The sequence below is a fragment of the Apus apus genome, chromosome 26 (genome assembly GCF_020740795.1).
Source record: "Apus apus isolate bApuApu2 chromosome 26, bApuApu2.pri.cur, whole genome shotgun sequence".
NCBI lineage: Eukaryota > Metazoa > Chordata > Aves > Apodiformes > Apodidae > Apus > Apus apus.
The window spans coordinates 2584866-2651038 of record NC_067307.1 but is presented as its reverse complement, the minus strand read 5'-3'; the positions used below and the strand labels follow the sequence as shown (position 1 = coordinate 2651038).

The following is a 66173-nucleotide window of genomic DNA, read 5'->3' as shown; positions in this document are numbered from 1 at the left end:
CCACCTGTAGTTTCCTATTGTTTCCTGTTAAGTGCATCATCCAAAATTAGCCCCTTCCCACTTCTTTCTGAGCTGTCTCTGTGCCAACACAGCCCTGTGGTTCCTGGGGGAGTTACCTCATAGTTATGCTGTTGCAGTGAATAGCACAACTTGACCTGCCTTGTTGCTGGCACTGTCATTCCCACCACTCCTAAGGAATTACAATCACTCTTCATTATTGCAAGATGTGTATTATTTGCTTAATTCTCCTCCTTGTCTAGAATGCCAGGAGTATGTACACCTTCCAGATATATAATCCATATCCTAGCCCAAGCTTGGTGAGTGCACTATGTGCATCACACCAGTTACAGCTAGAGCATAATTTGGGGGAGGAGGGAGGTGAGGGAGCAGAGAAAAGAGCTGTTCCAAATCCTTCAGCTCTTCGCTTGGACACTGTGAATGGGAGATTGAAACATGTTGCTGTGGAAACAATCAAAGAGGGGGTCTGTGTGTGTGTTTTAGTAATCCCAGAGGGGGTATTTAATTGGAATCAACCACAGCTTTTTAACTGTGTTTTTAAATTGGAGAGAAATAAAAAGCTGCCAGAAAAGGAACATTAAAAGGGGGGGGGGGTGAGGTGGGGGGCAGGGAGGAAGCCCATGTGAAACAAGATGGGGAGAGAAAGGGAAATCAAAAGAATAAATTTACTCTAACTGGTAAAGGATTCATTAGGGTTACAACAAAGCTCAGTTCAATTTCCCTCCTATTGACATTAACGGGTTTGATGTAGGTCCAGCCTGAAAGGCAGCAAGAACATCTTGCTTTCTCTCCTTCTCTGCCTGGTCCCTGGGGACCAAGCAGCTGTCTGCAAATTGCTCCACACAGGGAGATAAGGCTTCTTTTCTTTCCTCCTTGAGTTTTGTTTTGTGCAACTGCTCTGAGCAGTGCCCTGGGAGGCTGCCTCACCACTTCCCACCCACTGCAGCACCTCTGCTCTCTCCTGGACTCTCTGGGACAAGCCATGTTCTTGTTAAGGAACCTGAGATGTTAGTTATTACTGCCCTGCAGCTTGGATGTGTTGGGCTTACCAGGGTTATTTTTGGTCCTAGCAACAGACCCTCTAGGCTCATAATTAACTATTATTGTTAATGTTAGTATTGAAATTGCTGTAAGTGAAAGGACACTGTTAGTGTAAGAGCCAGCTCACTGAGTCACCTCGTGCTGGAAATTGGATTTCTGCACATTGGAAAGGCTGACTGTGGACTAAGGGCTGTGGGAGAGGAAGCTTAACAGTTTGAAGAGAAAATTGCATCAGCTAGAAATGATATTTTATCTCAGAGCTGAACTCCAGAAGGTCTTTACCAATTCCTTGCTCCTATGTTTTACTCTTTTTGTATTAAAATGAGATGTCAAAGGGTCTGAATGACAATGCAGTATGTATTAGGTGAAGCACACATGGAGTAGAGGCCAGTTCCTACTCCTTGTGTGAAAAGACAAGATTACATTTGAGATCAATTTAGCACAGACAGATGTGCCAGTGCTTGCACATTAGGGGAGGGCATTGGTCCCAGATGCCAGGATCAGGCTCTGATCTGTTGCAGGGAGAGCCAGCACAAAATTAGCACAGAAAAGAGGAGCTGGGAGGAGTCTAGGGGCCCAGCAAGAGGAAGGGAATTTGAGGTCCAGTTGAGTATTATTTTTAGATACAGCATGTTTTGACCATCTGCTGGAAAGAACATGGGAGAATGTTGCTTGGTCCTCCTGCCTTTTTAAAGAACTTGGAGCTCAGATAACAGGTGTTTTTGTTATAATAATCACCTGTTGGACTTAGAAGTGCAGTTGACATACACTGGGAATGCTCAGGGAGGTGAAGGAATTGGAGCCTGAGCAGGACAGAGGTAATTCAGCTTCATCCCTGTGTAATCTTGCAGCCTGGCTCTGGGACAGACAGGTGTGAAAAGGCTGTGCCTGTGCTGGAAGTGCTCTTGCCCAACACACCAGAACAGCAGTCTGTCAGGGATGAACCTCAGACCCTGGCACACTGTCAGGAGCAGCTTTACCTCATGGATAAGAAATCAGGACATGCTAAACTGCCATGGGTTGAAGTAATTATTTCTTTTGGCAATATTCTCCCTTCCTGTTCCTTGACTGGGTCTTCCACTTCCTAACCCTCAGAGCTCCAAGCACCAGCTCTCAAGTGCAAAAACCTCTGCTTGCTTCTCCCCACTTTTCACCATATGCCAAGCTCCTTCTGCCAGTCTTTCTCACTCAGTCCCCCCAGTCTTGAAAACTGGCACCTTTCTTGAAGAATATGAAGGAAGAAAAAGTATAACTGGAATAGATTTTTTCCCTGCTGGAGTGTACATGAAATGTAAGGCTTTGCTCTGGACACTGAATGGTTGGCCATTAACACACCTTGAACCAGCAGCATGAAACAACACTTATAAGTGCTACCTTGAAAAATGGTGGCAGAGATCAGAAGTGATGGGAATGCAGACGAGAGCTGCAGCTCTCAGAGAGAAAATGATGAATGAAAAACCCCCAACATCCTTTCTTCTCCTTGCATGGGAGGAAGCGAGCGAGCTTGACAAGAACAAGGGCTCCTCATGTGAGAAGGATAATAGCAGGAATGATGTCTCCAGGAGATTCCCAAGGCCTTGTGTGCACATAATAAATTGCTCTTGTCACTTCTGGGAAACTTACAAAGAAAGATCACCAAAGGCAGCAGAAGCAGTGAGGGAAAAGAACAAAGGAGTCAACCCAAAAGAGCCCAGTCTTGCCAGGGAGATGCACCAGCTCTGCTGGCTCCTTTCCTTCCTTTGCTCAGCAAAGTGATTCTGAAGTGAACAGAAGGAGTTGGATCCCCAGGTTCATCAAGTATCTGTCTGTGTGACAGCAGTGAAGCCAAGAAAGGGACTGCAAGATGCAGAGCTACAGATCTTAAACCCTGTGTTAGGGAGAGCAGATGCTGCTGCTGCCATGCTGGCCTCTGCAGTCAGGTGCTCAGGTGTCTGACAGGGTAGGGAAGTGCTCTGGCTCAGGATAGCTTGTTTGCTTCCTGAATTTAGTTGAATTTCTTACATGGATGGTGCAAATCAGCTCATCTCTTCCTGCCTCAGTTCCCTACCTGTGGAACAGAACTGTTTCCTCTATGCTTTCTTGGCTACTTATATTGGAATTTTATGGAGCAGCCACTGTCTCCCACTGTATGTGTGCACCCCATAGCTCAAGAAGGTGATCATGCAAATACTAGAGCCAGTTGTCACCCAAGTGCAGCCAAGGCTTGATCCTGCCATGGCTCTCCCTCAGGCTGAAGTGCCACACAAACCAGGCCACACAGCCCAAGCTTTATCCCTGGCACTCTGCACAGGGTTGCTGGTGAGGTGAGGGAGGTTTCAAAGAGGGAGCTCACACTGGGAAATCTGCTTTAATTTCCTGCTCTGCCTTGAGCTTCTGTGTGTTGTTTGTAAGTCACTGAAAGCAAGAAACATGGAGATAGATAAAGCTTGCAATGCCTGACTGGTAGTGCCCAAAGCACCCGGGGACCAGCCAACAGTGCAACACAGCTCTGGGCAGCTATTTGTGCACGTGCAGGAAAGACAATTCAGCAGAGCCTTCAGGCAGTGACTCAGGAGTGAGACAGTTTCTCTTTGTGAGTCATCAGGTAAGACTTTGGATTTTGCAAATTATTTTTGTGGATTTTTCCTTTAGTGTCTCTTTGTCACACTCTGCATTTTAATGATGGGGCTGGCACTACTTGCTGCTTGCTTTCTTTCCCATGGGCACTGGTTTGAGCACCTGCTGCAGGTGCCTTATCCTCCCTTGCTAAAGCACCAGCAGCCTCTGCTGTGAGAACATTTCCATGAATGCCAGCCAGGTGTGTGGATAGGATAAGGGCAGGTCCTGTATTGCTGGCTGCTCCTGGATTTCTGCTGTAGCTCCAGGCCTGGCTGTGGAAGGAGGGCTGGACAGCAGTAGGTAAAAGCACCTCTTGGCACAGCAGGGATGACTAGTCAGATATCACTAGTTCTGCATTGATTCCACTGAGGAAAACAGGAGTGGGTTTTGCTCAAGCACTGACTCACCCAGGCCTGTGTGGGGAGATAACAGCCCAGTGAGGCCAGGTTAGCACTGCTGGTGGTGAGAAACACTTTGTGGAGGAGGAGTTTCATTCTACCTTCAACCTCTGGGCAGTATAAATCAGCCAAGAGCTGCTGCAGAGCAGTGACTGCCCTCAGCAGGCTGGCCTCACCTGGACACACTTGTTTACCTGCTGTCACATCCCATTAGTCCCAGTGCTTTCTGCAAGGCAAGTCTGGCCTCCCAGGCTCAGCCAAGTTTTTTAAAACTCTTTGCCTTTCTCTGTGCAGCTCTGGGATAATAGCAGCCAGTAGGAGGGTCATTTATTTGGCCTTTCATCCTTCAGTATGATGGATGAGGATACTGATAAATAGCTGCCTCTATGGGAGACTCTATTTTTGGTCCTTAGCTCTCATATGTGGCTGTATGAATTGTCCTCCTGCTCACCTGCCTCATGAACAACTGTTAGTCTGGGTCTTCAAATGCTGTGTGCAGAGTTAAAGCTGAGCCTTGTGATAAGGGCTGGGAATTTTCTCCTCTCACTGCAAATAAGAGCAGGTTTGTTCCCTGCTTATAGTCAGATCCTTCCCATGGGGCAGTCTCTCCAAGGAAGCCCCACAGATGCCTCTGGGACTGCATTGAATCTTCATGGATTTCACAGCTTATTAAGTGTCTGATCTCCTGGCATTTTGCATCTCGGAAGGTGCTCTGTTCCTGAGGGGCTGAGCTGCTGTAACGTCCAGGCCAGGGAATCACAGCTGCCAGTCTCTGAGGAAAAGGGCAGAGGGGGAAATAGGGAAACATCCTCATCAGTTACAGTAAAGTTAGGCAAAGGAGAGCTATGGTGTGGGAACAGTGTGCAGGAGCCTGAGGTTCAGGGCTGGTTTTGCTTCACTCCCTGCATGACTTGGCAGCAGTTACATGGCCAGAAGTGTGTGCTTTAATTTTCTCTCCTGTTTCTGAGCATATTGTCCATCGTTTTCTGTCTTGTCTGTGCAAGACAGAACTCAGGATGGATCAGATACCTGTGTTCTGTGACTGTACATTTCCTAGTGCTGTGGGACAATGATTTCATTTGGCCTTTTAATTTATTTCACAATAGTGTGGAATAATTAGGCAGCAAAGAACATTTTGGCTTTAATAATTCTGTTTCTATTAGGTAAAGCAGCTCAGGCTGTCAGGTCTTTGGGGAGGGAGGAGGAAGTTTGTGTTTTACACCCTCCTAATATTTTGCCCTTTGTGACCTTTAGTACTTTTGCTAGAAATTACCATTCATGCAAAACATCCAAAGTGGAAGACTGATCCCTCTTCCCATTGCACCAAAGCCTCCTGCAGAGGAAAGCCTCTTCTTTTCACAGCTCTGTTACAGGGCGTATTGGGTGATGTGATCTGCCCTTCCCTAGGCTAAATGATCAGCTCTAAATTGCTTTCCTCCTTTCGTTATTGCTCTCCTCGGAACATGAGTGCTTTCCACGTCGCCTGTAACATGACTGTCTCTGCTGGCAGCAGACGGAAAGCCAGGCTGGAGGTACAAGTCATGTTGCCATTAAGAGCCAGGAGTGACATGAAATGGCTTTAATGAAACCCTTCAGGTCACTGACAGAGTTGTTTTCTGAAAAAATAACCTGACCTTGAGGCACAATCAAGTGTACTGGTAAAATCCTGTCTTTAAGATATTGAGAATTTTACAACTGGCTTTGATGGAAGTGGGAAATTCTAGCTTTTTATTGGAAATACTATGGAATGAAGCAGCCACATTTTCCAAAGGAGGATGGTTCCTGGCAATCTAACTTGAAACATCAGTTTAGGGTGCAATCAGCTGAGGCAGATCAGGCCCACAATCTTGAGGGTGTGCAAGGAAAACCAGGATTTGCCTGCTGGGGAGAGCCAACCTGCCTGTGTTTGCTCTAAGAAAATGAACAATTTAGAAATGGCAAAACATTTTGTTGTGGTTTAACACAAATTGTTCGCTTTGGGTTGACCCGGTGTAATTATTCCCCCCTGATGATGTTTTTTCTTTCATAATGAGCTGAAGGTTCCTGTGCAGATATGAAGATGACATGTGGATTCTGGGCTGGTTTTGTGCTGGTGCTGAGACATGGACTTCAGGGCCATCCTGTTGGTTAACCTGCATCAGCAGTGCAGGTGGCTGGATGGTCCTCGTGTAGCCAAGGGAGGAGGGTGTGGGAAAGGAATCCTGCTGGAGTTCTAGGCTGTTTGGGTCCCTGCTTTACTCAAAATGGCACCAGGGGCACAACTCTCCTGGCACAGCTGTAAGAGGCAGCTGGCCATGGGGTTAGCAGTGCTGGGGAGGCTGGATCTGGACTCTAGCCCTGCCACTCTCCTGGGTTTTTAGATATGAAAGCTCATACCCCTGAGCTGCTGCCTTGCTGAGGCCTCTGCAGGCTTTCAGGAGCATCATTGCTGGAATCATTCTCACCCGATTCAGAGACCCTTTCCTCTCTCATTTCCCAGTCCAGCACAACCAGCTGCCCCTAGATAGCAAACCCTCAACTTGAAGGAAAGAGAGGATCTGATTTTGAATCGTTTCACTTGCAAATTTAGTGCCTTGCCATTGTTACATCTTTAAGAGCCCTGATCCAGGGTGGGATTTGAAAAGCCCTCTAAATTAGCTGTCTCTCCCTCGTCCTGTTCCCTGAGCCTCCTGGTTCCCTGTTCAAGGAGCCTTGGTGAGCCTTTGTGCTCTGAAGCCCAGCAGTCAGCCTTGCATCTCAGTTCATCAACAAAGAGAAACCTTATCTTCTGATGGACCCATACAGCACATTCTCTGTGACATTTAAATCTCCCTTTGTAGCCAACTCAGATATTTTTGCTGTTAAAAGAAGACCGTGCAGCCGGGTGATTTCATTACTGCAAATGTTATTACAGTGAAAGCCTGTTTAAGACATAATGTCACTGAAGGGAAAATAGGATCTAGCAGCAAGTGTGGCCTGATGGTGCTGGGATTCATCACAGGCTGAAAGAAACCTCTCAGACATCAGACCTGCTAATGGTGCTGCTTTTTTCTTCATCAAATCAAACCAGCAGCTTCCTCAAAGCCCTAAGGCTCAGAATTAGAAAGAAGATTGAAAGGTATTAGGCACCCAACTCTCACCGACTTTGTATCGGAGCTCCTAAGCTGTTCTTGCTGCTTTGGAAATTATAGCTGAGCTGTTGGGGTTCTTAGTACCATGACACAGTGAATGGGAAAGCATTGTGTTCCCAGCAGCCTCGGGCCTCACAAAGACACTGCTGCAGGTCCCTGCTCATAATGATTCCTGCTTGGTCCGAGAACACTCAAGAGGCGAAATAATCACAGACAAGTCCCAGCCTCCTTGAAGTCAGCATGAATTGGCCAGGGACCTGGCCCCAGCTTCCACCCCGATGCAAATATAATCCCTTTTTCTCTACAGAAGGTTTCCCTAAGGATTGGGGATTTGCAAGAGCACCGTTGGAGCCAGAGGTGTTGTGCAGCCCGCTCAGCACCCGGCTCAGGGGGCAGGTGGCTTTGCACACCTGGATTAGAGCTGCACTGTGCAGATGTGGTTGGTTATGGAGCAGAGCCCTCCAAAGGGACCTACAGCATGTTCCCAACCCTGTGCCTCGGGGGTACTGCTTTCCAGGGTTGATAGGCTCTGTTTGGAAGATCACTTTGCTATACAAGATGGATGAGACCTTTACCTTAGCCTTTAACTAGTGTGAGTAGCTCAGGCTTCTTGCTGATGGGGATCAGGACTGTCTCTGCTCTCTCCCGGGGAGGATGTGGGAAGTTCTCTTCCTTGTGACATCTTTGAGTGCTGAAACAGTTTCAGGTCAACAGCAAACCTCCCACCAGCTTCAGGAAACTTTGGACCATGTCTCAGCCTGCTCTGCTAACAAGATGTGACAGGCTGCAGTGCACAGTGAGACAGAAAGCATCAGGATTTCACAGCATATTTTGCCAGCATCTTATTGTTTTTTCAGCTGTTTTTTTCTCTTTTTCTTTTTTTTTTTTCTCCTCCTTGTGCTGTAGCAAGTCAAATCTATCCCAGGCTGCTTTTGACATGAGTAAGACAGTGGATGATGGGCAAAATGTGTCCAGGAGCAATTCAGAGTCTCCCCTTAAGTAACCATAAACACTCCAAGTTTGTAACAAAGCAAGCAGCTGTCTTCCTCCCCCTGGACAAGGATTCACAAATTGAGGCTCTGCAGGTTTTACAGCTGTGGGACAATGAGTCTGGTGCCTGTTATTTCCTCCTATTTTTATCTTTGTCTGTCTTTTAATGGAAAATATCTCAGCAGTGCCAGAACTCAAGTGGCCCCTTCCAGCAGTGAATCAATACAGCCAGTGATGAGGCTTTAACTTTCTGGCTGATGCTCCCAGGATGGACACAGGAGTTGTGTTTCTTGCACAGCTTCTATTCCAGGGGTTTATTACCTTTGATCACGCTTCTTACAGGGAAGCAGGTATTTATTTGGGGGCTGGCAGAGGATTCATCAGCACAGAGCTTCTGTCCTGGAGGTGCTGAGGGTGAGGAGGGTGGGCTGGACATGGGAGAGCCCTGGGAGCTTTGCAATTTCCTTCCAGACTGCTAAGGCATGTATGGAGCTCCAAAAGAAATCTTTATCCCTGACCTAAGTGTAGGTGAGTGACAATTGCTCTTTATTACTTCATTACTTTGATAGAGAGTTGGTCCTACCCTGGATGGACTGGCTACATGAGCTTAGCCCTTCCAGATACATTTTCTTTATTCTAAGGCAGCTTGCAGCAGTGCCCACCCTGACAGTGCTTCAGCCATGATGCAGTTAGAGGAGAGCCTGTGCCACAGGGCAAGTGGTGGATTTATTGCCCTCAGCACACGATTCCTCCTGGGCAGTTTCAGTGCCAAGTAAATCACATTTGCTCAAACCCCTTTCAGAATGTGGCTGTGATGCTGCTCTGTCATCCTGCACTATCCAATAATGCCACTTTCTTGCCCTGGCTGTTAACTTACAGTGGGCTTAGTTTTACCTTGTTCAGCTCCAGCTGTCTGTGCCCTCTGCAACCCTCCTCTGCAGTGGCTCTATCAAACAGCACAGGTTGGAGATACAAATACTTTCTGTTTATGATTGAGTATAATAAAGTCTGGCTCCTGTGCCTTCTAGGTGGCTTTTGGACACGGAGCATTTAGTGTGTGAAGTGATTGATCTCTGATCTTTAAAATAGAGCTGGGAAGACCACAGTGAATTTGCATGCACAGGGAGGAGGAGCCAGGAAATAGCAGCTCTGAAACTCTCCAGCCCCTGCCCTTGATTTCCTTGCGTTGAGTTTGTGTGTGACAATGAGCACAGTGGTGATTTATGTATAACCAGAGCAGCCTCCAGTGGCTGGATCTGTGAACTTTTCCAAGCTGTCCTTTGTCTTAGCTCACTTGTGGGGTTTGCAGACCCCAATCCTGACTCCTCCCTGCTCCAAGTTCAGCCTGGGAGAAGTGGGGAGAGCTGGGAGCATTGGGTTGCCCTGGTTATTCTGCTGAGAGCCGATTCCACCCCTATTTGAGCTGAAAACAGCTCCTTTATCTTTGCTGCTGCAGGCCTGCTGTGCACAGCAATTTTCCACAATAGCTGAGATCCAGGGATGTCACAGCTGCCTGTGCCAGCATCCCACCCTGTCTGAACAGCAGGAAAGTCTGCCAGAGTTGTCCTTAAGCTCTCCAGCCCTACAGGTAATCCCTGTGGTGGTGCCCACAGCTGGGGGAAGGCAGACCTGACCTTTCTGTGTCTCCACAGCTGTGCTCCCAAATAATCTTTATCTGCCAAGGACGAGAGGATCCTTCTCAGTGGACTCAGGCATCATGGAGTGATACAGCTCACAGGGAAGTGAGGCTGCAGCACAAATTTGTGTCCTGTCTTGCAGCTGGATGCTTTCCAGAAGGAACAACTTTGAATCACTGCCAGGAGGAGAGTTTTGGGATTTGGCTTTTGAATCCTCTCCCTCAGTCTTGGTGAGCATTATTTTGCTTTTCAGGACAAACCAGGTGAGAGACAGGATTCTGACCTGGGGGGGTGGATAAAAGGGGGTGAAGAAGCTGAGCAAGATGTATGTGAAAGTCACAAGAAACCCTAAAGGGTGTTTGTGACCTCACCAAGCCTGCAGACCCATCCCAGAGCTCTGAGTGGCCTCTTGTCTTCAAGAGCAGGAGCTTCAGAAGCTCAGCTACTGAGCTGAGAAGTCCTACTTGGGAGCAAGGAGCAGCCCAGTCTTTGTTACATCACTGGTGTTTATGGAAACCAAGGAGAGGAGGTGAGGCAAAGAGGTCTGGTTTGTGTCTAAGGAAATTCCCTTATAGAAAGATAGATGGGTGACACTTTTCCTTGCTGCAGCTGCCCAAACATTTGAAAGCATCTGAGATTTCATTATCCAAGAAGCAGTCACTGGCTTTGTTTGGGGACTTCTGGCTGCTTTACAAAGCAATTCCAGTATTATTATTGGAATAAAAACAACTACTAATCCTCTGTTTAAATGACCAGTAAGTTCCCTGCAGGCAATGCTCTGCCAAAACACTTAGCCACCTAATTTCATTTCATGCAGTTTTTTTTTCAAATTCAGATTTAACCTTTTGTGATGGGGGTTCTAGGCAGTGGTGTTTAGAAGCACATTTTACAGACTCCTGGGAAGGTAATTCCTTGGTGCAGGGGGGGGAGAGGGCCTCTGCTTGGCCATGAAAAGTGTGTTGCAGAGCTGTGAAAGTGCAAATTTCCTTTTAGGTCACTTGACCCCTGTTTTTTGGAGGAGTGCTGCCAGACAGAAGTGAACAGCTAAATCCTTCAGCAGGTAAGTGGACTCCAAGCCCCTATCCAGGGTACAGGACAGGCTTTTCCCAGGCTGGCACAATCACACAGCAATGGAAAGCTGATGGCTCAGTGAGGACAGCAAAGCCAACCTTCACCCAGGACCTCGTGGTGTCTGTGTCCCTTGTTGTCTGTGCACCCCCGGGAATCTGGGCATGGAGCGGCTGGAGTAAACTGTGGGAGGAGGAGATAAATCTCTAGGTGCTGCTGCTTGTGTTGCACAGGAGCCAAAGGGTGGAATGAAAAGCTGCTCCTTGCCTGTGAGCAGAGGCATCTTGGCAGCAGGGCAACACTTCCTGAGGGCAGAAGCTTTTGGAGGTCATGCCGGAGAGGGGCAGGCTGCTCCTGGCCAGCCCCAGGGCTGTACTTGGTTGCTCTGCCTCTTTGTGCCTGCAGCTGGTGGCAGTGTGGCTACCTGGCATGTCACATGTGCCCCGGCGTGGCTGATGGACACAGAGCCTGTCAGGGCTGGGCACAGACACCCTGGACTGTGCACACAGCACAGCTCTTTGATAAGCAATAGGGATGGATGGAGCTGGAGCCTCTGTTCCTTCAGGATCAGGGGAGTGTAGCTGGCAGGAGGGCTTATGGTGACCCTCTGGGTCTGCAACTCGGAGCTTGTTAGTCTTGTGTGTGGGTCTCTCCTGCGACTTGTTAGCACTGGCTGAATATTCCTGCAGGTGCAAAGGAGCTGGACCAAAGTCCATCATCCCTGGTACCCAGCTCTTACAGCAGCCAGCAGGGGAGAGCAGTCAAGAGTGGAGCATCTCCCAGATGCCTTCCTGAGCATGTTCTCCAGCTTCTGGGGTGTTACTCCAGAAGGCTGAGAAATCTGAAATCCAGGTGTGTCCAAAGTCCTTTTTGAACTTGTTTGTGCTGTTAACCTCCAGTGCAGCTCCTGAAAACCCTGTCATTTAGATATGCACGATCAGGGAAAAAACCAGGCCTGTGACCTGCTGAAAGGTGTGTGCTGCTCTGGGGCTGCACTCCTGGGCCCTGTGCTGTCCCTGATGGATGTTGAACAAGCCCAACTAAACCTGTTCATGTGTAGATCCTGTGGTGCAGGTGGGACAAGGCAGGTATCTGGTGATGCTGAGTTCATCCTTGAAGCTTCTGAGATTGTATCCTGGGATAAGCACAAGTTCAGCTGAAAACAAAACAGGAAATTTTCCTGTTTGTCAATCAAACAGGAGGGAGGGAATGCCATAAATCTCAGGATATGTAGTTTGGCTTGGAACAGCGTGTTCCAGTTCCTCCTCAGGTTGTTTTTCCCACCACACTCCTACTTTCTGATTTGAGTCAAACTTTGAAATTGAGAGCCAGCACTTCAAAGGGAAATGGAGAATATTCTGTCTGGAAAATGTTTAACTGAAATATTGCAGCTCTTCTGAAATGAATGATGTAATTAAGGAAATGTCAAAACAAAAAGCTCCAATCTTTGGTTTCTTCTTTTTGGTTGTTGTTTTTGGTTTTCAGTTTTTTCCCCCCAGAAAGAAAGTATCCCCTGACTTTGACATGAATTTGTAAAGAGTTGGTCCTCTCACAATGTACATCCCCCCCAGGCTTATTTTCTGAGCAAATGAAGAAAATGTCACCAAGCCCTGGCTCTGCCAAAAAGACCCCAGCAAGGGGGGGAGGACAAGGTCAATGGTAATAAAACCATGAAGAGCATCCTCCAGAGATGACTCCAGATTTATGACACGGGTGATCATGTCACCAGCACCACTTCATCATCAGCTTTTTTGTCTTTGCACGCCCGTGGGTTTTGGTTTGTTGGAGGAGGAGGGAGAGAAAAGCTGGCAGGAGAATTTTGATGTGTTATTGTTGCTGTTGTTTTTGCCTGCGTAGTGATGGGCACTGATGTGTGTGCCTGGGCACGCTTGCCTGCCGTCTCTGCACTTGTGTCTGTCTCCCTCGTTCCTCCCTTATCCATCCATGCACAGCATGATATAAACAAACCTGCCTCTGGACATGTCATGGCTTAAAATAGATGTTCATACATCAGCCTTTCTACAGCAGCGGCGGCAGCAGCAGGAAGACATGGCCGACTGGATCTGACTGCAACACTCGCTGTGCGCTGGGAAACCTCAGCCCTGGCAAAGGTAGAGTACCGGGGTGGGCGTCTCCTCCCTCCTGTCTGTCTGTCTGTCTGTCTCAGGAGGGCGCGGGGCTGAGCAGCCTGCGCTCCTTCAGCGAGGCCCCTGCAGAGCCGGCTCGGTGCTTCCAGGCGGGCTCTGGCTGCTTCTCCCCTCCCTCCAAGCCTGGCCCGGGGGCAGGGGGCTCTGCAGGCAGCCAGCAGCGTGCTCGGGGAGCAGGGCACAAGCCCCTGGGCTTGGCTGCCAAAAAAAAAGGAAGTGTGGGGGGGTACAGCTGATGCCTGGGAGGGTTTGGAGTGCCTGGAGTGCTTTGGGGTCTCTTCTGAGGTCTTGGATGTGGGGCAGTTTCTCTTTCCCTGCAGCATCTGGGGGGGCTGGCAGGGTGGGGTTGGGGGTTCCATGCTGGAAGGCAGCTTTGGGCCCGGGGTTTCTAGGGCTACATCCCAGGATAAGTGTGGATTGCTGTTTTATCCAGCCAGCTGTGGCAAGAAGAGGGTCTGCTCTTTGGCTGGTTACAGCCTTAAACCAATTACTTAGTTGTTTTTTTCAGACCCTTCTGTTTGTTTCTTACCACTGCCTGGGGCTGGTGGCATGTGGCTGTGCTGCAGCCAAGGTCACAACAGGTTTAAGGCCCCCGGCACACGGCTGTGCTGAATGCTTTTTCCAGGTGGGCTTGCCAACTCTGAATTCCCAGCATGAAGGAGTCCAACATTCATCTGGGCAGGGGAGATGTCACAGGGAGCTCTGGGTGCCAGGAACGAGCAGTGAGGGCAGGGCTGACCTCTCCTGTGCAGCACCACGGGGTGCTGGGCAGGGGCTGAACTGCCACTCTGGAACGGGGAGTGAGCCATCCACGAGTCTCTCTGGACTCCCTCAGAGCTCCTCCATGCCCTTGTCATGTTTTCCTCCTCTGTACATTGCCAAGAAATGGCTGGAGGCTTCTTCCTTCTGCCCCGTTGGCTGCTGGCCAGTGCCTTGGGCAAGATGTCAGAGCAGATGGATGGGCTGGTCCAGCTTGGGCAGCCCAAGGTCGCTGCCTTTCCTGCCTTGAGTCCCAGAGACAAGTGGCCAGTGCTGAGCTGCTGCTGGGGGGGCTGGGCTGGGATGCTCTTTGGAAACCTTCCAGGGCAGCAGAGCGATGGTGGGAAAGAGAATTGTATTCTCACATCTGGGGGTTTCTGTCGGTGGGAGAGCAGCAAATGGGCAGAAGAAGCAGCTCTGGTGAATGTCTGGCTGCAGGGACTGGTAACTGCCCTGCCTGTGAAAGGCTGTCCTGGGAGGTTTCTTGCTGATGTGTGACAAGTATCCACATGATCTAAAGGTCTGAGAGCAGAGTTTGGTCCTAGAGGATCCACTCTGTAAAATGAGCTTTCTCATGCTCAGAAATTAACCCTTCCCACCCAAACAAGTCCTCAATGTTAAAATGCAGTGGCAGGACTGCTGTACTTGGAGGGGTTAATCCTGTCTCTCTCTTCCCGTGGGCTTTTGTGCCTGGTCTGTAGGAGGCTGGGTCCTGGCCAGACTCTATGTGGTGCCATATGGAATCCTCCACCTGTTTGGGGGAGGTTTCCTCCCCAGTCCTGGTGGCTTGCCCAGACCTGGCTGCCTTTCATTGCTCCTGATCACAGGTTGGCAGCTTCAGTTCTTGAGCTGGCATTGTCCCGCTGGCAGGCAAAGCCCTGGAGCCAGCTCAGAAGGAAGGTGGTCCTGTGTCGGACATCTCTTGCCAATGTGGCCTCAACCCAAAGTCGCAGGGCTGGAGCAAAACCTCAGCCTGTAGAGACTCAGCAATCTGGCTGCCTTTATCAGCCCTGGCATCACAAACTTTTCCCTAGCAGCATTGCTTCTTGGAAGGGAGTGCAGGTGATACTCTGTCTCATGCTGGGAACCAGTGGGTAGCTGACTTGACACAGTCCTCTCACCAGGAAGGTGAGAACTGGCTCCTTTGGGTCAGTATTTCTACGGAAAGGATGGAGCGAGGAGTTCCCAGTTCTTCTAACGGTATCTCCACTGCTTCTGTAACAGGACCGTGGGTGGCAGCAGCAGCAGAAGTGACCTCCAGGCCACCCTGCGGCCTTCACGATCCCACAGGTATGCCTTGTGGGTCTCGGCAGCTCCAATGGCATTCCTGTCCAGGTTCTCCAGGAATGGCACCAGGTCACCGAGCCGAGGCTCACGGGAGGAGCGCAACAGCCACCCCATCCTCAGCGTCTTTGAGCTGGAACGGCTGCTGTACACGGGCAAGACAGCCTGTAATCATGCTGATGAGGTCTGGCCAGGACTCTACCTGGGAGATCAGTATGTATCAGCAGGGGACAAGAACTGGGGAATCTGGAGTATTTTTGTGAAAGGGGCAAATCTGGGAAAGGGGCTGGTTGGGGAAAGTGAGGGAGAGGAGGGCACAATGGGTGTTGGACATTGGGACAAAGGAGGGACAAACATGGCTGTGCAGAGGGGAGGAACTTGTTTAGCGTGAGGGTGGTGAGAGCCTGGCCCAGGTTGCCCAGGGAAGCTGTGGCTGCCCCATCCCTGGCAGTGTTGAAGGGCAGGTTGGATGGGGCTTGGAGCAGCCTGGGCTGGTGGGAGGTGTCCCTGCCCATGCAGGGGGTTGGATCTAGATGATCTTGAAGGTCCCTTCCCACCCAAACCAGTCTGGGATTCTGTGGCCAGGTAGGTGGGGTTGCTGTGCCCATGGAGTCAGGGACTGAGATTGACTTAAGAGTTCAAGAAGAGTCTGGCACACTTTCTTAGCATCCAGCCTTCTCAGATGCCAATGTGCAGGATGAGCCCTTGCCCTGCCCTTGGAAACTTCAACTGAACTCCTCTAAATCACTCCCCCTTGCACTGCTCCTTCCCCCCCTGCAGAGATATAGCGGCCAACCGGCGGGAGCTGGCTCAGCTGCGCATCACCCATGTCCTCAACGCCTCGCACAGCAAGTGGAGGGGGGGTGCTGAGTACTATGAGGGCACAGGCATCCGCTACCTGGGCATCGAGGCCCACGACTCGCCTTCCTTCGACATGAGCCCCTACTTCTACCCTGCAGCTGACTTCATCCACCAAGCTCTGAACGAGGGTGAGTGGCGAAAGATTTCCCGGGAGAGAAATGTGTGTGTGGGGGGGAGTTAGGGATGGGAAGAAATTGGCCCTGGGTGGCTGGGAAGCTGGATTGGCATCCTGTTGCCAAGCATCATAGAAAACAGGTGTTTCTAGCCTGGGATGGTGTCTCCTGCACTGGATCACCTCCTGCAAAGAGGCAATAGGCTAGATGAGATTGCTGGTCCCCCAGGTCACAGCCCAAACCTGTGTCCTGAGCTGGAGCTGGTGCTATTCAGTTTGCTTTGGGAGATCAGGGTATGCTGATACAGACACTGGAACAGGTTGCCCAGGGAAGTTGTGGAAGCCCCATCTCTGGAAGTGTTCAAGGGCAGGCTGGGTGGTACTCTGAGCAACCTGGGCTGGTGGGAGGTGTCCTTGCTCGTAGCAGGGGGTTGGATTGAGATGATCTTCCAGGTCCCTGTAAGGACCCCAGAGGCTACAGCTCTAGGAAGCACCATGTCAAGCAGTTGGGTCCTCAGGATTGCTTTTTGTTGAATTGGGTAATTTGGTCTGCTGTGACAGGCCCCTGTGTTTCACCCCCAGGAAGGATCCTTGTGCACTGTGCTGTCGGGGTGAGCAGGTCGGCCACCTTGGTCCTCGCCTACCTCATGATCCGCCACCACATGCCCCTTGTAGAAGCCATAAAGACAGTCAAGGACCACCGTGGTATCATCCCCAACCGGGGTTTCTTGCGCCAGCTGGTCGCCCTGGACAATGCCCTGAGGCTGAAGAGGAGTGCTTGAAGGAGGACGAGGGGGGCTGCGTGGTGTGAGTGTGGTGTGTGCGGTGCTCATCCGACCCTGTGCCCGCTGGATGGCAGAGATAGGGGCTTTCCTCAGAGAGCAGATGCTTGGCAGCTTATTGGTTACATGTAGCTGGTCCCTGGACCTCCCCCTCAGCTCAGGGGGTCCCCAGACATGTGGGTTATTCCTAGTGGTAAAATATAGGCCCTCAGCCTGTGATCTTGTCACCTAGGTAGGCCTAAAGTATAGCCTCCTTCCCAGCCTCCTCACTCCAAGATGCCTCCAGAGGGACTCAGCCCCACGTTTCAGGTTGCTCTATCCCTGTTGGCTCCAGGAAGCCTCCAAGGCTTCATTCTCCCACATGGCAGATGCATTTGCCAAGCCACCTCCCTCTCTTGCAGGAGACTAAAGCTCTGTGTGTTCCTTGTCCCGTTTCCCATTTGTTTTGGTCTGTGTAACAATGTGAATTAGGTTGGTGTGTGGGCTCAGGCAAACAGGCCTTTTCTCGTAGCGTTTAGATGTCCTCCATGCCTAGTGTTAACCAGTAGAAATAAAGACAGTGCTAAGGAAAGATCTTGGCCATCCCTTGTGTGCTTTGGGACAGGCTTGATGGGTCCAGGCTGGGATCTGGTGCAGGAGTCAGCAGGAGAGCATCGCCCTCAGTGCTCTGGGCTGAGATGGACCTGAGTCCTCCCAGTTCCTCTGTCCAGGGGCTGAACCTGTCAGACCCCACTGGTGGCCAGTGCCTGTGCTGGGCCTCTCCACTTGTTTTCTAGCAGTAGGGACAGAAAGGGAGGGGCCTGGTGGAAAGCAGAGCCGGGCTGGCAGTCCCTGGGGTCACCATCCATCAGCACGAGGTGGCGACGTCGCTCTCCCAGAGACAGGCACCCATCGCCCAGGCTCGCAGCCTGTCCGCTGGCGCTTGGAGAAACACCTTTGCTGCCTGCAGAGGGATGGGTGAGGTGGCCAGGAGCGAGTGTCTGTGGTGGCACTGGTCCCATGGGTGCTGGGCTGCCCCTGCACACCCCCAATACTCACTGTCCACCGTCTCTTGTTAGAGCCCCGTTCTTCCTCTGCTTCCCGAGCGCTCCCGCAGCTCCGCCCGGCTGCCGGGGTGTGTTGTGCTGAGCTCACGGAAACGCGGCGCTAGAGGAGCCCCAGGGCTGAGCTGCTCGGCGTGGGGGGCACCCCATCACCCCGTTATTGTGAACTGGCGGCCCCAGGTAGTCCTGCTCCGGGCAGTGCCTGCCTTTAGCCCGGGTGCAACAGGGAGAGCCAACTTGAGGTGGCTGTGATGTCCTGCCTGTGTGATTCCCCAGCTCCTGGGCTGGGGGCTCAGCTCTTGCAGACCCCTGCAGGGTCCCGGGTGCTCCCAGCACGGCACCATCCCGGAGAGGCAGGGAGAATAGCTCGAGTGCTGGCAGCGGGGCTGAGGTTACCCCAGCAAGGGCTGCAGGCACTGGGGAGGGAGGAAGCCGTGTTGGGCAATGTGCAGGGGCTGGGCGTGCTCTGCAGCAGCCCTGGGTGCTGCTGGCACTCTTGGACATGCCAGAAGCTTCGGCGGGGAGGACTGCAGCTTGGCAAGGTCCTGGGGCGTGTAACGCGTCTCCTGCCTCGTTTGGCAATTCCGTTTGAGTGCTCCTTGCTGCTGCGCGGCTCCCTCGGTGCAGCCTCCTGCTGATCAGCCCCCGAGTGCCGAGCGTGGCTGTTGTCGGACAAAGCTGGGATCAGGGAGGCCCTGAGCACGAGGGGAGATGATATTTGGAGGATCAGCAAGCTAATGCAGAGAGCGAAATGACTGAGAGAGCCCGTGGTGTGCTGTACCTTGCTGTGTGCTTGCCGAGGCTGGGGGATCCAGGGGTGGTGTGGGGAAGGACCCTGATGTTGGGAGGGCTGTTGGTGGAGGAGGACACAGCCCCCGATGCTGCCACGGGGCATATGGGGGCACGTGGAACAGTTTCACAGCCCCCTGCTGTCCTTGTGGTCACCAGTCACCTGAAGGATCCCAGGTTTGGATGGAGATGCTGAGCGTGGCCCAAACCCTCCGTGGCAGAACCCAGAGAGCAGAACCCAGGACCTCGGTGTCTTCCAGAACATTCCCCAGAAGGGCCGATGCAGGCAGGACAGGCTGGGCTCCAGCCAGGGGACACGTGGAGCAGGTAATCCCAACTTGGGTCCTGTGCAGAGCGTTTCTGCTGGATGAGGGGGCTGCATTTGAGCAGAGCCCTCTTCCTGTGCCCGTCTGACGGGCGCACGCAGGGCACACAAGGTGCGCGGCGGGTGCAGGTACCGCGGGGACGCGCGTGGCAGGAACCAGCTGGCAAAAACCTGCGTGGTAGCAGCTTCCGATGGCAGCAGCAGCCCCGACTAACGGCTTCTCGCGGCTGGTGGCCCGAAAAACCCCTGCCTTTGGAGCTCCCCAGCTCCGGGGGTGCTCGGGGGCGGCTCCGGGGGCGGCTGCGGAGGGGTCGGGGCGGGGTTTGCGGGTTAGGGCCGCGCCCGGCCCCGCTCCCGGCCATGGCCCCGCGGAGCGGCTGCCGGATGCCCCCCTTCCAGTGGTGCAGCGGTGAGAGCGGGGCTGGGGGGACGGGGCGGGGGGGAGACGGGGTCCCGCTGCGGGGGGTTGTGTGGGGAAGGAGCGGGCATCCCGCCCCCAGCCCCTCCGAGCGCCTCGGGAAGGTTTGGTCCCCGTGTCGGTCTCTGCTGGTCCCCGCAGCCCCCGTGCGGTGTCGGGGTCCCCGCAGCCCCCGTGCGGTGTCGGGGCTGCGCCGGCGGGGACGGACGGAGGGGTCGGTTTTATTTTCAGAGCAGCGAGTCCCGCTCAGCTCCCAGGAGTGAAGCTGCTTGCTCAGTGACTTTGCCGTGCTTTGCTTCGTGTGCTGGCTGACATGGAAAAAAAAAACAACAACCAAACCAACCCACAACCTTCTTTCCTGTGTCTGCAGAAGTGGAATAAACTTATTTTGAAAGGACCCCGGACAAGGCCCTGGCTCCTTGCTCTCGTGTTTGCTGGAAGAAATTCTCGGGAACGTGGAACTGAGTTTGCACATGTGAGGGGGGGGGTTTGGTTTAAATGAGAAGTGGTTTATTTTTATGACTAAGTAGTTGAGAAGCTGCGCTGGGAATTCCACCATCAAAGCCTTGCTTGAGCAACAAAGGCTGGGTTATGTTAATTTATGAAAGAGTTGCAGCCTTTGAAGCTAAATATAATGCAACCAGTGGCTTCCTCTCCTGTAACATATAGCTTGTGTGTTCTTGTGCAACTTGGGGGATGAGAAGCCTCTGGTCCTGCAGGCAGTTAGCCCTGGGCATGTGGTGAGTGTATGAGTTTCCATGGAACAGGGTGCAAGTAAATGCTCCACAGCAGAAAATGCAAACTTGGCTGAGTTAAAGAAACACCCTGAGTAAGAATGACTTGGCTTTTAGAGGTGCTGAGCAGCCACAGCTCTCTCCAGCTTCCCAGGGCACAGGCATTGGGAAACACCACAAACAGAGCCCACCCTTGTTCAAAGGCCAAGACGTGGGTTTAGGGGACCAGCTGTGGGCATCTGACTTGCACATTTTGGCTTTTAGCCCCAAGCTCACAAATACTCAAATCAGCAGAGTCCAGCAAAATTACTCCTCTGTGTGTTGCTGAGGGCCTTTTGAGAACTGGGGCTGATGGTGTTAAGTAAGTCTGAGACCTGAGAAATCACATTTTCAACCTAAAGTGTGTTCAAAGTATCTCAACAGGCTGCGTTTGCTGGGCAGCCTTGGCATTTCAGCTCCTCTTTGGCATTGCAGTTTTTCCTCCTGTTGCTCAGCTGTAGTTCAGGGCACTTGGCAGCCACCAGCCAGGTGACTTTATTTCTTGGGGAGCTGTTTTTTCCCCATGGGGAAACTGCTCGGCTTAGGGGCAACGTTCTCAGGAAGCCTGTTCCGGCATCCCAGCAAAAATTACATGGAAGCTGCATCCAATTTTCTGATGCAAAGCCCACAGCTTTTGTGTGGGAGTAGAAAGAATGGTTTTATTTAATGACCTGCTGAGTTTTCCATTTGTTTTATTGAACAAGAATTGGGGTAAGGGAGAAGCTCTGCTCAGCAAAAAGTCTGTGCCTGCGCAGTATGGTCAGAAACTTGTCTCTCTTCTGACTTGAAATACTGTGGAATTCTGTAAATGGTTGTGTCCAGAGGGCCAAAGGATGTGGAACTGCTGCAGCATGAGGGTCTGTGCTTGTGGGGGTGTTGGCTGGGCTGTTTAGTGGAGTTGTGATGTTTAAAATCATGCTGTAGGGTTTGGAACAGGGCTGGGATCACTCCAGTAGCCAGCTCAAGTGGCCAGGAGGCACCAGGTGTCCTTGCCACAGCTTGGGAGAGGGGCATCTAGGCCAGTTCAGTCCTTAAATCCATCGGGGAACTTTGTGGGTCGGAGGTGCCAGCTGGAGGGTGCAACTGTGCCCTTGCTGCTTCAGCTCACCAAGGAGAGCTTTTGTAGTTTGCATGAAAAGCACTTTGCAGGCAAAGTGAACCACCTTCCCAAGCATCTGTGTATAGTGAGAAGAACCCAGAAAGTCAGCATGTGTCTGTAGGTACTTTCACAGGTGTCTAGTGATGCCCGTTGCCTCATTTTTCAACTCTTTGTTCTGCCAGGCTGTACTCGGGGCTTGTGGCTTCAGGCACAAAACGGTAGAGCTAGGGTGGTGAAAATGGGTTGTTTCGGTTTGGTTTTGATGCCCTTCAGGTCTTCATTTCGTGCTGCTTACAGCCAGATTGGATCCTTTCCCCTGGAACTAAAAATGCAGGCGCCTTTGTCAGGCCGGGGGGTTTGTGCTAATCAAAACCACAGCTCAGCCAAGGCGCCCACCAGCCTCGAGGAGCTCGTGGGGAGGAGCAGGAGGGGAAGGGGCTGGCCAGGGTCGGGAGGACTTTGCGTTTCCCATTGCCTGGCTGAGACCTGCTGCTGCAGGGCTCGTGTGGCAGCATCTTCTCATCCCAGCTGAGCCCATGGCTGCTCCCCGACCAGGAAAGGGCACTTCTCAGAAGCCGCGCTCGCTTTTCGGCGCCGCAGCCCGGAGCTCCTGAATTCTTGAAAGCCTCTTTCACAGGAATGAGCCTTGCTCAGCTGGTGAGTCTAAAATTAGCCTTGCCAGCTGTGTTGAGGCTGGCAGGGACATGTTAGACTGGCTCCTCTCTGCTTCCTTCAGTTCAGGGCTGCAAGTTACAACAGCTTTTGTTCCTCCTCAGGTTTTTTTTTGCCCTGCTGCTGCGTAGGAACAACCTTGTGCAGAGGTGTGAGGGCTGGCTGTGATGCCCGGGGGTTTCTATGCTGGGGTTTGAGACCTGGAAATCAAGGGCAGAGGGATAAGCTGGGGAGGGCAGCGTGGGATCAGCAGGGTTTGTCATCCCTGGGGCTTTCCTCCCCAGCCTGCTTCATGCTTCTCCTGGAAGCTGCCCACAGAGCATGTCCAGGTCATCTCTGGCTGGTTGGTGGTGGCACATGGAGAGCAAGTGCTCAGCAGCAGCCCTTGCCCCCCCTGCCCATGAGGCTGTAACTCTGGGGCTGTTTCTGTCACCACAGCTCTCATGGTGTGGGGGGGAACGGCTGGTGCTTTGCAGCAGGTTCTCGGAGTAGTCTGCAGTTTGAAATCCATGTAGGAAGAGCCATTGTTTGCTTGTGACCCCTTAATGTTCCCACAACCCACTGCTCAGTTTGGCCAGCTTCAAATGAGGCTTCCTCCATCCATCAGCAGCTGCTCCCTGGGCACCAGCATTACCTCACTTAGTTGCTCAGTGTTGTTGTTTGGGTTTTTTTTTTCAGAGCTAATCTACTTTTTTTTTTTTTTTTTTTGGGGGGGGGGGGGGGGAGATCATTCATCAATCATTTCCAGCAGGGAAATGGGGAAAAAAAAAAAAAAATAACCTTTCCTATTGTCTTTTCCTGCACCTGGTGGTCTCAAGAGCAGGAGGCTGGGAGAGCAGGACTCAACAAATCTTCCCTCTCTTGTTATGTGAATGAGGTGACTGATGAATTGTCTCCGGCAATTACAGGAGGCAAAGATTGACAAGTGGCTGAGCCTCGGTAGCAGGAAAACCCCATTTCCTTCGGTCCAGACTCTGCTCTGGTGCCTGCTCTGGCTGCACAGCAGCAAACTGTGGCCCCCAGGGCTGAGCTCATCTCTGCCCCTGGTGTCTTTGGCCGTTGCATCAATGGGACACACAAATTGAAAGCAGATACCAGGGAATAGCTGGGAATGGAGTGTTCCAGGGCAGGATCTCACCCCAGGGGAGCTGCCTGCCCATCCTGCTCAGGCTCCCCTTGCTGTGCAGATCCAGGCCTCTCCCCAGCACACGCTGCTGCCTTCTCTCCCCATCACAGTGGGGAGGGACCCAGACAGACCAAACCTGGGATCTCACTTGTGCAGAGGCTTCTGCTGCCTGCTCTCTTCCTGTCTCTGCTCTCCGTGGTGGAGAGCAAATTTCATCCTCTCATGAGAAGCAGGCAGAGGGTTTAGTGAGCTGTAATTGAACCCAGAAGTGTTTCTGGAGGAGCTTTTTGATGAGATAGTGCAGGGTGGGAGCAGAGGGTGCTGAGCAGAAGGGGCAGAGGGAGATGCTTTGAGAAGCACAGATGGGGCTTGGGGGCTGCTCTGCTTTCAAGTCCCCTCTGAGTGAGGGCTGATGAGAAATCAAAGCTCCAGCTCTTGTGGGGTCAGCATGATTCTGAGATGTAAAAAGCAGTGCTTATTTAGTGCCAGAGCTTGACTTTGTATCATCTCCCACCAAAGGCAGCTGCAATGGGGCTGGTGTTGCTGTCCCTTTCCCACATGGGTGGCTGGAGACCCTCCTGGGGTGGCCCTTCTGTGCCCAGCTCTTGACACCCTCCTCTGCATTTCCCCCATGGTGTTGACCTTGCAGTGAGATGTGGTGGCCCAGGCAGTGGCAGGTGTGTGCTGACGCCCACTTTTTTTGTCTTGAAAAAGGGGATTTGGTCACTGTGGTGCTGAACATGCTCCTGCACAGCCCCAGCACCAGGAACCAACCAGCCACTTGCTCTTTCTGGCTCCCACAGAGCAATATCAGACGCCAACTGTTCTTGTTTTTCAAGCTCTTTGTTTTTTTGCTCTGTCCTTTCCTAAATCCCCTTCCAGCCTCCATGTATTTCTCTGGAGATGAAAGCATGGGGCCTCCTTTCCTCCCAGCTGCCTGGATTCTGCCTGGGGTACGTTTGTGCTTCTGGAGAAGGGTTTTGTGACCATGGAAGTGCAGCAGTGTGTGCAGCCTGAGCTGCTCCAAGGGGCTGCTGCTCCTCCTGGGGAGGTCTCCAATTCACAGGCCACGAGACCATGTCTTGGCATTGGTTTCTGCCCACTTTGCAAGCTCTGAAGGGGATGGAGTCAGCTCAGGCTCTCCCTGCTCTCCCAGCACATTTTAAAATTTATTTTTTTACCTCTCTTTCTCCTTCTCCCATCCTAAACATTGTCTTTTCTCTTCCCCCCCTCCAAAAGGGTGCTCCTGCAGTCTGGGGCTGATTGATCCCAGTAAACCCTGCACGATGCCTCCCATCACGTTCCAGGACCTGCCACTGAACATCTACATGGTCATTTTTGGCACCGGCATCTTTGTCTTTGTGCTCAGCCTCATCTTCTGCTGCTACTTCATCAGGTGAGCCCGGGGGGGGGCCGTGATGGTGGGTCAGCATCCCCGGGCTGGCACCCCCAGCCCTTCCCAGCACCCCGTTATGGAACAGAGCATGGGAGCTGCTTGTCCATGAGGATCTGCCCCGAGGAGGGAGGCTGGCACAGCCCTGGTCCCCTGTGGCTGGAGCAGGGCAGGAAATGCAGGAAGGGGCTCTTGTTTTCCAGGGGAGCACATAGAGGGACACATTGTGTCGGGGCAGAGCTGGACGGGAGAGGATGTGTCTTGCACATTACACTCCCTGTTCTGGGAGGGCTATTTTTAAACCCGCAGCCGAGGCAGCAGCTGTTGTTTCTGCGGGGCCCGGGGTGGCTCAGCTTTCCCTGCGGGGGATGCCCCAGCTCCATGGACATCCCCTGCCTCTCTCAGCCATTTCTTTGGGACTGTGGAAGCACATCTCGGGGCTTGGCTTGGAGGAGACGCTCCTGCTGGGAACGATTCCCTTCTCCCCGTGCCTTGCTGGGCTGCTCTGCCAGGCGGTTTCTCCCCCGGCCAAGGTCACAGCGGGGCTGGAAGCTGCCGACGGGCAAGGGCTGGAAATGGAGCGTTTCCTGCCCCGCGAACGACTTCCCAAGGCAAACAATCGGGGCTGGCGCTGCCGGCGCTTATCTCTCCCTGCTGCCGATTCCTGCGGGCAGCGCGGGGCCCCCGGGGCTGCTCCCGCACACCCGCAGCCCCCGAGCGGCTTGTCCCGGCTGGGCTGTGGTGCGGTGCTTTTTTTTTGGCCACGCTGTTCAGAGGGGACCCTTGGGGGTGCAGAACAAGGGGGAGTGGTTTTAAACTGGAAGAGGAAAGATTTAGATGGGACGTGAAGAAATTCTTCACCATGAGGGTGGTGAGAGCCTGGCCCAGGTTGCCCAGGGAAGCTGTGGCTGCCCCATCCCTGGCAGTGTTGAAGGGCAGGTTGGATGGGGCTTGGAGCAGCCTGGGCTGGTGGGAGGTATCCCTGCCCGTGCAGGGGGTTGGATCTGGGTGATCTTGAAGGTCCCTTCCAACCTTGACCATGCTATGACTGTATGGAAACTGACTGTGCTTTTTCCTCCCTCTCTCCAGCAAACTGCGGCACCAGGCGCAGAGCGAGCGGTTCGGGTACAAGGAGGTAAAATCCGTGGATGATCCTGCACGAACCCGCAGCAGTTTGGGGCTGAGTGGGAGGGGACAGAGCAGGGACCCATGCTGCTCATCCCCAGCTGGGCTATGGGGTTTTAAAGCGTGGTGGTGGGACACACACTGCTCGATGCAACCAGACTCGACCTGCCTGGCTGGTTTCTGCTGCTGTTCCTGCCAAAAATCCCTCCCGTGTTAAATCCTCTGCTTCCTCTTCTCCCGCAGGTGGTGCTGAAAGGTGATGCCCGGAGGCTGAACATGCACGGGGTGAGTGGTGCTGCCTCGGGTGGAGCTGGGCTTGGGGCTGACGGGGACAATTCTAGAATCCTAGAAGGGTTTGGGTGGGATGGGACCTGAAAGATCATCCAGTTCCAACCCCCTGCATGGGCAGGGACACCTCCCACCAGCCCAGGCTGCTCCAAGCCCCATCCAACCTGCCCTTCAACACTGCCAGGGATGGGGCAGCCACAGCTTCCCTGGGCAACCTGGGCCAGGGTCTCCCCACCCTCACAGCAAAGAATTTCCTCCTCATGTCCCGTTTTTTTCCCCTAAATCTGCCCTCTTCCAGTTCTAATGCTCAGGAGCGTGTCCCCCCTGCTCCATGGGCTGGAAGGTGGCTCTTGGGAGCGCGGTGCCAGCACTGCCTGGCTGGGAATGGGGAAGGAAACTCCCTCCACGGGGGTGTTTGGGGAACGGAGCTGAACTCCCAGCTGGAAATACCCAGGAAGAAGCACCACAGCGGTGGGATTTCCCCCCATCCACGGCATTTTTAGTAGGAGCAGGGCCACGTGTGGGTGTCACCTTGGCTCCCACGCCCCCCCCCCCCCCTCACCTTCCATCCCCTCCCCAGCAAACCTGTGCCGTCTGCCTGGAAGATTTCAAGGTGAAGGAGGAGCTGGGGGTGCTGCCGTGCCAGCACGCCTTCCACAGGAAGTGAGTACTGCGGTGGGACGGGGTGGGGGGAGAAGGGCAAATTCCCAGCGGGGAATGTGCATCTTCCGGGATTTCTTCCCGCCCCCCCCCCGCCTCTCCCCGCAGGTGCCTGGTGAAGTGGCTGGAGGTGCGTTGTGTCTGCCCCATGTGCAACAAACCCATGGCCGGGCCCTCCCCGCCCCGCATCGGGACTTTACTGGATGAACTGGTTTGAGCGGCTCCCTCTCCTGCCTGGGTCCCTCACCCCCCCCAAGGACTGTGGGTCCCCCCCGGGGAACGGGGGGGATGGATCCCCAAGGATTCGGCGTTTCCCAGCTGGGAGTTTGAACTCGTTGCTCTGTCCTGGGGGGACTCGCTCGGTTTGTTCTGTTCTTGTGACGGGCTTGGCAGGGACCGGGTCGGAGCCGCGACCCCCGGGGGGGGATCCCTATGGAAATCTGACACCCCCCCCCCCTTTGCAGAGAGTATTTTTGTACCTGACCCCCCCACCCCCCGGCGCGAAGGGTTTGGTGTAAAATGAGGATTAAAGGGACGATTTCTCAGCTGCTCTGAGCGGGGGAGCAGGAAGGGGAGGGGGGCTGGGGGGGGTCGGGGACCCCATCCCCGGGCCCGGCAGGGGCTGGGACCCTCCGGGGGTGCGGGGGTCCCCTAATGAGGGTTAATGACCGCGGGCGGGGGAAGCTGCGGCTGCTGTTGGTCAGGGATGGAAAGATGACGTCACGGTGACGTCACGGACCCCCCGGGGGCTCAGATGGGTTTTGTGCCACGTCGTAACGCAGGTCGCACACGTCACGCAGGCGCGTGCCGCCCCATTCATCATTGGCTCTAAACCCGGAAGGATCGGGAAAAACCCCCCCCCCCGTGGCCCTCCCCATCGCCGCGCCCCTCACCTCTGGCTCAGGGCGAGACCCTCCCTCCCCACTGCCCCCCTCTCCTCCCCACGCACCCCCCTCCGCCCCACCCGCCCCCGCTCCCGCAGCCTCCTCCCGCCCTTCCCCGCGCCGCAACCCCGCACCGTCCCCTTCGACCGGCGAGAATTAACCATGCTAATTTATGCGGGCCTCGCCCCGCCCCGCCGGGCAGCGCTTTACGGCGGGGCCGGAGCTTTGCGGCGGGGGGTGTTGCGGGGTCTGTCCGCGCCGGGCGCTGCTCCCCGGGGGTGCGGGGTCCCCAGGGGCTCTGAAGCAGGAGCGGGGGGGTGGGAAAGGGGCAGCGGGGCCGGGCCATGGAGCTGAGCGGCCTCGTGCGGGCCCTGAGGCTGGAGGCGCCGGGCCCGGAGCCGCCCCCCGCGGGGCTCCCCCCGGGGCTCCCCCCGGCCCAGCAGCTGCTCCCGCAGATCCAGAGGCTCCTCTCCCCGGGGCCCGGCCGTGCCCCCGAGGCCGCGGTGCTCCGGGAGCTGGGGGCTGTGCTGGAGGCTGCGGACTGCGAGGGGCTGCTGCGGGGCGCGGTGCCCGCGGCGCTGGGGGCGCTGGCGGCGGCGCTGGGCGGGTTCGCGGCGCCCCCGCGGCAGGAGCAGGAGGGCGCGGACCTGCCCCCCCCGGGCCGGCTCCGGCGCTGCCACCGCCGAGAGAGCAGCGGACGTGGGCGCCGTGTTCCTGCGGCTCCTCGGGAAGCTGGAGGCCGCCAGGAGCCGGGAGGGGCTGGGGGCCGCCGCGGTGGGTCCGGTCCTGCGCCGGGTGGAGGGTCCCGTCTTCGTCTTGGCTGCCACGCACCTCGTGGAGGGGCCCTGGACGAGCGGGGGGTCTCGGGGGGTGGCTCAGGAGCTGCTGGCAGCGCTGCTGCGGGCTGCAGGCTGCGGGTCGGTGGCTGAGTTCCTGCGAGGGAAGAGTGAGGAGGAGGAGGAGGAAGGAAGATTTGCGGCCGTGCTGGGGCTCCTGCAACACGAGCTGACCAAGTGAGCCGGGAGGGGAGGGGAGGGGAGGGCAGCGGCGGCGTGTTTGGTCGGTCCTGATGGAGGAAAGGCTGGAAACTTTTGGGAAGCTGAGCTCAGGCACTGGGAGGCACTGGGAGGCACTCAGTGATAACCCCGGGGGCAAGAACTTTACAAACACCCCAGTAATGGAAGGAGGTTGAGGGGGGGAGAGGGGGGGGAAAAGGGGGGTAGAGAATTAATCTGAGCGGAGAGACCCAGGAAATGTGAGTTCCAGCGTTCCCTGAGCTGGTGTTTGTCTTCCCAGAGACACTTGGGAGTGTAACCCAGCCACAAAGCTGGTGTTCTGCTGGACCCTGCCCCAGGTCACCCGGCCCTGGCTCAGCCCCCACCTGGAGCGGGTCCTCCCGCCCTCCCTGCTCCTCTCGGATGACTACAGGGAGGAGAACAAGATCCTGGGGGTGCGCTGCCTGCACCACATCATCCTCAACGTGGTAAGAGGCTGGAGAAGTCGGAGCCCTCTCTGGGTGTTGCCTGAAGGAAGGGTGGGCTGGTTGGCAGCTGGGATTCCTGCCTTGTGATCCTGGGGGTGCTGTGGGCCTAGAGATCCTGCACCATCCTCCTCCCTGTCCCGTGGTGTTTAAATGTGTCTGGTGCTTATATATATTAACACGAAGCAAAGGGTTGTTTTGGTGCCTTTTGAACTCAGCTGATTGACCCATCAGGGGTTTGCAGAGCAGGACAGTGAAGTAACAGCAGTGGAACTGCAGAGATGCAGCTGGGGAGGTGAAGGAAGTGGATGCTCCTGTGCAGGGCAGGGTTTAAGGACACTGAGCTATGAGAGCATGTCCAGAGAAGGGCAGTGAAGCTGATGAAGGGTTTGGAGCTGATGTCTTCTGAGGAGCAGCTGGGGGTGTTCAGCCTGGAGAAAAGGAGGCTGAGGGGAGACCTTCTTACTCCCTACAACTCCCTGAAAGGAAGTTATAAAGAGGTGGGGATCAGGCTGTTCCAGAGATACAAGTGACAGGACAAGAGGAAATGGCCTCAGGGTGTGTCAGGGGAGGTGTGGGTTGGATGTCAGGAAGAATTTATTCCCCCAAAGGGTTGTTAGGCACTGGAACAGGCTGCCCAGGGCAGTGGTGGAGTCACCATCCCTGGAGGGATCCAAGAGTCACAGAGACATTGTACTTAGGGAGATGGTTTAGTTAAGGACTAGTCAGTGTTAGTTAACAGTGGGTCTTTTCCAACCAAGGTGATTCTGTGATTAACTTGCATTTGTTTTGGGACCTGCCCCCTCTGGTAAGCAGTGTTCCTGCTGCACAGCATGTCCCAGGGTGGTGTTGGCAAGACGTGGGGCTCTGAAGGCTCCTCTCTTCTGTCACCTGAAGACGCTGCTGAGCATGACACTCAGGAATAATGTTCTGTTCCCTGTTGTTGCAGCCAGCTGCTGAGCTCTGCCAGTTCAACAGGGCTCAGGTTGTGTACCATGCCCTGTACAACCACCTCTATTCACGGGAGGCCCCTCTCATACAGGTAGGAGAGAACTTCATTGTAACCTGCCTTGTGAGGTCGTGTGTCAGCCCCAGGAGGGACAACCAGCTAAGGCATGAGGAGAGAGCGTCTGCTTCATAGAACCCTAGAAGGGTTTGGGTGGGAAGGACCTTCAAGATCATCCAGATCCAACCCCCTGCATGGGCAGGGACACCTCCCACCAGCCCAGGCTGCTCCAAGCCCCATCCAACCTGCCCTTCAACACTGCCAGGGATGGGGCAGCCACAGCTTCCCTGGGCAGCCTGGGCCAGGCTCTCACCACCCTCACAGCAAAGAATTGCCTCCTCATCTCCAACCTCCACCTCCCTCTCCCAGTTTTCATCCACCCCCCTGCTCCCATCCCTCCCTATCCTTGTCCCAAGCCCCTCCCCAGCTTTCCTGGAGCCCCTTCAGGCACTGGAAGCTGCTGCTAGCCCAACCTTGTGGCCAAGGGACAAGCTATCTCAATAGATTTCAGTAAAACCTCCAAGTAGAGGGGAGGTCTCTGGTCTGCCATCCCCTTGGAAGTGCCAGCCTTGCTGTGGGGCTGCTGACAGGCAGGAGAAGCAGCCGGGGCTGTCAGGGGAGCTGCAGCTGTGGGTGTCGGGCGGGGTTGGAGGCGACTGCATCTTTTGGAGCGGGACCGCCCACTTTTCCCATCTCACACCCATCCAGGCAGTCCTGCTGTGCCTGCTGGACTTACTGCCCATCCTGGAGAGAGCCCAGAGGTGGCAGCAGCAGAGCAGCCCCACAGCTCCCTGCCACCAGGTGCTGCAGCTGGTGCTGACCCAGATGGAAGCCGAGCACCGCCTGGCCCTGCGCAGGGTGTACGCCCGCGCCCTGCCCGCCTTCCTGCAGAGGTGGGAGCAGCTCCCCAGCCCCAGGGACCTGCTTGGGCCTTCCTCTGTGTCCCCCTCCTCAGCCCGACTTCCTCTGTGTCAGCAGACTTGGCATCCTGATGGTGAGGCACTTGAAGAGGCTGGAGAGAGTTATCCTGGGATACCTGGAAGTCTGGGATGGCCCTGAGGAAGAGGCCCGGCTGGGAACGCTGGAGGCGCTGCGCTGCGCCATCGAGCACGCCTGGCCCAGGTGGGACACTCTGCACATCCCGAGGGCTGTCCCTCCCTCAGAGCCAGGGCTCCTGTTGCTTGGGGAAAAGGCCCTGGAATCTTGAGGGAGGATCTGTCAAGAGGGAGGAACCACTGGCAAAACTGCTTGGCTGAAAACCCTGGCTCCAAAATTAAGCCTGGTCCTCGTTTTGATCTGATTTCTGCCTGTTCTAGAAGGATCAGCTTGGCTAAAAGCTAATTGTGTTCACTGTGGAGTGAGCCCTGTGCTGGGAGTTGGGCTGCCTGCTGTCCTGGGACACCCTCCAAAAGTTCCCTCAGGCTCAGGCTCTGTGTCCCCCCCTCTGGTGGCCACACTAAGCCAGGCAGCTTCTTCAGCCTGGAGCAGTCACTGATCTTGGGCCAGCCACAGTCCTGCTCCACCCCAAATCCTGCCTGGAGCACCTCGGAGCTGCTCAGCGAGGCTGTGCTGTCCCCTGGCTTGAAGAAAAGCTCTGGAGTAAGGCACACTTGGTGTTTGTCTCTGCAGGATGCCCTGCAGGCTCCCTGTGCTCCTCCCAGCCCTGCTGAAGATGATCTGGGATGTCCACACCGACCAGAGCCCGACGCCTGAGCCAGTGAGAGCTGCTTTGCTCCAAGGGGCCACAGAATGTCTCATCCTGCTGGATCGCTGCTCTGAAGGGCAGGTGAAGGTGAGCTGGGAACCCACCTGCTTCATCTCTGGCCCTTTCTCCCTTGGAAGAGGGCGTTGTGGGGCCCAGTTGCTTCCTCAGACCAACAGGGCTTAGAAAGCATCCATTTCCACCCACATAAGGACTTAATTGATAAGTGATCTTATAAGTGATTGATAATTGATAGCTATCGACAGGTTCTCTGTTCTGTCATTCTCTTCCAGCAGATGGCAGGGGGAGGGCTGATAATTAATACCCCAGACCTGAGGGTGCCAGGGCCCTGGAATCTGATTCCTTTCTTGTTCCAGGTGCTGCTGGAAGGTGTGTCCAGGAGCTGTGAGGAGCCCCGCGTGCGGGAATGCCTCCGGAAGGTGCAGGAGAGCGCCTGAGGAGCAGCTGAGCAGTGCTTGGCTCACTTGTGTACAGTAAACTTGTTTATTTATTTAAAGTTACTGGCTTTCTTATCCCACCCCTCTTAGCCCCATACCTCACTGTGCCACATCCAGCTGCTCCAGTTCTGGAACAACGTGACTTCCCCCCCCCCGAGTCCAGGTTCCTTCCCGGAGCACAGTCCGAGCTGAGCCTTGTGTGGTTGGGGGGAGTCATTTTCCAAACTGGGCTTCCTGCAGCAGTTGGGACAAACTTGCAGCAATTCCCTGGGGTGGGGACAGAAACCCTTATTTTCTTAAAGAAAATGATTGGTTAGGATATTGAAAAATGAGTAATTTTTGAGGGTCCTGCTGGGAGGAGTCCCAGTGCCAGCTCCAAGTCCTGTCAGCCCAGGAGGTGGGCTCAGGGGTCAGGCTGCTTTGGTCTTGCTGCTGAGCTCTGTTTCTTCTTCATACTCTATTTCAATGTAGGGACGTTTTCTTCTGGCTGGTCCTTTCAGAGGAGTTTTCCCCTTAGATTTGGAGTGTGAGGCTTTCTTCTCTACTTCTTCCTCCTCTTCCTGCTCCTCGTCACTACTTGTCTCCAACTTATCCATGTCCTGGGAAAGAAAGACAAGAGTGATGTCAAAACACACCATGGAAACCTCCTCCTCCTGCAAAATTATCTCCTGTATCCAATTCCATTTCCTAATTCCTTGCTCCTAGCTGTCTAGCCAGAGGAGCTGGGGGCAGTGGCTACAGTCTGGCTGTAGCATGATCTTCCACAAATCCAATTTCTCCAGCTCTCACCCCATCACCAGATCCCACGAGGGCAGAGGTTATTTCCAAACAGTTGACACCAGGTGCTTAACCTACCTCAAAGTCACTGAGATCACTGTCATCTGCTTCCACAAACTCTCTTTGATCCATGTCCTGTAAGAAAGAAAAATGAGGAGCTGGTAGATGCAGCCTGAGCACCATAAAGACTCACCATGGAAGAGCCATCAAGGCCACCACTTGCACACACGTTTTCCCTGAGTTCACCTCCCCTAATCTCACCCCAACATTTAAAGTAGTGTGTGAATCAGGTGCTGCCCCGGGTCAGGGAAGGCTGGAGGTGGCTGAAGACATTAATTACCTCCTCCTCATCTTCCTTCTCTGCATCAGACTCGCTCTCGCTCTCTGCATCCTGCTGCTCTAGAGCCTTGTCAAAGGCATGGATGGGGAAGTTGTAAATGTCTCCATACTGGAAAGGAAAAGGAGGATTTCTGTAAGGCACAGGAGGAAGGCAGCTGTTGGTGGGTCACCCAAAGCCTGTGGCCTGCATGGAGGCAGCACCAGACCTCCCTAATTGGGAAGTACATGGTGCTGTACCAAGGATGAGGGGCTCTGGGGGAAGAGCTCTCCAGGAAGGGCAGTGAGCAGTTGTCCCCAGCCCTACATGGGTGATAATTCTCTTTTCCTCCCAGCACCCATGTCCCTCCCAGCAGGACAGAGGGACAGTCTGATGCTGTGCCCTGAAGGCACTGCTCCTTACTGTAGCCTGTTTCAGTCTTTCCAGCAATTCCTTCTCAATGGCATTATCCAGCTGAGCAGCAACCAGGGCTTTCTCCTGGTGGAGCAAAGAGGAGCAGTGTCAGTTGTTTGGAAGACACAGGGAACAGAAGCAATTGAGGGGATCACAGGGAAGGGTCTTAGTACCTCTCTCCTCTTCTCCCTCCTTTCAATCTTCCTGCGTAGAGGAACAAGTTTCCTCCTACAGGGAACAACAAAACCTGGTGAGTGAATCTGCCCATCTGGAGCAGATGATGGAGAACTTGTGCAGGGCAACAGCCAGCAGTAGTGTCCTGAGAATGGGGCTGCACCTCATCTGAGTGCATTTATATTCTCAGGACATGCTGTGGTCAAACCCATTTTTGGCCAGGCTCATTTCCAGGCCTGCCAGAGGACAGCAGCTCTGGGAGCTGGTGGGCAGGCAGTGACTTGGAGCCAAGCCAGGGTGGTCATAGAGTCATGGAATGGTTTGGGTGGGAAGGGACCTGAAAGATCATCCAGTCCCAACCCCCTGCATGGGCAGGGACACCTCCCACCAGCCCAGGCTGCTCCAAGCCCCATCCAACCTGCCCTTCAACACTGCCAGGGATGGGGCAGCTTCCCGGGGTTGCTGGTGCTTTGTCCCTCCAGCGGGGGTGGTTGAAATCCCCCCTCAGGACCAGGCCCTGTGAGCATGAAGCTGCTCCCTTCCTGTTGGGGGCAGGAGGTGGCAGCCCTGTCCCTTACTGCCTGCTGAGGGTGAGCTTGCGGATGCGGATCAGGTACTGGGTGATCTTGGTGAAGCGCTGCTTGCACTTGTGCCGGATGAAGCGCGGCCAGTAGATCAGGTTCTCGTCGATCTCCTCCAGGGCCTTCTCGTAGTTCTTGTTCAGTAGGACCTGGGGCAGCAGCAACAAAAGGAGGGGGGGGGTTTCCATGCCTGGAGGGGGATCCTCGTGTCTCCCTGCCCCTGGGTCAGGTCCTGCTCACTCACCCGCTCCCAGAGCCGGCGGGGAAAGGCTGCGCGCTCGATGGTCTTCATGTAGAGGTAACAGCGACCTGGGGGGCAGGGGCAGGGCTGAGGGGGCCCCTCACAGCTGGGGGGACACTGAGCCTGTCCCCAGAGCTGGGGGGACACTGAGGGTGTGTCCCCAGCAAGGGGGGGATGCTCAGAGCTGGGGGGACATTGAGGGTGTCCCCAGAGCTGGGGGGAGTGCTCAGAGCTGGGGGGACACTGAGCCTGTCCCCAGAGCTGGGGGGACACTTGAGGGTGTGTCCCCAGCAAGGGGGGGGTGCTCAGAGCTGGGGGGACATTGAGGGTGTCCCCAGAGCTGGGGGGAGTGCTCAGAGCTGGGGGGACACTGAGCCTGTTCCCAGAGCTGGGGGGACACTGAGGGTGTGTCCCCAGCAAGGGGGGGGTGCTCAGAGCTGGGGGGACACTGAGGGTGTCCCTGGCATGGGGGAGTGTTCAGAGCTGGGGGGAGATTGAGCCTGTCCCCAGAGCTGGGGGGACACTGAGGGTGTCCCCAGCAGGGGGGTGCTCAGAGCCGGGGTGCCCCTCACCCTTCTCCTCGCGGACAGTCGCGTACTGGCTGTTGGCCAGCGGGCAGGAGGAGCGGTTGCACAGCCCGCTCAGGTTGTACTCATTGCGGCAGAAGTTCTGGGTTTTGGTCCTGGAAACGAGAGAGGTGAGGCCGGAGGGGAAGGCTGGGAATAACCCCTGCCCCCCCCCCTTTCCTCTGCCACCCAGCGACAAGGGGGGGGGCAGCCAAACTTCCCCCTCCCCGCAGCAACTCACGTTATCTTGTAGGAGCAGAACTGCCTGTTGCCCAGCGTGTCCCAGACCACCTGCCAGGGCAAACACCGGCTGACAACACCCCCTCACAGCCCCCTCACAGCCCCCTCTCTCACCCCGTCAGCTCCCTCTGACCCCACTCTGACCCCCTCTCACCCCCCTCTCACCCCCCACCTACCCCTCTCACCCCCTCTCACCCTCCACCTCTCTCACCCCCTCTGACCCCCCTCTGACCAACTTTGACCACCTCTGACCCCCCCTCTCACCTCACATCCCCCCCTTACCCCCCCCCAGACCCCTCTCACCCCCCCCTCACCCCCCGCGGCGGCCTCTACACCCCCCCCCAAACCCCGGGGCAGGGGACAGGGACCCCCCCCGCCCCCGCCACGTGGTGTTTGTGGGGGGGGGTCCGGGCCTGTCGCCCCCGCCCCAGCCGCGGGACGGGCCCACCGGGAGGGGGGGGCCGGGCGGACTCACGTCGTCCGAGTGCATGGTGCTGCCGCCTAGAGCGCCGCCATGCCCGGAAGGGGCGGGGCCGCCGCGCTATCGCGAGAGCTGCCGGCGGGAGGGGGCGCCGCGTTGTCATGGAGACGGCAGGGCGGGCGGCGGGGCCCGATCCCGGCCCGGGCCGCGGGACCGGCCCCCTGGGCCCCGTGGGCCCTCCTGGGCTGGGCTGGCTCTTGCATGAGGCACCGAGAGGGGTGGTGTCCGAGGGGGCACCCATCCCATCCGCTCCCCGAGCAGCCCCCTGCCTGTCACCGCAGCATCCCAGGTTGGTTTGGGTGGGAAGGGACCTGAAGGATCATCCAGATCCCACCCCCTGCATGGGCAGGGACACCTCCCACCAGCCCAGGCTGCTCCAAGCCCCATCCAACCTGCCCTTCAACACTGCCAGGGATGGGGCAGCCACAGCTTCCCTGGGCAGCCTGGGCCAGGCTCTCACCAGCCTCACAGCACAGAATTCCATCTAAATGTTTAAGGGAAAGGGGGGGCAAGGAGGTGAAAGGGCAAAGAAACGGCCAAGGAAAGGTAAGGAAGAGGAGAGAGGGGAAAGGAAGGGCAGTGGAGGGAAAGGAGGGGAAGGGAAGAGCTGGGCACCTGAAGAAAGGTCCTGGAAGGGAAGGGAGGGGACAGGAAGGACAAGGGAAATGGCTTCAAGTTGCACCAGTGAAGGTTTTGATTGTGTATGAGGAAAACTTTCTTCCCCCAGAGGGTTGTCAGGCCCTGGCCCAGGCTGCCCAGGGCACGGGTGGAGTCTCTGTCCCTGGGGAGGATGAAAACTGAAGAGGGTGCTGAGGGACACGGGTCAGTGGTGGCCTTGGCAGGGCTGGGTGAGTGGCTGCACTTGATGATCTTTAAAAGCTCTTTCCCAACCAAACCCATTCTATGATCTAATGCACTCAAGAATGAGACGAGTTGTTGTTTTTTCCCCAGCAGGGCTGTTTGATGCAAAGATCACGACCTAATTCTTCACTCCGAGCAGAGAAACTGTCCTTGGCCCTGCAGCTCGTTGGTTAATTAAGAAGTCTGAGCTTCCAGTGCTGGAGGAAGGAGCCTGACTGGCTTTGCCTGCTAGGGGAGGGTGGGTGAGGAGCCCACCCTGCAGGAACCAGGGTCCCCTCTGCTTGGTGATGCACACAGGGGGTGGATTTCCAGGGCAGGCAGAGGGGATCAGAGTTGATGTTGAACTGGGGGGTGTGAACAGATCCCCAGATAGAACAACAGCTCGTGGGTGTTTTTTTTCCCCCCTCCCATCACAGAAAGCAAACACGTTTTTTCCTTTTATTCTTGGCAAAGCAGGGAAACAGGTGGAAGATAAAAATAACCAGTTTTTGAGAGCAGGCTTGGCATTCCTCACTTCCAGTCAGCCTAAGAAATAGGATTTTATCTTGTATGTGCAAAGCAAGGGGCAACGTCCCCACTGTGGAGGTGGGACTGCCTGGCAACAGCCTTTATGGCCCTTGGTGATGAGCCCTAAGGTCCCAAGTCTCCATAAATTGTTCTTCCCCTCCTGTTTCCCTGCTGGCAGGCACATCTGCACGGGGCTGCTCAGGCTGGGAGCTGGGAATCATCTGTTCTGTCTGGCAAGTGAAACGGCTGCTCCTTCCAGCCAGGAATGAGCTGATGGAAACTGTCAAGAGCAGAAGTTGGGAGGTTGAAGTTTTACTGGAAAAATGAGATCACAGGAGTTTCTGTAGCATCATAGAAACCCAGACTGGTTTGGGTGGGAAGGGACCTGAAAGATCATCCAGTCCCAACCCCCCTGCATGGGCAGGGACACCTCCCACCAGCCCAGGCTGCTCCAAGCCCCATCCAACCTGCCCTTCAACACTGCCAGGGATGGGGCAGCCACAGCTTCTCTGGGCAACCTGGGCCAGGCTCTCACCACCCTCACAGCAAAGAATTTCCTCCTCATCTCCAGCCTCCATCTCCCTCTTCCAGTTTTCATCCATCCCCCTCATCCCATCCCTCCCTGCCCTTGTCCCAAGCCCCTCCCCAGCTTTCCTGGAGCCCCTTCAGGCACTGGAAGGTGCTCTAAGGTCTCCCTGGAGCCTTCTCTTCTCCAGGCTGAACACCCCAACTCTCCCAGCCTGATCTCTTCTCACTGTTACTTAGACAATTAATTTGGTGCCTCTATTGCTTCACTTTCTTTACAACTCTCCCCTGCTTTCACAGACCATTATACCCAATAATTACTGCTAAGAGTGCAGCTGTTCCCTTTCTAAACTTGTGGCCAGGAAATTGCAAAAGGACAATTAAATAAATTGATGGTACTTCTGGTGGTGATGGGTTAGGAGCACAAACACAGCCCAGTCCCCCATCCCAGGTGAGGGGCAGGGATTTCTAAAAATACCCTCCTAGTCACTTTATGATCTCCAGAGACCTGACGAGCTTTGTTGGCCGAGTCCAAAACTGGTTTTTATTTCTACCTGATTTTGTTTGAGTTCTTCAGTTAATTTATTTAATGGATGGTGGAAGAGACACAGGAGCATCACGTGAGCAGCACAACACATAAAGCTCTACTGAGACAGCACCAAACATTGGAACTCCCTCCAGGGGAGCGAGGAGCACAGTGACATTGTCACCCAGGGCTCGGTGGTGGCACAGACAGATCATGCCCTGGTGTCACAGGCAGGTTTCATGCTGGGGACTAGAGCAGGATTCTGGAGAAGGAAATCTCCCCAAGGCTGTTGATTTCATTCCCTCTTTCTCCAGTGCTTTTCTCTCAAGAACTGCACATTTTAAAAGTCATCAACAACTGGACTGTGGTAGCCCTGGGCAGGCTGTGCCCAAGACAATATTGGAGGTGTATATGAGCTCCTGAGCTCCCTAACTTTTGGGTTTTGATGTTTTTTTTTTTTACAGATGAGCTGTGGTGAGTTTGGGGAAGTCACTTGGAAGTCACACAGCAAATGAGTGGCTCAACTAAAGGGACAGATCCTCCGAATCCTGGGTCTCTGCTCCCTGCTGTGAGAGGTCAGTGACACCCCCTGTGTCCCCAGGCCTTGGGGGAGGCTGGGTTACTCTTGGGTGCTCCTACATCCATCTTCTGTGAGCTTGTTGTGAGCTTCAAACCAGTCCTTGCTCCTGCTATTCCACCTCTTCTGCCTCCACGTTGGTGAGAGGGAAATGGCGCCCGGGTTTCTGAGGGGCACAGGTTTTGGTTTGCAGGGGGCATTCCTGGCTGAGGATTGCCTGGGGAAAGGGGAGGAGAAACCAGGTTTTAGCAACAACGAAGAGGCAATTTTAAAGAAAGCCAAAGCAGCCAAGAACTTCTGCCCAGGGAACACAAGCTGTGAGTTAAGGGAGGGATCACAGCTCTAAGTGTCTCTAGTTTTATCGCCTGAGGTTTTTTGTCCCGTTTTTGAAGGCAGAGTAGAGCCCGGCAGGGAAGACACAACCCCTGGCAAATCTGTTCTTCTCTTCCCCCAGACCTCTGGATTGCCCATCCCTCTATTTGAAGCAAAGACAGGATCCTGGAACTCACAATCTTCTCCTCTTTAGCAGGAGGGCTGCGCAGGTACCAGCAGAGCGGCGCGTAGGCGATGTTGGTGACTCCAATGATGATCATCAGCCAGGGGAACCCGATGGCTCGGGCAATGGCACCTCCTGTGGATGGCCCTGAGGATGTCAACGTGAAAAAAGGTCAAGGTGGGAGGGAGCAGAAGGTGCCTGTCCACTTGGGAGTGGCTCTGTGCATCTGTGTTTGCAGACTCTGTGCTGGATGCCTGCGGGGAGCAGGAAAGGGAGTGAGATACACTCTGAGTATCCCAAGAGTATCATAGAATGTGTGGGCTTGGAAGGGACCTTCAAAGATCATCTAGTCCAGCCCCTCCTGCAGTGCACAGGGACCTTTTTAACTAGATGAGGTTGCTCAGAGCTTTGTCAAGCTTGACCTTGAGTGTTTCCAGGGATGGGGCCTCCACCACCTCTGAGCAACTTGTTCCAGCGCTTCACCCCCTTTCTTGTAAAGAACTTCTTCCTCATGTCTGATTGAATCCATCCTGCTCTGGTTTTAGACTATTCCCCCTTGTCCTATCAGTACAGAATCTTGCAAAAACTCCCTGCCCAGCTTTCCTGGAGCCCCTTCAGGCACTGGAAGGTGCTCTAAGGTCTCCCTGGAGCCTTCTCTTCTCCAGGCTGAACACCCCAACTCTCCCAGCCTGTCACCAGAGCAGAGCTGCTCCAGATGACTTTTGTGGCCCTTCTGTGGACTCGTTCCAACAGCTCCATGTCCCTCTTTGTGTGGAGGGCTGCAGAGCTGGACACAGTGCTGCAGCAGAAGCTCCTCCATACCAATGGCAAAGCCCATGCAGAAGGCCACGTCAGCGATGGCGTAGACGTTGCCGTAGACGGAGGCGTGGCGAAGGTCCACCAGGTGACCCATCAGAGGCATCAGGGAGGAATCCACCATTCCTGCCCAAAGCAAGAGGAACCTGCTCGGCCATCACCTCCTCTGCGGGCAGCAGTGAAGCTGCCTGGGAGCTGTGTCATCCCCCAACACCCACAACTTACCTATGGCAAAGCCAAGCACCCCATTTGGGCCAATCAGCCCGTAAATGTTTTTGGCCAGAGGTACCTTTGAGAGGACAGAGAGAGAGAGAGGACACAGGGGTGAGGCCAGGGGAGCTTGCTGAGGGTGCAGGGCTGGAGGTCTGTGACACCCAAACCCACGTGCAGCCTCTGAGCAGTCACCTAACCCCCTGGGTGCTACTTACACAAAGCAGGCTGGTTCCCACCACAACCATCCCGACCAGGGAGCACAGCCACCTGCAGGGAGGAGAAGGCAGAAGTTCCCAGACTGCACCCACCACCAGCATCATTCATGCTGAAAGCACAGGACTGAGCTGGGCTGAAATCTCTTGATCTTCCACTCACCGGCCCATTTTGGTGGCCAGAATCCCAAAGAGGTTGGTGCCAATGAGGTAGGATATGCTGGCAGGGAGGAATGCCAGCCCTGGGGAGGGGAGAGGATGAAAAGGAGTGGGTCATCCCCAAGGAAATTGCAGGGAGTGTTCCCTCCACTCACTGCCCCTCTCCTTTGGGGGATTATCCTGAGCCTGGCACAGCAAGCTGACCTTCCTCGTGCCCTGGGGAGGGTGGGGGGCAGATGGAGGCAGGGGCAGGCAGATAAAATGTGTTTGCTTTTGATTGGAGGTGGGGAAACTGAGGCACGTGAGGAGTAGGGCTTCACCCATGAGATCTGTGAGATCACCAGAAGCCAAAGGCAGGATGTTTTGTCCCCACTGCTTTGAGAAGCTTGTCCTTCTGTCTCCCCCACCTTTCTCCCCTTGCCTTCTGCTTTTCACTTATTAAATCAAGAGGAATAAAACAGCTGCTTGAGTAGAAAGCTTGGGGATCATTATGCAGTCAAATATTTGCACTGTTTGCTGATTTACCAGTTGTTTATTTTTAATATATTCTCCTGCCAACTCTAAATAGAACTGAGCAGCTCCATTTCACTGAGACAACTTCCTTATTGAAACACACTAATTGGTGTTTAATTTTCTCTCCCCTCTTTAACAGCCACAGAGTGTGGTGAATCCTGCAGGTTTAGCCCAAGGGCTTCTGGAGGGGTTTTTTTGCCAGAATTATGGGAGTGGGCAAACCAGAGCACACAAAGAAAGAAGGCTCTTGAGTTTGTGGTAGCTTGTGAGACAGGTGGCTTGCAATTGAGCTGGGTCCAGACCCAGCCTGCTCTCAAATCTCAGGTATGGGAACACCTAGTGAGCATATTTAGGATTTTCTTTCATGCCTGCTGACCTCTGGATCCTCCTGAGTTGCCTCCAAGGTTCCCTTTGAGCTGAGTGCTGACAGGAGCAGCTCCAAGTGCTCTCCTCCCCCTGGGACATTTGTGGTCACCAAGCAGCTACACTGTCCCCTCTCCCCCCTGCCAGAGCCCTTGGGGCTCTGCTCTACCCTCGCCCTCCCTTGCTCAATCCCTTGCTCCTGAGAAGCACCCAAGGCTCTTATCAGGATGGATGCTCCTGCCTGACCAGGGGATAACTGGGTTAGGAGCTCTCTCAGCCCTCCTGCTCCCGGCCTGCAATTCAATTTGGGCTCTAAGTGCAGCCTGGGGCAGCTCCCCAGGTCGTTCCTCAGCCAACTGGATTTTATAACAATTAATTTGTACGTTTGTAGCAAATACAGCCAATGTTATCTCCATCTCCCCTTTTCTAGGCCGCTGGTAATTAGCACATGCTATCCTGTCCTGCCTGGGACTCTCAGTGACCTTCTTTTACCCGGAGCTGCCCCTGCAAAACCCACCTGGCTGCCACAATTTCAGCCCAGCATGAAACCATTATCTGCCCTGCAGTGGAAGGGATTCAACAGGCTTCCCGTGCACCAAACAGCCTTTCCTGCCTCCCTCCCTCCCTTATTGCTCTTGTGGGGACTCGGATTCTATACAACTTTTCCAATCACAGAGAAAAGCACCATGTGTAGCTGCCACCAAGGGCACTTCCAGCTGGAATTGGATCAACGGGCAACCTGGGATCACTCTCTCTGTGTGGGGTGAGGGTAGATGTTTTCTGCTTTTTTTTTTTGGAGGGATGTAGGGGGACATCCCAGGGGACTGGTTGCAGCTGAACTGCAGAGCACAGGACTCACCCAGCTGCCACTTCGGGGAGCACATGGTTTGCATCATCCAGATGGGCAAGGTGGGCTCCAGCATGGCCACCCCCATATTGGAGAAGCAGAGGGCTCCTAATGGGGGGAGAGGAAGAAAGGTTCCTTGTTACCCACCTCCTGCTGCTGTTTCAGGTAAGGCAGGAGGAAACCTCTTAAACCAGGAGGTGTTGGGTGCACAGAGGAGTATTTACCTGCAGCCACCAGGATGTAGGGGTCTCGCAGGAGGGTGGACAGTGGTGTCCCTTGGGTGCTCTGTGGGGTGGCAAAGGGGGTTAGATCAGCCAGGAGACACTTGTGCACTTGCTCCATTGCCCAGCTGGGTGCTTGTGCTGCTCCCCTCCAGCACCCACTGCCCTGTGCCCACCTCTGCACTCACCTCTGGGGAGATCCTAGAGGGCTGCAGGATGCAGAGCTGCAAGGCTGGAAGGGAACACTGGGGTTAGCTGGCTGCCCCAGACAGCTTTACCCCATCTAACCTGCATTTGTTTCCCTCTGGCTTCTCCTTTGGCACGACCCCTTCCATCAGCAGAGCCCCTGGGGATGCAGGAGCTGCATCTGGGGACACGGCTCAAGTGGGCAGAGGGAGAGGAGGGTCCCAGCTCCGTCCCTGGGGAGGGAGCAGCAACACTCCCTGGAGTGAACTGTGTGAGGAGTGTTTTGTCAGCCCACGAAGCAGCCAGACACCCAGATACTCCCCATCTTGCTGCCTGCTGGGGACCCACAACCAGAGCATGACAGGAGTGAGATGTGGGAAAGAACAGGAATAAAAAAGGAAGTTTCAGGTGTCTGGAACCTACGTTTCAGTTTCCAGAAGCTCTTATGTGCTTCATTAGAGGTGCCTTGCATTACATCTAGGCAAGGATGGTAACTGTGACTATAATTAAATTAGCTTAATGCCTCCCAGTAAAAAAAAATGCACATTTCTGCTCTCTGTAACTTCGCTGTTGGGCCCTGAGGGCTCTGGGGTCCAGCAGCTGTAACACAGCTTGGGGAGAAAGAACAAGGAGCACCCTCCATGCTGGCACAGCCAGATTCCCTCATGGCACAGGGAAGAGGCTCTGCCTGGTGGGAAGAATTCCCTGTTCCAACAGCTTCACTGAATGTGCTGTTCAAGCCATTAAAGCAACCAAGGGGTTTATTAAGTAATGAGAGACTAATTCTTGCTGTATTGCTGTGTCAATCGTCCAGTGGCAGAAAATGGGCTTTAGCAGTAAGAGAACAACCAGTGCTGAGGGTATTACCTGTGTCGTGTTCCTCTGCCTCTTCCTTCACACAAGCCCTCTGAGATTCCCCCCGAAACCTCTGCATTTGCAGCTTTTTTTTGGGGGGGGGTAGGGTTGGATTAAATCATTTGGCTTCTTCTCACCTCCATCCAAGAGGGCGAGAGACGCCAGGACCAGGAAAGGAGCCGATTTCCCCACGAACTCGTACATCACACTCCCAAAGGGGGCCCCGACTGGAAGGAGAAGCTGTGTCTACACAGGGGCAGTGTCACCAGCCCCACGCTCAGCTCCTGCCCTCCTGCTTTGCTCCAAACCCCTGGTGGGTGTTGGGGGAAGGTGGAGGGTCCTGTGGCCAGAGGGAGGGAGGAGGGCAGGCCAGCCCTGCCGGTGGGATGATGCTGGGCAGGGGCACAGCCAGGTGGGTGGGAGCCACAGGTGATGGTCAGCGAAGCTCTGGAGATGCTGTTGATGTCAGCCCCCTTGGGATGGAGGTCTCCTTACTCAGCACACCCAAGGCCAGGCCTCCCAGGGCGATCCCCATCGCGTTGCCCCTCTCCAAGTCGTCCGTGTACACGCTGGCCAGCATGCCCAGGCCTGGCAGCAGAGGGAGAGCAGAGAGGCCACCTGAGCCTGGCTGGTGCCTCCTTGCTGGGGCTCCTCTCTGAGGCAGCCAGGGCTTTGTGGGGGGGGATTTATCTGCTGGCTGGGCTGGGTGGGAGCACTGTCTGAAGGCACCAGCACATCTGTGCTGCTGCTGGTTCCTGAGCTGCTGATCGAGCCCAGGCAAGGGGAGCTCATGTGGGAGGGGGTGGTGGGACTCCAGCCTTTACCTGCCACTGAAGAGAAGGACGAGCCGATGCCTTGCAGGGCTCGGGCAAGGAACAGCAAAGTGTAGGTGCCTGAGAAAGCAAACACTGCAGAGGAAGGAGAGATGGTGTCAGGCAGTACCTTGCAGAGGGTGACAGCAGCCTCAGCGTGCACCAGTTTGGGTGCTGGGTGCTGCTGGTCCTTTCCTGTCCCTGATTTCTGAGACTTGTTCCTCTGCTCTCCCTCCTCCTGCAGCAGGACAGCTGTGCAGGCACAGACAGAAGGGTTTTCTCCTGTGCTGCTGGGTGTGAAGGGCAGCCCAGAGGAAAATACTCACTGACTGTGGAGAGGAACATGATGATGAATCCGATGAACATGGGGATGTGGAATCCTATCCTGGGAAGGGAAACAAGGGACACCATCTCAGAGAGAATTCCTCATTCTCAGGTGAGATCTGCCCAACCTTACCACACAGGTCTCTGGGGGCTGGTGAACATCTCAGGAGCATCCAGTGTCTAAGTGCACCCAGGAGAACTGTAAAGGGGCAGAAAATCTGAACAAGAACATGATAATCCATAGTGAGGTGGGAATCTTTCTTTGTGTGCTGGTTCCTGGTGTTAAATAGCATCTGTCTGTACCTCAGGAGGGCGTTGATGAGGCTTGTGTTGTAATCTGAACTTGCAAACCATTTGTAGGCTTTTAGAAAAGGTAAAATCCGTGCTTATTGTGATGCACGTGTCCTCCCCCTGGGGATTTTACCCACCAGTTCTTGTGGTTCTGTGGTTGCAGGGGCTGCACATGCCCAGCACAGACCTTCACAGCTCAGCCCATGGGAATTTCATCAGCAGGCAGGAGCTGCCTGTCCCTGAGGGGCTACACCCTGGTACAAACCCAGCTCTTTTGACCTACCTGTTGGTCAGGAGACCCACAGATGGGTTGACCACCAGCTGCAGGAGAGCCTTGGAGGCAAAGAGCAGCCCCACACGGATGTTCTCCTTGGTGAGGAACTCCTCACCCTGCAGGCAGCTGCTGGGTGTGGGTGGGTTGCTGGTTGAGGGCTGTGGAAATTGGCTGCTCTCCATTCTCTTCACCAAGTCCACTGTGCTCGTGGAGCCCGAGAGAGTCACCGTGGTGTTGTCAGAATAGAAGGTGGAAGAGAAAGGAGGAGCCTTCCAGGCTGAAGGAGCTGGCTCAGTCCAGGCTGCGGCAACAGAGCTGTTGGCACCTTCATATTCTGTCGTGTAAAGGAAGGTGGGGATGATGGGAACTGGAAGAGAAGCAGGGGAGGGCTTGCTTAGTTGATCTTACTCTGTTTTCTGGCTCGGCATGCAGCTGCACCGAAGGGTGCTGGCTGAATGGGGGGGTCCTGCCAGCACCCAGCTCTCCCCAGGGCTCTCCCCACACAAGGACCCCACCGGAGCCTGAGCAAGGAGCTGCCCCCCCAGAGGTGTGTCCCTGGGGAGCAGAGCCCCCCCAGACCATACCCACGACTGTCAGCAGCATGTTGTCCAGCAGCAGGGCCACGAACACCACCAGCAGCACCAGTCCCCGCGATGCCCTGCCCGCTGCCAGCCAGCCCCAGGGCCCGGGCATGGCCACAGCCTGGCACCCCCGTCCTGCTGGCTCCTCCTCTTCAGGGCTGGAGGTTCCCCACAGCCTTTAAAGAAAGCACTCCAGGTTAAAATGTCCCACAGCTTCTCCCTTGAGACAGCAGCTCGGTGGCCGTGTCCTCCAAGAGCTGGGTGTTCTTCTCTGGGAGCTGAGACCAACAGCTTTGCCATCAAAGACCATGATGTGCTCAAGCTTGCATTTAGAATTGCAGATGGAATGTTCTCTAACCCATTTCCACTCTCCTGAGACATCTTGTGCCTGCTTCAAGGCATCATTTAAGTCTTACTCCAAAGACTCAAAGCACAGATCAAACCAGCACCTTATCTCTGCTAATCTCGACATCTTTTATTCCATGTTTGTTCTTTGGAGATTAAGTTCCTTCTCAAAGGAAATTCATTTACCTCTCATGCCTTTTCATTTGACCTAATTGAAATGTCATGGCAAGATACAGGGCTTAAAAGCCCAACATACGTGATTAAAATCAGAGCTTCAGAGGGACTGAGAGGAGATTGCTTGCTCTGTCACACTGGAAATATCAATCAGAAACCTGCGCCAGACAATCAGCCATTTCTGTCCTTGTGGCTCTTTGGCACTTCAGAGACCAAGTGGCAAAAAAGATGGAGCCGAGTCTGAACTACTGCTCTTCCCAATAATCCTGTGGCCTCCTGAGATCCCAAGCAATGATATTTTTCCATTTTTAGTAAAACAAAGCAAATGCTGCAAACCCTCTACCGTGGCACATGAGTCCTGAAGCTGGGAAACAGGGCTGGTCTCTCACTGCCCCTCCAAGTGCTAGTAAAGACCAGATAAACACCACCCTGTGGTTCTGTGACAGAATGAATGCAAGATGTAGATATAGATGATAGATACAGGTATATAAAAGTTAATACATAAAGAACTAATAAGGAAGCACAGACAATAAAGACACATGGAGCAATGTAAACCTTGCATCTCAACCCACAGACTCTGTCCCCTTCCCAGTGCAAACCTGTTGCTTGGAGCAGAGGAAAAGCAGCTCTTACCCTGGAGCCCATCTCGGTGCTGTGCTGGTGCTGTGCTCTGCAGCTGCTGGTCCCAGGGGGATTTATGGGTGCCTTTTATCAGGAGAGAGGATATGAGTGTCCCTCTTCCAGGGAGATTTAATTGGAACCTCAAACAAGTTCCATCCAGCCCTGCAGCTCCTTCTGCGTCAGAGCCGGGTGGTGGGGTGGGCTGGGGGGGCAGGAGGGGAGAGGCAGAGTGTTTATCTGCAGATCAGGCACCTGCTCTCCTCTCCAGCCTTTCATCAACCCTTATCTCTCTCCAGGCACCTTAACTCTTGCCTGGGTCTGAGCACAGGAAGGTGCTGCCCTGGGACTGCACAGCCCTCCATCCATCAGGGGTTTGTCACGGGGAGGCAAGGCTGGCATCATGAAATGCCCCTGGGAGGTGCATTTGTAAAATACATTATAGTTGAGGTCTTGGACTCCTCTCCAGTGACTGGTGGCTGTTCCCTTGCTGCCTGATGCTGCCTGTCCTGGGAACATCTGCCCTCGTTCCAGCTGTGCCTCCATCTTACTCACCCCGGGATAAAACCAGGCAGATTTCCCCAATGAGCCCTGCAGCACCCTGGGGATTTATGGTCAACTCCAGCATTTCCAGGATTTCCAAAATGATCAGTGCACTGATGGGGGTTGTTCCTAATGAATGGAAAGATTTTCAAGGCCTGAACACTCTGCTCCTGGCCGTGGTTTCTGAGGGACACGGGGGGCATCCGACCTCTCCCCTGGGTGTCCACAGGTCTGAAGAGCTGTGATCCCCCCACAGCTGATGTTCTGCTCTTTCCTCCCCTCCATGGAAGGTGCAGGCAGGGGGTGCCCATCCAGAGCCTTTCCCTGGGCTGTTCCACTGTCTGCTCTCCCTCCAGGGACACAGACTCTTGGACTAACAAGGCTGGCTCCCCAGAAGCAAAGCTGGATGTAAAATGATATCCATGGGTGGCTGAGGCACTGGAAATGCCCCTGAGAATGTGATCTCTTTTCTTCCATCATCTCTGTTTTCTTGAACTTTTGACACTTTGCTCTGTGATTTCTTTTTTAAACCAAAACTAACACCATCATTCATTCAGGATGCAGAGATTTACTGCAGGGAAAGGAAATAAATCCCAGACATATTCATCTTTTTTCCTCTTGGCACATAAATCTGCCAACAAGGCCATTAATCTGGCTCCTGCATGGCCAAAAAGTATTGCAAATAAGGTGAGATGAGAACATCCTCCCTAGGAATTCCCTGGGTGTGCGTTAGAGCAGAAGTTGAAGCCTTTAACTATGAGAATTATATGAGAAGGGAATGGCTTGGCCTGGAAATGACTTCCTAAGTATCCAGTGAGCAGGCAGAGGATGAGCAGTGCAGCACCACCATCTGCTGCGGGAGCTCAGAACTGCTCAGCTGCACCTGAGGGAAGAGTTGGGTCTCCTTCAGGTGAGGAGGGGCACGGGGAGACAGTCATGATTATGATTATGGTTATTATTTCTTCTTCTTTTTCTTTTTCTTTTTTTTTTCCTCTTCTCTTCTCTTCTCTTCTCTTCTCTTCTCTTCTCTTCTCTTCTCTTCTCTTCTCTTCTCTTCTCTTCTCTTCTCTTCTCTTCTCTTCTCTTCTCTTCTCTTCTCTTCTCTTCTCTTCTCTTCTCTTCCTTTTCCTTTATCCTCCTTCTCTTTCTCCTTCTCCTTCTCCTTCTCCTTCTCCTTCTCCTCCTCCTCTTTCTCTTTCTCTTTCTCTTTCTCTTTCTCTTTCTCTTTCTCTTTCTCTTTCTCTTTCTCTTTCTCTTTCTCTTTCTTTCTCTTTCTCCTCCTCCTCCTTCTCCTTCTCTTCTCCTCCTTCTCCTTCTCTTTCTCCTCCTTCTTCTCCTTCTCCTTCTCCTTCTCCTTCTCCTTCTCCTCCTCCTCTTTCTCTTTCTCTTTCTCTTTCTCTTTCTCTTTCTCTTTCTCTTTCTCTTTCTCTTTCTCTTTCTCTTTCTCTTTCTCTTTCTCTTTCTCTTTCTCCTCCTCCTCCTTCTCCTTCTCTTCTCCTCCTTCTCCTTCTCTTTCTCCTCCTTCTCCTTCTCCTTCTCCTTCTCCTTCTCCTTCTCCTTCTCCTTCTCCTTCTCCTTCTCCTTCTCCTTCTCCTTCTCCTTCTCCTTCTCCTTCTCCTCCTCCTCCTTCTCTTTCTCTTTCTCTTTCTCTTTCTCTTTCTCTTTCTCTTTCTCTTTCTCTTTCTCTTTCTCTTTCTCTTTCTCTTTCTCCTCCTCCTTCTCCTTCTCTTCTCCTCCTTCTCCTTCTCTTTCTCCTCCTTCTCCTTCTCCTTCTCCTTCTCCTTCTCCTTCTCCAGGCCCCAAGGTCAGGACACCATCTCAGCCCTGGGCAGCTGAAGGAGGTGACAGTGCCATGTCCCTTGTTTTCCAGGGCTGGTGGGAAGGCTTAGTCAGATAAGCCTTGGAAGCATTTTCCACATGTCCATCATATTTTTCCAGTCAGTTCTTTTCGAGATATGCTGGGTGGTTTTTTCTAACCATTACAGCTGTTTGCCAGGACTTTTCCTCTCAACCCCGTGGAAAGAAAAATCAAAGACTACAATTTCCTCCCTGGCCAGGCCGAGGTGGTAAAATAGAGTGAAGCTTTTCGGCTGGAATGGGAAGGGTGAGAGGATTGATGGGCTGGCTGGTGGGCCTGAGGAGCTGCTGCAGGCAGAGCTGCTGCTCTCGGGGTGCAGCTCTGGGGTGTCTGGCCAGAGTGTGCCCAGGTGGCCAGGAAAGCCCCTGGCACCCTGAAACGGGATATTAGAGATACTAGAAATGGTGTGGCCAGCAGCAGCAGAGAGGGGATTGTCCCCCTGTGCTCAGCCCTGGTGAGGCCACACCTGGAGTGTTGTGCCCAGTTTGGGGCACCTCAATTCCAGAGAGATCTCGAGGTGCTGGAGCGAGGGCAGAGGAGGGCAGGGAAGCTGGGGAAGGGCCTGGGGAATCCATCTGGTGCAGAAGGCTTGAAGGAGCTGGGGGTGTTTAGTGTGAGGAAGAGGAGGCTGAGGGGAGACCTCATCAGTCTCTACAACCACCTGGAAGGTGATTGCAGAGAGGTTGGTGCTGGTCCCTTCTCACGGGTGAGTAGGGACAGAACAAGAGGGAAGGGCTTCAAGCTGCACCAGGGCAGGGTCAGACTGGACATCAGGAAAAACTTCTTCACAGCAAGAGTGGCCAGAGACTGGGACAGGCTGCCCAGGGAGGTGGTGGAGTCACCATCCCTGGGTGTGGAGATGGTTGAGAGGAGAACTTTGTAGAGCAGGGATGATGGTTGGACTGGGTGATCCCAAGGGGCTTTTCCAGCCTCAGTAGTTCCATGATTCTATAATCCTATGATTCTATGTCCTCCTGCCAGCCCTGTGGACACCTCAGCCTGGACACAGCCTGGAACAGGCACCCAGGCTTTGCTTTAAAGTCACTCCCTGCTGATATTTCCTTTTCCAGAAGGTTTCCGTTCTCTGGGTGGGTTTGCAGTGTCCTGTCAGACGTTACTCTGTCGTCAGGACACGAAGCAAATGTTCTCAGCCTGCAAGACGAGTTTAGAACTGAACCAAAACACTTTGAACACAACTAGATGGTGTTTAAGGTCCCTTCCAACCCAAACCATGTTGTGATTCTATTAGTGTGAGGGTGGTGAGAGCCTGGCCCAGGTTGCCCAGGGAAGCTGTGGCTGCCCCATCCCTGGCAGTGTTGAAGGGCAGGTTGGATGGGGCTTGGAGCAGCCTGGGCTGGTGGGAGGTGTCCCTGCCCATGCAGGGGGTTGGATCTGGATGATCCTTCAGGTCCCTTCCCACCCAAACCATTCCAGGATTCTAGGATTCTAAATGGTCTGTGTTGGGCAAATTGGAGTTCACATGCCTGGAGCAGGTTGAAAGAACCCTGGGCCAGCTCTGCTGGGTGGTATTTTAAGTCCTTTAAGTCTCTCTTCCCTCTTCTCTCTCTGTTTTCTCTTCTCTTTTCTCCTTTTTTTTTTTTTTTTTTAATCTTTTCTCTTTTAAAATTTCTCTTCCTTTTTATCATTTCATTTCATAATTTCATTTAATTTCATTTCTTTATTTTATTTATTTTATTGTATTTTATTTTATTGTTTTTATTGCTCTTTATTGGTTTTATTTTAGCATAGTTAAGTTTTTATTGGGTTTTCTTGGCTTTTATGTTTTTATCGTTTTTATTCTAGTTTAGTTTATTTTAGTTTAGTTTATTTTAGTTTAGTTAATTTTAGTTTAGTTTTTATTTTATTTATTTCAGCTGTTATTGGTTTTTATTGGTTTTATTTTAGTTTAGTTTAGCTTAGTTAATTTAGTTAATTTTAGTTTAGTTTTTATTTTATTTATTTCAGCTTATATTGTTTGTATTGGCTTTATTTTATTTCAGTTCAGCTATTTTAGTTAAGTTTAATTTTTATTTTATATTTCATCTTATTTTTACTGTATTTTATCGCATTTATTCCAGTTTTTATTGTTTCTTGTTGGGTTTTCACTGGTTTTCAGCTTGCGGGCTGTTTTTCTAGTTTACTATATATTCCCTTCTCTCCTCCCCTCCCTCATTTTCCCCTTTTTTCCCCTTTTTTTTCCCGTTTTTCCCCCTTTTTCCCCCATTCCCCCCGGGGCGGGTCCCCCCCCCCGCACCTCCCCCCGCGCATGCGCAGGGCGCTCCCGGCAGCAGCACAAGATGGCGGCGGTGCGGGCGGCTCGCGCGCTGCCGAACGGCGCCGGCCCCGCCGGGCCCCGGGACCAGGTGGCAGCGCTGACCCGTGATTACCTGTCCCAGCCGCGCCTCAGTGAGTGCGGGACCGCGGGGCTGGCGGCGGGAGGGGTTCCCGGGAGGGGTTCCCGGGAGGGATTCCCGGGATGGGGGGGAAATCTCAGCGGGTGGGCCGGGAGCCGCCGGGCCGCGCTTCCCGGGCTGCTCCCTGAGGTAAAACCGGTGTTCCCTGAGGTAAATTCGGTGCTCCCTGAGGTAAATTCGGTGCTCCCTGAGGTAAAACCGGTGCTCCCTGGGGTAAAACCGGTGCTCCCTGAGGTAAACCCGGTGTTCCCTGGGGTAAACCCGGTGCTCCCTGAGGTAAATTCGGTGCTCCTGGGGTAAATTCGGTGCTCCTGGGGTAAAACCGGTGTTCCCTGGGGTAAAACCGGTGTTCCCTGGGGTAAAACCGGTGTTCCCTGGGGTAAAACCGGTGTTCCCTGGGGTAAAACCGGTGCTCCCTGGGGTAAAACAGGTGTTCTCTGAGGTAAATTCAGTGCTCCCTGAGATCAAACCGGTGTTCCCTGCGGTAAATTCGGTGCTCCCCGAGCTCCGGCGCTCTCCTCGGGGCCTGCAGGGCCCCGTTTCGGGTTTTGTGAGCACAGCGGTTCTGGTTCTTTGAACACACCCGTCTGGGCACCCTCAGCCTGGTCCCCAGCTTGGGTGACACGGCCCGTTGCGGTGTCGTTGGTGAAAAAGGGTTTTTTTAAGCAGGACCTGAGGGTTCCTGTGAGTTGTGAGGAGCGGGGTGGGTGCTGTTCCTTCAAGATGAAGTTGAGAAATCGGATGAGAAAGGGGAAATGCAGCAGCCTTGTGAAAACCCCTTCATTGCGGTAGCGGGGGGAGTCAGAGCTGTTTGGAAGTGCATGATTTCTGGCTTTTGTTTTGGCCCAGGTAGTCCTTAGAGGAGTGACTGTACCTGTAGAGCTCAGAAATGTGAGTGCTTCCAAGGTGGTAGCCAGGGACCTTCTCTGGGATGGTTTCTTTGACCATGTCACTGCTTTGAAAGCCAAACCAAGCCCCCCAAGGTCTGCTGCTCTGCTTTACTCTGGAGGCTTCAGCCAAGGTTGGAGCCAAGGTGACTTCTTCTTCAATTCCTGGTTTTCTCATGCTGATTGTGGCTTTTTTTTGCCCAAACTGACGTGCCAGCTGGATATGAAAAATACATATATATTTCAGTTGCTTTTGATTTGCCATGAAACTAGTTGGTCTTAATGGAAACAGGAATTAAGAGGATTTTTCCCTGCGATCAAGGGGGAGTTGATGCTGATTGAAGGGCCAGGAAATATTTTGTCATGGACACAGCAAGGAGTGTGAGCCCCTGCCTGCTGCTGGAGGAGGAGGTGCCCATGAGACAGTCACGAGATGTAATGCTTTGCTTGGAATAAGCTTTTCCATTTCTTCTGGGCAGTGGGCTGCAAACACTTGCAGTCTGAGCAGAGTCCTCTTGATAGCATCGAGTCTATGTCACTCTTCTTGCTCAGGTGGAAGGAGCAGCCCAGCCTGGGTTTTGGTTTTCATGCAGGGACACGTGTCCTGTCTTCATTCTTAATCCTTAAAAGCAGGATTTTTGACAGGAGTAAAACTGATACTGGGAGGCTTGTATGAAAGATGGGGAGAAACTTTTCGCCATTGAGTGTAGGGGTAGGACAAGGGTTAATGGTTTTAAACTGAAAGAGAGGGGGAGATTTAGGCTAGGTGTTGGGAAGAAATTATTCACCATGAGGGTAGTAAGGTGCTGGAACAAGTTGCTCAGGGATGCCTCTTCCCTGGGGGTGTTCAGGGGCAGATTGGATGGGGCTTGGAACAACCTGGTCTAGTGGGAGTTGTCCCTCCTATGCAGGGAGGTTGGAACCTGAAGATCTTTAAGGTTCCTTCCAGCCTTCACCAGTTTGTTCTATTCCAGCTGTAGCCCATCTTATACATCCAGTGGCCCTCAAGTCTTATCTAACACGGTTTTTATTATTGCTGGTTAAGAGATTACATTGCAACAGTTCAAACTGCTTGTTTTTGGTGTAAACACCACCTGGTTGACAGTCTAGACAAGATGTGGGGAGTGCCAGACCTGGGCAGGCTGGAGGGCCTGAGCCATTTGTGTCTCCGTTGTGACTTCTCTCAGTACCACAAGTGCCTGTTCCCTCTGCCTGTGACCAAGGAGAGATGCTGGTGTCTTTCCAGCTCTGCAAATGGTTCCACTTGCTCCTTCTTCCCTCCCAAGGGATAAGTCATTAACAGTCACTCTCTTGGTCACTGCTCCTTGTGACCCTGATCAAGCTTTGACTCAGCATCACCTTTAGCTGTGGATCGAGGGCTCTAGCTGGGTTGCTGCTGTGTTCTTGAGGCAACTCAGGAGGGCTCTTGAGGGCTGTTCACTGCATTTTTCACAGCTTTCCCACTGGGCAGAGTGATAGATTCTGGGCACTCAAAAGCTGTATGGAGGGCTAATATTTGAGCTGCTGATGTTTAAGGCATGAGCCTTGTGATGAGCTGGCCAGCTCTGCCCCTCTTATCAGGTGTCAGTCCTTCAGGTGAAGCAGGATAACCCCAGAGCAGGAGTTTGGTTAAACTGAAATTCAGCCTTTTACAAGACTGTGCATTGACCTTTTCTTGGGAGATAGGGAAGGACTGCAAGGTTGCCCCTTTGCAGTGTGCCAAAAAACACAACTTGCTGTAGAAGCTTTGGTCAGCTCTGAGCCAGGGATCTGTTTGTTTCGCCAAGTCCAGGCTTTGCAGGAGCTGGTTCAGTGTCATGGGGCAGCAGACTGCTGTGGTTTAAAAAAACCCAACAGCCCAGGAGTATGGATATTAAGGTCATCTCACCATTTTGGGGGGCATAAATTGCAGTGGAACCTTCTTCATCACAAGTTACAGAGATAGTTTTCCCTGCTTTTGAAAGACCTTGCAACTGTGTATTTTTTCTTAGCTTAAAATGTCAGCTCTAAGTGGTGTGGGTGTTTCTGATGACACTCAGGTTATCCCTGGATATGGATTTGTAGTGAACTTCTGGGACAGCCAGGAAATATCCTGTATCTTCATGTTACTGCAGGTGCTTTGCAAGTAGCAGCAAAAAATGTTGCCCCCACAGTTCAGGACCTAATCCTTCTTGTAGAGTTCATGGGAAACATACAAGAGGTACAGAGCTGGGCCCAAAATCTGCAAACCTGAGTCTTGGAAAACTTAAAGAGGGGTACTTCCTTGGAATATCAGGAATACCCTGACTTGTGGCTTCCTTTCTTTCAGCTTATAAAACTGTCTCGGGTGTGAATGGTCCCCTGGTGATCTTGGATCAAGTTAAGGTAAAAACTCGGATCCTTAATGAATGGAACTTTTTGAGGGAGATTATACAAGACAAGGTGAAATCCAGACTGTTCCAAGTCATGGGTCCATGAGAGGTGTTCCTGACTGCTGAGATAAGTGAGAAACCCAAACTGCCATGGAGCTGCAGAGGGTGGTCCTGGAGAAAGGGAAAGTTGTTGGGACTTTGGGGAAAAGAAAGAAAACATTGTTTCAGTTTCATCAACACCCCTCCTCCCCCCAGATGTTTTCTAAACTTGAATGCAGAAACAAACCTATCCACTGTGATAATGGCCTTTTTGTTACCAAAGTGAAGTACTTCCCCAGAGGGAACTGTAACCAGTTTTCACATGGCTGGCAGGTTCCTGCTGAAGGGAAGCAGCCCGTGCAATGCACAAAGGGCAGCTTTTGGTTCTTCCTTTCAGGTGCTGACTCTGTCAGGACCACTGGGGTGTTCAGGACAGGGGCTGCCAGCTCTTTCTGCAGCCTGACACTCTGAGCAAGTCCCTGTAAAAATGGCTTCAGCCTCTTCAGTTGCATTTGTCTTGGAATGTGTTTTGTTCCCATGATAGAATTATTTTTAAGAGTAAAGTAGTTGCTAAGCTCAAGCTTGCTCAGAACTGGTAACATTTGTTTCCTGGCTGCCCTTCTGGATTTTAAAGTTTTCCACCATCTCTTTCAGTTTCCTCGGTACGCAGAGATTGTCCACTTGACTCTCCCTGATGGCACAAGAAGAAGTGGGCAGGTGCTGGAAGTCAGTGGCTCCAAAGCTGTGGTTCAGGTATGACAGGAGGGTCTCCTGTTGCAACACAAAAACACATTCAGCACCATCTGTATGACCTGTGTCAGATCTGTCTTCTGACATGATCTTTTGGTACTATAAATTAAAATATTACCTACTTACTCCATGTGCAACAGGCATGAATCATTTTACAACTAGAGTACAGGGGCATTTTTTTTTATCTGCATGCCCCCTAGATTTCTTTGCTGCTAGATTAATTGTACTGTATTAATTAATTGATTCAAGATCAGCTCCTGTGTGGTGTGGCTGCAAGTATTTTTTTTTTTCTAAGCAGCTGTTTCTTGTTAATATTAATTCCTCATATGTGAACAACTTCACCCTGTTGGCAAAGGGAAGTACTAGAGATGAGAGTCACTGGCTTTGTTGGTTGCTGCTGATTCACTTCATGACTTTGGTTTAAAGGAGGTTTTCATGTGATGTTTTGTGCTCAGGAGCTGCTTTTGAAGCCCTTTGCTTTCCTGCCCTGTGGCTGATCAGGTTCTCAAGCTGTGAAGCAGCTTTCTAGTGTGTTACTTTGTAAAGCACAACACTTACTCCTTTCCCCTATGTTGTTTGGTTGTTTTGTTTTTTTTTTTTCCGTTTGGTGTATTTGCAGGTATTTGAAGGAACTTCAGGTATTGATGCTAAGAAAACATCTTGTGAGTTTACTGGGGACATCCTGCGAACCCCTGTCTCTGAGGACATGCTTGGTAGGTCCTGGCATCTTACTTTGAGGAGTGAACAGACTGATCACACACTCATTTTCAGTAACTTACGTTTTTATTTTATTGCTGTTTCTTGTAGGCAGAGTGTTTAATGGCTCAGGAAAGCCAATAGACAGAGGCCCCATTGTTTTGGCTGAAGACTTCCTTGACATCATGGGTATGTTCTTGGTCTTTGTCTGGTATGAAAGACACATCTGTCTGATTTCTGGGTGTTACCATAGTTCTGGGTTTGAACACAGGATCTAGCTGTTATGGGGAGTTTAAGCTCATTTTTAAGTGTGTCTGTGTGTGTGTCATCCTGCTCAGATCATATTTGCACAAGTGCAGGATGATGAGGTAGAATAAAAGAATTGTTTTCAGTAATGTTTGGAAGCTGTTCTTTGAGGTATTTGTAGGGTATCTTAGCTATCCAGTCTCCAGAGATTAAAAGATTAATAACCTGACAGGCTTTTCTTGCAAATGCTCTTACCATTTACATGACCACAGAGCTCTGCTGTCTTAGGACCTGCAAAAGGCTCAGGTCTGACCAGGCACATCTAAAGATTTGTAGGTCCAACAGTGGGGCCTGCACCTTTAGTAATGAGCCTTAGATCAGTGCTCAAGGTCAGTGGCAGCTTGATCAAGCTTCAGACATCTACCTGGACCAACATCTCTTCTCTTAAAAAATCAACCAGGTCAGCCCATCAACCCCCAGTGCCGCATCTATCCCGAGGAGATGATCCAGACTGGGATTTCTGCCATAGATGGGATGAACAGTATTGCCAGGGGGCAGAAAATCCCCATCTTCTCAGCTGCTGGCTTGCCCCACAATGAGGTGAGTCTGGTTTAGTGGCTTGCATTTCACTGGGGTTAAAAACTAAACCAGGTTAGATGCTAATCTGTGGAACAGCATCAGATTGATGGACTGAATTATTCTCTTCCCTAGATTGCAGCTCAGATCTGTCGCCAGGCTGGCTTGGTGAAGAAATCCAAAGATGTGATGGACTACAGTGAAGAGAACTTTGCCATTGTGTTTGCTGCTATGGGTGTAAGTCTGTTATTGGAGGAGAGTGATGCTGGAGTAATAAGTGAGGTGATGCTGAGCACAGCTGAACCTTCCTGCTTTGAAAGAATTCTAAGTAGGTGTTGGTGTATGACTAGAGAGTGCTAGATGAGCTGGCTGGCTGGCTGACAACCCCAGAAGTGCTGTACCAAAGTGTCTGAGCAGGAGAGAGGATCTGAAACTTAAAATTTCTGACCTGGGATTCTAGAAATAACTCAATCTGTTAGGAATGTAGGGGTTCTTCATGATACAGAGAGCTTTACTTGGGGATTATTAATGAGGTGTCTGGACCTTAATATAATGGCAAGTGTAGCATGTTAAAATCTGCTCTGGCACTGATGCCTTGATGTTGTGATTTAGGTGAACATGGAAACTGCTCGGTTTTTCAAATCAGACTTTGAGGAGAATGGATCCATGGACAATGTGTGCCTGTTCCTGAATCTGGCCAATGATCCAACGTAAGTAGTTACAGTAGGAGAAGGCTCAGAACAAGTGAGCTGGAAGCTGAAGCCTCACTGATGTTGGCACTTTTATGGCACTTCTCTTGGCATTTGATGTTGGCATTCCCCGCGTGGAGCACTGTGTCCAGTTCTGGACCCACCAATGTAAGAAGAACATAGAGCTCCTGGAGAGAGTCCAGAGGAGGCCACAGAGGTGATCTGAGGGCTGGAGCAGCTCTGCTTTGGAGACAGGCTGAGAGAGTTGGGGTGTTCAGCCTGGAGAAGAGAAGGCTCCAGGGAGACCTTAGAGCAGCTTCCAGTGCCTGAAGGGGCTCCAGGAAAGCTGGGGAGGGACTTGGGACAAGGACAGGGAGGGAGAGGACAAGGAGGAGTGGATTGAAACTGGAAGAGGGAGATGGAGGTTGGACATCAGGAGGGAATTCTTTGCTGTGAGGGTGGTGAGACCCTGTCCCAGGTTGCCCAGGGAAGCTGTGGCTGCCCCATCCCTGGCAGTGTTGAAGGGCAGGTTGGATGGGGCTTGGAGCAGCCTGGGCTGGTGGGAGGTGTCCCTGCCCATGCAGGGGGTGGGATCTGGATGATCTTTGAGGTCCCTTCCCACCCAAACCAGTCTGGGATTCTGTTACTTTCAGTGAAGTTGAACACAAACTGGTGCTGCAGTGGGTGCCCACAGCGCATGTAGGGAGGGTTGAAGTGTTGGTGACAGCATCTTGCAGCCTTAAAGCCCTGGCCACTGATAGTGCTGTGCTGTTCCCTTCCAGCATCGAGCGCATCATCACTCCTCGTCTGGCTCTCACCACAGCAGAGTTCCTGGCATATCAGTGTGAGAAGCATGTGCTGGTCATTCTGACAGACATGAGCTCCTATGCTGAAGCTCTGCGAGAGGTTGGGATTAATTAACTTGTGCTGTAATAGTCATTACAATGTTCTTAGGTAGCCAGTGAGGCTTCAGGTATTAATTGATGGTCTGGGATTATGTTCAGCAGTCAAACAGCTGTTGGTTCTGTGGTAGCCACACTTGTTTGATCAGTGGCATTCAGCTGGAGGTGATAGTTTCTGATTTATCTTGGCATCTTCTCTGGTCATTTATAGCTATGGTTAAGAAACTTCTCTTTTAGGGTCTTTCTGTCTGTATTTTGTTACCACCTGCAGGAGAAGGCTCTGGGGAGACCTTAGAGCACCTTCCAGTTTCTGAAGGGGCTCCAGGAAAGCTGGGGAGCGACTTGGGACAAGGGCAGGGAGAGATGGCATGAGCGGGATGGATTAAAACTGGGAGATTTAGGTTGGACATGAGGAGGAAATAGTGGGGAGTCAGGCTGGTGAGACCCTGGCCCAGGCTGCCCAGGAAAGCTGTGGCTGACCCATCCTTGGAAGTGTTGAAGGGCAGGTTGGATGGAGCTTGGGGCAGCCTGGGCTTGTGGGAGGTGTCCCTGCCCATGCAGGGGGTTGGATCTAGATGATCTTTAAGGTCCCTTCCCACCCAAAACATGCCATGATGCCATGGTAAGAAGTACTTTGTCTCTAGTGTAGATCAGCTAGGGGACACAGTGGGTGTGTGGGAGTGATCTGACTTCTTGGAAACGTTTTTCTGGGTTTCCCCAGGTTTCAGCAGCCAGAGAGGAGGTCCCTGGTCGCCGTGGTTTCCCAGGCTACATGTACACTGACTTGGCCACCATTTATGAGCGTGCTGGGCGTGTGGAAGGCAGGAATGGTTCCATTACTCAGATCCCTATTCTTACCATGCCCAATGATGGTGAGTTATCAAGTATTTTTAATAACTTAGTGCTTTAAAGGACTCTTTAGAGCAAGCTTCCTCATTTTGAGGACACAGCCAGACAGAAGGTCTTGTGCCCGTCAGGTTTTCATTTGGGTATTGCAGCTCTTGGCTGCCTTCTCACCCTGTATTGCTCATAGAAGTGCTTGGCCCACTGCAGACTTCAGGTCTGTTCTCCAGCCCTCTATCAGCACAGCTCTCATCCTTGAGTCAGAGAGCACTGAGGGGTGTATGGGGCTGCTAACTGGTGGTGTTGGAACTTCACAGAGCTGCCACATCCCTGCTAGAAATCGATTATAAAGGCTCTGAAAAATGTCAACCCATTTTTTTCCACAGATATTACTCACCCTATCCCTGACTTGACTGGATACATCACTGAGGGACAGATCTATGTGGACAGGCAGCTGCATAACAGACAGGTGTGTGCCACACTGCTTAGAGAATATTTCTGATTACTCTAGAACATATTTCTGATTACTCTGTACTCTTTGAAGTATTCATGTTGAAATTCTTGGCTCTCTTTTTTTCCCCTCCAGATTTACCCACCCATTAATGTCTTGCCCTCCTTGTCTCGACTGATGAAGTCAGCTATTGGAGAGGGCATGACCAGGAAGGATCATGCAGATGTATCCAACCAACTGGTAGGTAAAAAAAACTCTTTAGAGGACCAGAGATTTCAAATAGACCTTTCACTGAACGGCCTGCAGAGGGCAAGCTACACAGCTGCAATCCAGAGCACTCTGGAGGCAGATTTAAAGCTTTGAGTGTTCAGTGAAAGCTTTTGTTTGGGGTGGTGGGCACCTGGTCAGGCAGTGTCCTCCCATGGGGCTGGGATTGTGTGGCCAAGAGGGTCCATGGAATCCTGGGGTGCATTGAGAAGAGTGGTCAGCAGGTCAAGGCAGGCTCTCCTCTCCCTCTGTTCTGCCCTAGGGTGACCCCACATGGAGTATTGTGTCCATTTCTGGGCTCCCCAGTTCAAGAGGGACAGGTTTTTACTGGAGTCCAGGGGAGGAGTATGAGGATGATAAGGGGACTGGAACACCTGTCTGATGAGGAAAGGCTGAGACACCTGGGGCTGTTCAGACTGGAGAAGAGAAGACTGAGAGGGGATCTTACTAATTTCATGAATATCTGAAGGGTGGGTGTCAAGAAGGAGGGGCCAGTCTCTTCTCAGTGGTGCCCTGTGATAGGACGAGGAACAATGGACACAAACTGGAACACAGGAACTTCCACCTCAACATGAGGAAAAACTTCTGTCCTGGGAGGGTGACAGAGCCCTGGGACAGGCTGCCCAGGGAGGCTGTGGAGTCTCCTTCTCTGGACACTTTCAAGACCCTTCTGGACTTGTTCCTGTGGGATCTGCTGCAGGTGATCCTGCTCTAGCAAGGGGTTGGACTAGGTGATCTCCAGAGGTCCCTGATGATTCTGTGAGGGTGGTTCTGTGACCAGTGTGAAAGCCCTGTTGTTTCTCTCCCTCCCAGTACGCCTGCTACGCCATCGGGAAGGACGTGCAGGCCATGAAGGCTGTGGTTGGTGAGGAAGCTCTTACCTCGGATGATCTCCTTTATCTGGAGTTTCTTCAGAAGTTTGAGAAGAACTTCATTGCTCAGGGTAAGTGTCTGTGGCAGGAACATGATCTAGAAGGTCTTGTTCTCAGATCTCCCCTGGTGGTGAGACACTCTCTTGCTCTCTGCAGGTCCTTACGAAAACCGCACTGTTTACGAGACCTTGGACATTGGGTGGCAGCTTCTGCGGATCTTCCCCAAGGAGATGCTGAAGCGAATTCCTCAGACAACACTGGCTGAGTTCTATCCTCGAGACTCCACTGCAAAACACTAGCCCCAGCTTGGTTTCTAACTCCTTGCTCTGTGAAATGCTCTTTGTTTTCTTTTTCTTTTTCCATGTGTTGGTGTTTACTTGTCGCCCTTACAATTAAAACCAAGAATAGGTGACATTTGTGCCAGTGTTCCAGTGTACACTGATACCAGTTTTTAAAATATCCCTTCTTCCAAAGCCTGAATCTTCAGGAAAATCTTTAGGCCAGCTCTTACGAATGTGCAATAGTTACCACCAAGCTTGATGATTATTTTTTTTTAACTGGACCTTTTGTAGACATTTCGAGGGAATGTCTGAGGGTGACCAGAAATTGCAGATCTTTCCTTTCAAACCAGAAGCACGTGGTTTAGAAAGCATGAAAGAGCAAATGTTGACTTCTTTGTCCAAAGCATCTGCTCAGTGTGATGATGGGCAGTTGCTGTGCTGCTGGTGGAACAGATGGCACTTTGCTGTCCTGCTGCTGTGCCTGAAGACCAGGCTGATCGGGGGAAGCGTGATACGTGAACAACTCACCTTCCTGAGAAGTGCAAGTCACTGATTTTTAGACTATGGCTTCAGTTTCTTAAAGGTAGGCATCAGCTGAGAACACTAGCAGGTGCTCAGCAGAGGGCCTTTTCAGAGGTCACAGGCCAGTGGGTTGCTACCTTGAAGGTAGCATGATCATTAATTACAGAACTGAAAGTTTTTAGTTGAAGTTTGCAGAGTAAACTTCCTACTTAGCCTTTTCTTGTTGTTTTTCTTTCAATCCTGGAAATGCCAGAGACACAGCACAGCAACTAAAGCATCCTGAGATCAGTAGTGTCCCCATGGGCAAAGCAGTAGGTGATTTAAGGCTTTGTGCTGCTACTGAAAGGGTTTGAGATGTGAAGAAACTCGTGTACCTGACGCTGTTGTACCGGTGGGAGGTTCAGCTGCAGAATGTCTTGTACCACAGGGTGCAGCAGGAGAAAGTGACTCCGTGTGGGAATGGATATTTTGAATTCTGTTACAAGCCATGCTCTAGGTGGCACTGGGTCCCGAGTCGTGTTTGAAACTGTTGTGGTTTGCACTCCAGGCACAGACTTGGCTAACCAGGAGAACTCAGCATTCCCAAACACTGCAGACTTGGCTACTCAGCTCCGTGTGCTGTTCCAGTCGGTTCAGACGAGGCTCTGAGCCCAGTGCTGGCACCTGCTGTGCTTTTTTCCAGGCTTCATGCAGTCTAAGCTCTGGTCCAGCTAACCAAAGCATGTTGCACCTCTCTGAACGCCTCCAGTGCTTGTCTGGGAAGGTGCTATCATGACTGGAATGATGTTGTGCTAATTCCAGCTTTCCCTGGTGTCCTCTGTGCAGTTCTCTCTGTAGTTTGATTGGTGTTCTCTGTAACTTGGACGCAATAGCAACTTTATTCCAGTGCATTCCACCCTAAAGCTGTGTCAAGTCTATTTTTCTTGAGGTGGGGATGGGAGGTTGGAAGTGTTGGCATGAGAATAATGTAGAGAATATCTAAATAAATTAAATACAAAGATGTTGACCAAAATGGAAACTTGTCATTCTGTCGTTAAAATTGTCTTCGGGTCTTGCAGCAGCGACTGGGATGTCCTGTGCTCCTGGGGATCCTGTTGGCATGAAGGAAACTGCTCCATAACGTGCAGGAAACACTTTTCCATTCCTAGGTGTGCAGTGAGGGCCAGTCCAGCCACCCCCACATCATTACTAGAGCTGGTCACTTCTGTTGGCCAGGATCTGGCCTGGGGGCTTTGTGTGTGTGGTGCAGTTCTGGGTAAGGGCTGTGCAGGAATGCTGTGGGGGTGGGGGGCAGCAGGATGCTGCTGTGTGTCCCACTGGGTAGATGGCACTAGGGGAGGAGAGGAAACTAAATCATCTTGAACATGAGCTTAGGCATACACTGAGTTTCAGTTTTCTGTGTGAACAGGGCTCCTCAGGGCAAGGGGGTGTCTGGGAGGGTTTATTGAGGTGTTCTGTGCAGACAGCCTGGCCGGGGGGTGTGTAGTGAGAGGACAATGGGTGATGGCTTTAAACTGGAAGAGGGAGATGAAGGTTGGAGATGAGGAGGGGATTCTTGGCTGTGAGGGTGGTGAGAGCCTGGCCCAGGTTGCCCAGGGAAGCTGTGGCTGCCCCATCCCTGGCAGTGTTGAAGGGCAGGTTGGATGGGGCTTGGAGCAGCCTGGGCTGGTGGGAGGTGTCCCTGCCCATGCAGGGGGTTGGAAATAGCTGGTCATTAAGACCCCTCCAACCCAAACCAGTCTGGGATTCCATGATTCTGTGTCTCTGTTTCAATCCTGTGATCAGCCCCTCTTCATGAATTCCCTGGGGGAAGGTTTCCCAGCAGGGGGGCTGCACACTGGCTGATGGAGGCATGGGGCTGAAATGGGGAGATGTGGGATTCCTGCTGGTGCACTCCAGAGCAGAAAGACAAACCCAGACATACCTGCCTATGCTGAACAACGTGCACATCAAACTCAGTGACTCAGAGAGGGGAACACCTTCCCTTTGCTGATCCTGCTGTTCATCTTTAAAGGATTGTGCCCTGATGTGCTGAGCTGCACCCACACCCTCTCCATAAACAGTTTGTTCCCACTGATAAAAGCCTGAGGCTGTCTCAGGTCTTTTGTTACATGTTACACGATGCTAGAATTTGAGCTGTTTCTTCTACAGAAGTACAAGGCCTTGAGGTAGGTAAGGACATTAGCTAATTTAACAAAAAAAAGCCCAACACAACCAAACATCTAAAAGTCCAGGCTGGCTCCTGCAGGCTGCTTCCCTCCAGGAGAGATGTGGAGTTACAAACCCTGTGTCCTCAGCATTAATAAGGGCTTTGATTGTCCCACAGAGCTGGAGTGACTTTTCATTTAATGTGCTGGAAGAGGGTGACACAGGACCTAGAACACCGAAGACACCTCTGCTGGCTTTTAAAAAAAGAAGGTTGGGACAAGTGCTTTTGACTTTGTTTTTCAATCCATTTACCCCCCCATTACAGTCACTGTATTGAGGGAGAGCTCAGGGTGAGGTCATGAGGACAGTAACTCCATGAGCAGGTGGCAGCCTCAGTGCTCAGCAGTGCAGGTTTTGAAAACATGAGTAAGAGAAAGGCCCAAGTCCGGTGAAATTCCTGAAATCCTTCAGCAGGTGACAGGTTTTGGGGACAAAGGGTGAGCAAGCACTCCTGAGGGTGGGCAGTGCTGCGGGGGAGGCAGGTCCCTCCCAGCAGGTACCTGGATCACACGGCTCTGGAAACGTGCAGGTGTGGTAGAGCAGAGCAGAAGGAATTCTGCACCTCTCACAGTATCCCTGGCAATTCAGCTCTAGGAATTGGCAGCCTGTGGGAGCAAAAGGGGAAGGAATGAGATGCATCTGGCTCGGGGGGGCTCCGATGTACAGGCAAGCTGGTGATATCCTGGCCAGACAAATGTCGGGGGGGGGGGATATAAATAGTGAGGGTGGTTTGTGATGGGGTAAAACTGCTGTTGCCAGGAGCTGTGGGGAGCAGAGGGGAGCTGTGGGGAGCAGAGGGGAGCGGTGGGGAGCAGGAGCGGTGGGGATCCCGGCGCCGGAGGGAGGCAGCAGCCACACAGAGGCACTGCAGGCTTGTCCTCGAGAGAAGTGGGAGGGGATGGAGGGAGCTACCGGCTTCCCGGGCAGCCTTGTCACTGCAGTCCGGGAGGACAGTGCTGTTTCACGTCTTGTGTCACCTGGAAATAACTTTTTTTTTTTTTTTCCCCCCCTGCTAATTAAGTCTTTAGCCAGCAGTGCAAGGGCTGCTCCAGAAATGATCAGACCTGCTGGAAGCAGCAGTGATGCTGCAGAATTTTTGGGTGGTATTTGTGGGGCCCAGTGGGATGGGGCTGGTTCTGGTTCCCTTGGCTGTGTCAGGTCAAGGGAGAAGCTGGACTCAGAGGCACAAAACCAGCCCGCTGAGGCTCCAGCTCTTCCCTGCGGGAGGTAATTCAGGATTGTTGCAGTTGAAACCCCTGGGAACACTGGTGTGATGAGGTCTGGTGGAGGTTTGGTGGCAACATCCAGCTCTGACCTGTCCCCTCTTCTCCCTGCTCTCAGGCACACGAGTGCTGCCTCTGCCAGGGCAGTGATTCCCATTGGGATCACGGGGTGTGCCTGAGCCTGCTCTCCTCTGGCTCTGGAGACTCCAAGCAGGGCAGAAATCCTCATCTTCCTCCTGGCTGCTGGAGAAACCACATCTACCCCCGCGGGCACAGCGTTGCTGTCACCCTGTACATGGGCTGGTCCCTGGGCTGTGACAGAGCCCGTGCCCCAGAGCAGAGGAGCCCAGGTAGGGAACAGCCTGGACCTGGCAAGGGCTCTGGGAGAGAGGAATGACAGAAACAGCCTCAGCTTGGAGCAGC

The 66173-nt window shown here is 53.1% G+C and overlaps 6 protein-coding genes and 1 non-coding gene across 10 annotated transcripts; 4 read left to right on the top strand and 3 right to left on the bottom strand.

Annotated features, from left to right (window-relative positions):
* The first annotated feature begins 12723 nt into the window (after positions 1 to 12723).
* DUSP26 (dual specificity phosphatase 26) lies at positions 12724 to 17376 on the top strand. Its single transcript, XM_051640862.1, has 4 exons — positions 12724 to 12971; positions 14991 to 15263; positions 15831 to 16039; positions 16606 to 17376. Exons 2-4 carry the CDS (start codon positions 15085 to 15087, stop codon positions 16803 to 16805), a joined length of 588 nt encoding a protein of 195 aa, XP_051496822.1. The 5' UTR covers positions 12724 to 12971; positions 14991 to 15084; the 3' UTR covers positions 16806 to 17376.
* Positions 17377 to 17459: 83 nt separating this feature from the next.
* RNF122 (ring finger protein 122) lies at positions 17460 to 27061 on the top strand. 4 transcript variants are annotated; one of them, XM_051640858.1, is made up of 7 exons: positions 17460 to 18964; positions 19092 to 19371; positions 24290 to 24446; positions 25533 to 25578; positions 25812 to 25853; positions 26437 to 26519; positions 26625 to 27061. In XM_051640858.1, the coding sequence occupies exons 1-7, from the start codon at positions 18821 to 18823 to the stop codon at positions 26731 to 26733; spliced, it is 861 nt and encodes a 286-aa protein (XP_051496818.1). In that variant the 5' UTR covers positions 17460 to 18820; the 3' UTR covers positions 26734 to 27061. The 4 variants fall into 4 exon arrangements, with proteins under 4 accessions (XP_051496818.1, XP_051496817.1, XP_051496819.1 ...); XM_051640857.1 differs by having other exon boundaries at positions 19065 to 19371; XM_051640859.1 differs by lacking the exon at positions 19092 to 19371.
* Positions 27062 to 27264: 203 nt separating this feature from the next.
* LOC127394773 (small nucleolar RNA U13) lies at positions 27265 to 27360 on the bottom strand. Its single transcript, XR_007891685.1, has one exon. It is a non-coding gene; the product is annotated as a small nucleolar RNA U13 (small nucleolar RNA).
* A 369-nt stretch (positions 27361 to 27729) lies between these two features.
* On the top strand, positions 27730 to 32105 carry TTI2 (TELO2 interacting protein 2). Its single transcript, XM_051640831.1, is given in 8 exon segments — positions 27730 to 28056; positions 28058 to 28413; positions 28697 to 28883; positions 29830 to 29922; positions 30595 to 30779; positions 30865 to 31008; positions 31516 to 31678; positions 31966 to 32105. Coding segments are annotated over 8 exon segments (1521 nt in total). The 5' UTR covers positions 27730 to 27744; the 3' UTR covers positions 32047 to 32105.
* Positions 32106 to 32367: 262 nt separating this feature from the next.
* Positions 32368 to 35885, bottom strand: MAK16 (MAK16 homolog). The gene is made up of 10 exons (XM_051640833.1): positions 35831 to 35885; positions 35357 to 35406; positions 35122 to 35231; positions 34553 to 34617; positions 34306 to 34457; positions 33727 to 33781; positions 33563 to 33637; positions 33164 to 33271; positions 32902 to 32958; positions 32368 to 32645 (listed from the first exon to the last, which is right to left on the bottom strand). The coding sequence occupies exons 1-10, from the start codon at positions 35843 to 35845 to the stop codon at positions 32457 to 32459; spliced, it is 876 nt and encodes a 291-aa protein (XP_051496793.1). The 5' UTR covers positions 35846 to 35885; the 3' UTR covers positions 32368 to 32456.
* A 3024-nt stretch (positions 35886 to 38909) lies between these two features.
* On the bottom strand, positions 38910 to 46107 carry SLC18A1 (solute carrier family 18 member A1). Its single transcript, XM_051640749.1, has 15 exons — positions 45999 to 46107; positions 45424 to 45781; positions 44852 to 44910; positions 44538 to 44621; positions 44209 to 44301; positions 43851 to 43940; positions 42861 to 42904; positions 42676 to 42736; positions 42464 to 42559; positions 40733 to 40811; positions 40573 to 40624; positions 40370 to 40433; positions 40151 to 40270; positions 39342 to 39475; positions 38910 to 39049 (listed from the first exon to the last, which is right to left on the bottom strand). Exons 1-15 carry the CDS (start codon positions 46105 to 46107, stop codon positions 38945 to 38947), a joined length of 1548 nt encoding a protein of 515 aa, XP_051496709.1. The 3' UTR covers positions 38910 to 38944.
* A 5708-nt stretch (positions 46108 to 51815) lies between these two features.
* Positions 51816 to 63331, top strand: ATP6V1B2 (ATPase H+ transporting V1 subunit B2). Its single transcript, XM_051640910.1, has 14 exons — positions 51816 to 51939; positions 55143 to 55198; positions 55879 to 55977; positions 56594 to 56687; positions 56782 to 56859; positions 57377 to 57516; positions 57628 to 57729; positions 58105 to 58202; positions 58964 to 59087; positions 59805 to 59955; positions 60313 to 60395; positions 60513 to 60617; positions 61458 to 61587; positions 61673 to 63331. The coding sequence occupies exons 1-14, from the start codon at positions 51831 to 51833 to the stop codon at positions 61813 to 61815; spliced, it is 1512 nt and encodes a 503-aa protein (XP_051496870.1). The 5' UTR covers positions 51816 to 51830; the 3' UTR covers positions 61816 to 63331.
* The last annotated feature ends 2842 nt before the right edge of the window (positions 63332 to 66173 follow it).

What these genes read in the sequence shown, in the direction of transcription:
- MAK16 (XM_051640833.1), bottom strand. An exon ending in GACTGTCCGCGAGGAGAAGG is followed by an intron (nt 34,618 to 35,121) that starts GTGAGGGGCACC and finishes CCTGCCCCCCAG; the next exon opens with GTCGCTGTTACCTCTACATG. An exon ending in AAAGACTGAAACAGGCTACA is followed by an intron (nt 33,272 to 33,562) that starts GTAAGGAGCAGT and finishes TTTCCTTTCCAG; the next exon opens with TATGGAGACATTTACAACTT.
- ATP6V1B2 (XM_051640910.1), top strand. Translation starts at nt 51,831, where the DNA reads ATGGCGGCGGTGCGGGCGGCTCGCGCGCTGCCGAACGGCGCCGGCCCC. An exon ending in CCTGTCCCAGCCGCGCCTCA is followed by an intron (nt 51,940 to 55,142) that starts GTGAGTGCGGGA and finishes CCTTTCTTTCAG; the next exon opens with CTTATAAAACTGTCTCGGGT. An exon ending in TGTCTCTGAGGACATGCTTG is followed by an intron (nt 56,688 to 56,781) that starts GTAGGTCCTGGC and finishes TGTTTCTTGTAG; the next exon opens with GCAGAGTGTTTAATGGCTCA.
- SLC18A1 (XM_051640749.1), bottom strand. Translation starts at nt 46,107, where the DNA reads ATGCCCGGGCCCTGGGGCTGGCTGGCAGCGGGCAGGGCATCGCGGGGA. An exon ending in GTGGGTCTCCTGACCAACAG is followed by an intron (nt 44,911 to 45,423) that starts GTAGGTCAAAAG and finishes TTCCCTTCCCAG; the next exon opens with GATAGGATTCCACATCCCCA. An exon ending in CTGGCCACCAAAATGGGCCG is followed by an intron (nt 40,625 to 40,732) that starts GTGAGTGGAAGA and finishes TCCTCCCTGCAG; the next exon opens with GTGGCTGTGCTCCCTGGTCG.
- DUSP26 (XM_051640862.1), top strand. Translation starts at nt 15,085, where the DNA reads ATGGCATTCCTGTCCAGGTTCTCCAGGAATGGCACCAGGTCACCGAGC. An exon ending in GGACTCTACCTGGGAGATCA is followed by an intron (nt 15,264 to 15,830) that starts GTATGTATCAGC and finishes CCCCCCCTGCAG; the next exon opens with AGATATAGCGGCCAACCGGC. An exon ending in CCACCAAGCTCTGAACGAGG is followed by an intron (nt 16,040 to 16,605) that starts GTGAGTGGCGAA and finishes TTTCACCCCCAG; the next exon opens with GAAGGATCCTTGTGCACTGT.
- RNF122 (XM_051640857.1), top strand. Translation starts at nt 18,821, where the DNA reads ATGGAGATGCTGAGCGTGGCCCAAACCCTCCGTGGCAGAACCCAGAGA. An exon ending in CCAGGGGACACGTGGAGCAG is followed by an intron (nt 18,965 to 19,064) that starts GTAATCCCAACT and finishes GGGCGCACGCAG; the next exon opens with GGCACACAAGGTGCGCGGCG. An exon ending in GGAGGCTGAACATGCACGGG is followed by an intron (nt 25,854 to 26,436) that starts GTGAGTGGTGCT and finishes TCCCCTCCCCAG; the next exon opens with CAAACCTGTGCCGTCTGCCT.